Source organism: Stenella coeruleoalba (assembly GCF_951394435.1).
Source record: "Stenella coeruleoalba genome assembly, chromosome: 6".
NCBI lineage: Eukaryota > Metazoa > Chordata > Mammalia > Artiodactyla > Delphinidae > Stenella > Stenella coeruleoalba.
Genome location: NC_137151.1, coordinates 13,717,295 through 13,789,383, shown reverse-complemented (window position 1 = coordinate 13,789,383; position 72,089 = coordinate 13,717,295). Strand labels below are relative to the sequence as shown.

Here is a 72,089-nt window from a genome sequence, read left to right as displayed (position 1 = left end):
CATTTTCCTTTCCTTACCTACTTCTCATACACAGGTGTTCCCTTTCACCCTTATTACTTTTAAGTAGTTTTAATTACACATATTAATTAAAATTCTTAACCTTAGAATCCTTAATTCCTAGTGAAAGCTAAGATGTAAGCAATTGTGGACTGTTACACTAGCATTCTGTGAATTGGCAAATTTATTAAGACATTTCATAACTTCTAGAAACATGCTTCCTCATAGCACAATTTTTCAATGGGACACAAAACATGTATACCAATAGAAACAGATATTATTTTCTTGGTAATAAGGAGTCAAAAGTAGATGAACTTATGTTCAGTGATTAATGTGTTTCAATATTTTATTTTATTTGGAAATGATCTAGACATTTAATGACTATCCATAATTTAATTTAACTTAGTAAAACTCTAAGGTTTCAAGTTACCAAAAAGATTTGGGGAAACTAACTAGACATACCATAAAAAACAATTATTGCTGCAAAGTTCACCTAAAGATTCTTATCCCACTCACACCTATTTAATTTACTTACTCCCAACAATTACATTTAGACTACCCACAAAAACTTCATGAGACATTAGGCAAAGTCAGCCATCACCTCAAGCTGTTTTTCTTGCTGAAAAATTTTGTAACAGAGATAACATGAAATTATTTGATTAATAAACCCTGGTAAAGTAAGAGTTGCATGTCTGCATTGTTTTCAATAATATCAATGTTGATAACTCTAAAGACATGTCTATTTTAATTAAACCAACAAACTTAAAGTAGCTTTTCTTTACTGAAGATTATCCTAGATCACATGAACTTGAAAAATATCTGGGAGAGTTTTTATGGTTCTGAGACTATACTTAATTTATACAGTGCTTGTTTGTTTTTAAGTCAGTTAAATAGAACTTTCTACAAATTAAGTTTTGCAACACACATCTTTAACATACATTTATAGACATACATAAACATAAAGACATAAACAGAGATCTTATAATTTTTGTCTTAAAATTGTAGCCATGAGATGAGTACGATAATACTAAACTCAACTAATTTATAAAAGAAGTAGGATTCAAATTGTGTTTTTGGCAAATGGAATAAGTTAAGGTTATCTGCTCAGATGGTAAATCTTTTTACTAATAGTTATGAAGAAGACACTTAAGATTTGTCATTTACCTAAATTCCAGATAACTTTTTCCCCTTTCCTTCTGATAAAAATTATTTTCCTGAAGTGTGTATTCCAAAGAGATGGCCTAGATAAGAGTTCCTGAAGAAAACCAGGTAGAACATTTACATCTCAAAGACACAGGGAAAGTATGCAAGTTTCTCCAAGAGGGACTTTTGTTTTCTAAGACCAGAATTTTTACAATACTTACAAGCCTTTTGAGATAAATTAGGGGAGGTTTGGGGCTTGGTTAAAAGGATAGGTGAATTTTTAATTCTTTCTGGAGCCACATTTCTGGTCTTGCACAGATTTGTAAGATAAGGACAGTTGCTTTTAATACCTCAAAGAATTGGTTTACAGCCTAAATGATATCAAAGGGCTGATCCTTCCATCCAACCATATTATCTTTAATTTGCTTTTTTATATCAGGGAGAAGATTTCCAACTAAGATGGAAATCAAAAGATTTTTATGTTCTGAATTTAGAGCTGTCTGTCTTTGGAATGTTTTAGTGAATTCTTTCACAAAGGCTTCAGAAGTTTTCTCTATCCCTCTGGGTACATAATTTTGGTTTAGTTTAACGGAAGAGGCCAAAAATATTTCTGGCAGTATTGAACAACGCTGTCAACTGAAAAGAAATGCACAACCTAAAAGTTGAGAATTATATTTTATTCAGTGGACATTCTGAGGACTTCAAGCCTGGGAGGTAGCCTCTCAGATAGCTCTGAAAGACTGCTCTGAGCAGGTAAGGGAGTAGCCAGGATATTTAGGAGTTTTGCAACAAAAATCAGGTAGTTGGAACATCAAAAGATTACTCTTAATTAAAGAAAACCAGACATCTCAGGTTAATGAATTTAGCACTTTTCTACGTATGGGAAGACACAAGATTCTGGGCTCATCAAAATCATTCCTTTGAGAAGCACCTTAGCTATCTAGGGCCAGTGTCCTGTTCTTTCCCATCTTGAGTTCCCTCAGGGTGCACCGTTGGGGGAGGCTCTAGTGGTTTGATGGCTGCACATCCTTCGTTTACTAATATGGCAGGCAACATTTTTCATTTACAACCCCATGGGCCCAAGATGTGTTTCCAAAGAGAGTGCAAAAATATTACCCTCCTAAGATCCAGAGCCATTCCCAAAGATAGCCAAATAGAAAATTCCTCTGAATGCTGGCAATAGACTCTAGCTGCAAATGGAGTTCAACCCACATTTCTGATGGTTACCAAGCTGAGTTCTCAGGACACAAAACAAGACAAACAAGAAGGTAATAGCTGTCTCTGGGAGAGAAAGGATCAATAATCAATGGGTCTGATTTTGGAAATAAAAGGACAACATGAAATTTTATTTTTCTCTTTCAACAGTGTACTACAGAGATTCAGGAATGCTGAAACTGGTAAGAATTCTCTCTTCTCTGGTTTTTACCAGTTTTCCCAAGATCCCGTCTTCAAGCCGTGGCATCTCCCAGAATTTGGTAAGGTTTTCCATTAATTTTAATTTTAGTTTCCCCTTCACTGCTTAAGGGAAAAATGTAGCAGTTTACCACAAATTCTCTCAGAGTTCTGTTAACCTGGAAAGAGTCAATATGGGTGATCTTGGGTAGCCTTGGCTTGCAGAAGCTTGAAGCAGGATCTCAGTTCCCTGACGAGAGATTGAAGCCAGACCGTGGCAGTGAGAGCACCAAATCCTAACCACTAGGTCGTGAGGGCCAGTGGCTAGTGACAAGGTCCTGGATCGTCTGCTTAGGAGAAGGGAATTTCAACAAAGAGATGGAATGTAGTGAAATAAGTAAAGTGTTTATTAGGAGGAAAAAAGCATGTATGGATAGACACACACGGGAGGGCTCAGAGAAAGAGTTGCATCCGTAAGGTAGTTCAAATCACTTATATGGGGCAGTTCTTCTAGGTTTCCTCTGGCCAGTCATCTTGCTTTGCCTGGCTCTGAGTCCGTATTTGGTTTAACTCAGGGCCCTCCCCTGTGTGTGCGTGCATCTTTTAGCCAAGGTGGATTCCAGTGCAAGGGTTTCTGGGAAGAAGAACACATTGTGGTCTGGCACCTCCTTCCTTCTGTGACCTCTGAGGAACCTTTCTGTGCATGTGTAGTTTGGGAGGTCTCCTTGACCTCAAGAATGAAAAATATGTGGTCTCTTTATCTTCTACTCAAGCAGGACTCAACTCCTCCTTGCTCCTGCCATTATCTTTATCTTGGAGTATCTGTCCACAAGTCCAGCTGCCCAGCCTGGGGCCCATCTGTCTCCTGCCTCATGGGGACCTTTCTTTGAGGGTAGTTATGGGAGTATCTGTAAGGCCACTAATTTGGCCGACTCTTGTTTATAGTCATGTAATAGTCTGCAGGGTGGAAAGACAATTCAGAAAAAGGAGTAGTAGAATGAGTACTCAAGTAAAGAAAGATAGAGGAGAGTAGTAGGAATTGTGTCAGTCCCATAGTCCTTTGATGTAGGTACCTATTGTGTCTTCAATTTTTCACTAGCAGTTTGTAATGAATCCTTCAATAAAGCTGTTTTGGAATTTTGAAGCCTTTTATAGGCCTTGGCATGTCAATTAAAATAGGTGTCCCATTCTGTTTGTTTGATTTGGTAGTCTTTGCTTTCAAGTGAACTTCTTAAATAATCTTTTCTAATTGGAACACTCCTCTTAATGGCCATTGTAATTCTAGATGGTATTCATAATATTTTGACATTCTTGTAGATATCTACGGCTTCTGGGACCATAGTTCTTAGATATAGAAAAGCAGGTGTGCTGGAGGTAGCATGCTCAACTCTTTGGAACTTAAGGATCCCATTTCTTTAGCTAAGTCTTGGGTCTCTCAGAGTCAAACTAATACCTAAGAGGGATGTTGCGCTGGGTTGGGGTTGTGTTTTCAGTGTACCTTATTGCATGGAAACTTTCTTGAGGTTGCAGGTGACCTAGTGTCAATCTAATCCTTTCTGTGACCAATTTATCCTAACACAGGAGTCTTAGAGTTAGGTGGCATGTGCTCTAACAGCTTTTAAGTGCTTGGAACCCACCAAATTTTCAGGTTTTAGCTTTCAAGATTCCCACTAGCAATAGCTTTACCTTAACACACCAGCAGTAGTCAAAGAGATATTACTGTGAACTGGTCAGTAGAAGCCCTTGTGTGGTCCTCCAGCAGTTCCCAATGTGGCAATGGGGAAAGGACTGAACCAACAGACCCCAACTAAAAGGGACTGCAGACTGGGATTCCAATCAAACGTGTAACTACAGACTGAACCACCAGCAGTTCCCAATGTGGAATCTGGAGACTGATCCATGGGCTGGGATTCTAATCAAATGGGGAATTGCAGACTGAAGCAAGGACTAGGGGCTTGGGCTCTGGGTAGAACTGTGCTAGTTTAAGCTAAGCTGCCCTGGACTGGCAAGCCAATTAGATCAGAAGCTTAATGCAAAGACAGTGGAGCTCAAAACTGAGTGGAACTTACCCACAGCTCTTGGAGATGGTAAGGAAGGCAGAGAACCCAAAGTGTTCATTGGTACCAGGACCTGTGTTTCTCATCATCACTAAAGCCATCAGAAGTTTCCTTTGGATCCCACTGCTGCCACCAATACTGTTAAAACAAAATTCAACTGAGTGAATTTTAAAGATCTTGTTGGCTTTAGTCAATGATTTATGAATCAGGCAGCATCCCTTCTAGCAGATAGAAAGGAGCTCCAAGGAACTGTAGAAAATTAAAGATTTTTATAGGCAGAAAGGAGCAGGACAAGAAAGTTATATTAGCAAAAAATGGATTGGTTGTGGCAAGGTCACCTTCCTCTAGGGGACAGCAGGGTCTACTAGATGGATTACCTCACTAGTGCTGCCTAGGTAATTCCTGATTGACTGATTTAAGATTCCATTCCTGGGAGAAGCTGAAACTGTAATTAAGTTAGGTATTAGTCTTGGTTTAATGATGTGGGGCATAGCAAAAGTGACTCCATTTTAGGCCTTCTGTCTCTTTTTTAACAGTATTGATCAACTTCTGCCAATCCAAATTCTGTCTGCTAGTACTTATAGTGTGTCTGTGTGTGTGTGCGTGTGTGTCTGTGTGTTTTGCAGCTGTTTTGGAGTTGTTGGAATCAGTATATAGTAGATGGGGAAAGTATTACAGTTATGTAATTGTGTATAGAAAGGATGATATTTTCCGGACTACTAGGAAGAAATACCTAGCTATCCCTTTGAGTTTTACTTTACTTTCAGAGAAAATCTGAAGCTAACCAATGTGAGTAGGCTGTGCCCACTTCACATCACAAACAACTAGACTGAAATGGTGTGAAAGTAACAAGATATCATTTTCTCTTTCCTTTTTGGTAACAGAAACATCTTACAGAGAATTTGGGTAAATTGTGCTCTTTCAAAGAAAATCAAGAAGAAATTGATTGATTAGTTAATGTTCATTAATAACTTATTCTGAGCTAAGTATTACAAAGTGTTCAAAACATATACAAATCATAGACCCTGTCCTCAGGGGACATCAAACTCATTGAGAAGACATACAGAAACATCAAAGTGTGATCCTTACATGAAGCTTCTGATAAGTACTAAAGAAATGGTATATACCAGAATTTGGCAAATTTTTCTATAAAGAACAGATAGTAATTATATTAGGCTTGCATTTTATATGGTCTCTGGGTCAACTACTCAAGTCTGCCCTTTTAGAGAAAAAGCCACTATAGACAATCATAAATGAATGGGCGTGGCTGTTTTCCAATAAAATTGTATCTACAAAAATAGATGGCAGGCTGAATTTGGAAGGAGGGCCATGCTTTGTTGACCTCTGGTATAGTCATTAAGTGGTGTGGGTATTCAGAGAACTGAGAGAGTTTAACAGTCTTCATGCAGTAGCAGGAGATTGAAGACTAAGTAGGAATTCTTAGTGGGAACACAGTGTAAAGAAAAGCTGTGTATAATAAAAAGACTTTGTGTTGTGGTGGGTGGGAGTAAATAGAAAAAATGGGCTTCTCTGTGAAAGCACCCCAAGAGGCAAGGGCATTTCCACTTCTGGCAAGCAACTGCTGAGAGAATAAATGCACAATATAGGTCCTGAGATGCATATTCCTAAAGCCATGGCGCCTGTTCAGGTCCTTTTGCTCTTCCACCAGGCTATATTTCTAGCCTATCTCTTTCTGCAGAATTGGCATTTCAGACTCCAGGGTACAGGGATGTCAGCCTACAGGAAGAATGAAATTTGTTGTATGAGTGTTTAGGAGAGTTCCTTGGTGAGGTTTTCTCTATGTGGTCAAGAGTTGCACACCAATCTAAGTGACTAAGGTAGTTCTGAATGCCTATGTCTCTGATGACAAGAGCTCCCAGTTTAAGACAAACTCTTATGTCAAAGGGTGGCATTTCTTCCATTGTATTAATCAGAACACTAGTCAGGCTCAATGATTCCAGAAAATTAGCGTTCTGTGGTACAAACTATGCTTCCTTTTGGAGATTGACCAGGTCCACTGGTAAATTAAAGGGCAAGAGAAGACCTGTTGCAGAGAAATCTGTTTAACTTGTAATAACCATAAATTTCCCAAACATCTGACCACAGCGCCTTTTTCCATGGAGCATCTATGAACATCTCATGGAATCCATTTTGGAAAACAATGCTTTAGGGAAACAAGTGTGGAAATAAATATTGCTAACAGTCACTAGTTGTGGCTTCAAGTTAACATGAAAGACAGGGTGGGGGATGAGAAAGAGAGAGTTTTAAAAGCTCAGATGACTCTTGAGGGATGTAAGTATAGGGTGGAACTGAGCCTTCTTATTTAGTGTAGCCATTTGAATTCTTGTCCCAACCTACCCACAACCTTCTAATTTCAGATGAAGAGGAGTACTAAAATGCCGTGATAAGATAACAAAAAAAAAAAGGAGCAGAATATTTAAATATCGTTTCTTCTTTTCTTGTCGTTATTGATGTTAAACTTCTAGCTTTGTTCTCTTCTTCGTGGTCCTTCTGGAGCCTTTGTTTGAAAGCATGAAAATGATTGTCATCTGGAACGATTCATGGCAGGCAGAGCTGAGCTTAGAGGGAAAACAAACGTATGATTAGCAAGTACATAAACATCCCTAACCAGACCTAACTCCCCTCCTCTGTAGAGCAGAGGAGGGGCTGTGCAGAGGAGTGAGGCAACCAAGAATTTTGTTGAAGTATCTGGAGGATTCGCTGGGAAATTCTGTCCAATTTGCTGCAAACAAGTCAGACATTACAATCTAATTAAATTTAACCCTATGTTGAAGAAGCTGTAGTTGGCATTTCATTTCAAAGCATTTTCTTTTTTTTTTCTTCTATGTGCTTACAAAACGGCTTAATTTTAGGCACTGTATTGCAATCTAGTTTTGTCAGCTCATTCACTCAGTATGTATTTATTTAGGATCTACTATACAACAAGTACTAGGAAATCAATGAAGAATTTGGCATGATCCCACTACTGAGGGGCTGATAATCAATATGGGGAGAGACACACAGAAGCTAATAAATACAGTCAAGTGTTTAGATGCATATGCTCGATATCTGTATAGGCAGAGGGGAATTCAAGTGAAGCAGTTGTCAGTTCTACCTGGAAATCCCAGAAGTTTCATGCAAAGGGTGGTCTTAGAACCAAATCTTGAAAAATAAGCAAGTAGGGTGTTAGTCAGGCAGACAGGTATTCACATCCTCCAGATATCTGTTGCTGGTTAGTTCCATGTGCAGTTAGATGATCAGCAAATGCTTAAGCCCATCCCATCCTCATACTACCTTATAATTGAGAATATTGTACCATCAGTGATCTTCAAAGTGAAGCATGTGAACCCAGGGTGAGGGACATTGCAGATGATCCACTAAAGTGTGGAAAAGAAATGCCACAACTTTAAAATTTTTATCTCATCCCTTTGAAACTTGTATTTTTGAGTTTTATGAAGTGCATATGAATGTCATTATATATGTTTATAATTTATAAATAAATATACATATATTGGAGGTGCATGGTGCAAATTTTTTACTGATGGAGTGCAGGATCCAGAAGCTCGCAGACCACCTGTATTTGTTATTCATCTATGAAGTGGTTGAAAATATCTTAGGTTTTGTCTTTTTTGTTCAATAGACTATTCCTCATTGTCTAGACATTAATTTTTTTTTTTTAGTAATAGTAACACACTATTTTATGCCTCTGCCAAGTTCCAGGTTCTGAATTAGGCACTTTGCAAAAAGTACCTCGGTTAACTTCTAGAATTATCCTAGTAAGACTGGGAAAACTGTCCCAGTTTGTGATTGAAAAAGTGAGGAACATAGAAGTTTAGTAATTTTCCTCCATATTGAAAGTGGCAGACCCATGGTTGAAATTACATGTAGTCTGACTTAAATGCCAACATGCTGAACAATTAACAATTGCCTTTTCAGGGTCAATAAAAAGAAATTACTAACGTGCTTTCTTTGTTTTGTTGGAGATGATAGAAATTAAGTATTTATAGCCTTTTACACTTATAATTTTACTATGAAAATGTGTACTCCTGTGAGTAAAAGAGAAATCTGATGCTTATTATTCAGATTTTTATACTTGCATTTGAGTTTTGAAAATGTATCTCTTCTTTGACCTGGAAAGAATTATCCATCTCTAGTCATTTATCATAAATAGAAAATATTTATTTAGTACTTACTATATGTCAGACACTGTAAAAACATATTTTCCCCACAACAGCAAGCCTCCAGTTAAGTAACTAATTAGAGTAATAGCTAGTGGGTGATAAAGCCAAAATTCTAACCGAAGCAGTACCTTTGACTTTGGAACCCATGCTGTTACCCATTAGGCTGTGTTCCCTCCCCATAAAAAGGCATAAAGTTGCCTCAACAAGAATATTCATTGCAATATTGTTTGCAATAGTGAAACACTGAAAGCAACCTTAACAGTCATCAACAACGTCCATCACTGTTTTCCATTCCTGTGGTAATCCATGAGGAATGGAATACAGTAAATACTATGCAGCCAATAAAAATGCTAACTGTACAGTACTGGTTTCTTGGAGCCACCATAACAAATTACCACTTACTTGGTGACTTAAACAATAAGATTTTATTGTCTCACTGTTCTGGAGGTCAGAAGTCCAAAATCAAGGTATCGTCAGGGTCAGACTCCCTCTGAAGGCTCTAGGAGAGAATCCTTCTTTGCCTCTTCCAGCTTCTGGTGACCCCAGGTGTTGCTTGGCTGGTAGCTGCATCCATCCAATCTTTATCTCATCTTCATATGGCCCTCTCCCTCTGTCTCTCTGTGTCCAAATCTCCCTTTCCTTTTACTTAGAAAGATGCCAGTCATTGGATTTAGGGCTCATCCTAAATCCAGGATGATTTCATCTCTAGACCCTTAACTAATTAAATTTGCAAAGACACCACTTCCCAATAAGGTCACTTTCTGAGGTTCTGGGTGGACGTTAATCTGGGGGGGACACTACTCAACTCAATATAATAATTTAAACCTATATTTATTGAAATATAAAATGATATATTATTAAGTAAAAAACCCCATTAGATTGCAGCATGCCTAATATGATTTCATTATTATAAAAAGTATATGTTAACATGTGTGTATACATATGTAGAAACATGTGTAGAAGAGTATCCCCCAAAATGTTAATATTGATGATCTCTGTGTAGTAGGATTATGGATGACTTTTGCTTTTCTCTCTACCTTTTTCTATACAGTCTGAATGCTTTGCTGTGAAGAAAAAATAATCAGAAAAACAATTTCTAATTTTTTAGGACATGTCTATATTTGACTCAAAAATTCCCAAACCCTTTAATGACAGACTGTGAAACCCTATTGGTCTAATACTTTTGATGCTTACAGAAAATCACTTGGGGGAAAATCATTAGAAAGGATTCTGCTTTTTGTTTGCACAGAAAAACACTTTATCAGCTCTTCCCATGTTCCTAACCTCAAGTCCTTTGTCATCTCCAAGCCCACCCCATCGTATTGACTACAAAAAGCCTCTAAACCCAATTTTTTACCTCTTGGTTATAGTCACACAACTGTTTTTTTGTCCATAGAATTTTCAGATATTAGGCAAAGGGTTTTAAAAATCTTTTACAATGTGAAACAATATCCCTTTAATTTTTCAATGTGCAAAACCTCATCTTCCCACCAATATTGTGACTCAAAGAAAAGATTCACACTTCTTTGTCTTCTCATATTGTGGTTGCCTATCTCTGATGCATAGAAGTCAGCTAAGAAGATATGTGGTTATCTGAAAGACTAATGTCTCTATATAAAGGTACCTTTTTAAAATAAATATTCCCATAATTGCCTAATGTTTTATGAGAAATTGAAATGCTTTTCCCAGTATACCTATTTTGTTTTGCAGCAAATCTGCTGCTTCTCTCAACATACTAGCTGCTGATTCATTACCGTCAGCTATTTGGATGGGATGGTTTCTCTACTTGTTATCTCTGCAGTCAGAGTTCCAATCCCTTGGGATGTTCAGACTATTTTTGTCATTACCTTTGCAATTTAGTTTCATGTTTTGCAACATGAAAAATACTTTGGGGGCTTCCCTGCTGGCGCAGTGGTTGAGAGTCCGTCTGCCAATGCAGGGGACGCGGGTTCATGCCCTGGTCCGGGAAGATCCCACATGCCGTGGAGCGGCTGGGCCCGTGAGCCATGGCCGCTGAGCCTGCGTGTCCGGAGCCTGTGCTCTGCAACGGGAGAGGCCACAGCAGTGAGAGGCCCGCACACCGCAAAAAAAAAAAAAAAAAATTTTGGGAGGCTCTTAAAATTTAGAACAATGTTGAGAATATCAACAGATCTATATAGTCAAACTTACTATGAGATCCTTACCAGGCTGAGAACTCTCTGCGGACACAAACTGGGTTTTCTTCATTCTTATACCCTCATGTTTGTAGCCTGTCTGGCCCATAGCACTCACTAAATGAGCTTGCTTATGTGGCTTCCAAGATGCTAGACTTCCCATCAGCCTCATTAAGCTGAAACTCAGAATATTCTTTTTCCATCAGGGATGGGCAGTGACAGTGCATGGCAGAGCCCGAGGAGAAAAAAGGCCAGCACATCCTCCTTGCCCTGCTTCTGAGTATGCAAATTTGTCCCTGGGATATAGGCCATGTCTTGACCCTCAGCTCTGGGCACACTTACTTTTAGGCTATGATTTAGAGATGCAAGAAGATGAGCAATGGGAGAAAGAGTTTCTTCAGTGAATATGAAAAGGATTAAAGATAAAAGGTATAGCACCACCCCAGATAAAGGTATCTATCCCACCCCAGTCATCAGTTAGGCAAAGCATGTGGAACAACCTCTCTGCCTCCATGCCCCACCCCTGCACATGCTTGAGAAGGACACTCTGTGTGGCCCCTGGGACCAGCAAACCCACCACAGACACACCCAGACCACGTCCATGAATCCTGCCAACATCTGGGACCCATGTTGTGATCGACTGTATTTAACTGTTATTTGGTGACTGTGTTTTGAGTGGGGAGGCTGAGGCTAGCTAGGGCTAAATGGACTCAGATTTTCTGGAAATCAGGCACAAACACTGCATCCGATTCTTCCTGCAGAGAGTGTGAGAAGCCCAGCGGAACTTTGGTTTACAGAATGGGGGCAGCTTCTGCCTCAATGCAAGAGGTAATTTCTTCAGCAGACACAGTAAGGCAGAGTCTTACGTGTGGAGGAAATGTTCTATCCCTTTCCCTGACCATATAAAAGACTGAGTGCTGAAGCTGGTTGAATGTTCATTTTGTGATTACTGGCATGAGTGAGCTTGGTATTGTTTTAGCAATTGTCTCTCAGTTGAGTCAGTTGGGATGCTGAATTACTGAACAACATTCTGCATAATTATTGGAGCAGGAAAGAAACGCCTGTGTTGTTTGCGTCGTTTCTTGCTTCAAAAGAAAAGCTCAAGTTCAAATGCTGAATTACTGAACAACATTCTGCATAATTATTGGAGCATGAAAGAAACGCCTGTGTTGTTTGTGTCGTTTCTTGCTTCAAAAGAAAAGTTAAAAAAAAAACCCCGATAAAGTCAGATGTAAAATTTCTCTTGCAAGACTCCCAGGTGACACTGATAGATTCCTGTTAAACAAAAAAGATGTTTTCTGAAAAATAAAATAAAATCTTATTGTAAAAATAGCAAAATTGCAAAGGAGGGAAGAAAAGTAACCTCAGATTTGTGAGAAATATCAATCTTCAAAGTCCATTATCCAAAGACATTGTACATCAATACTTGATTTGAATAATGGAGAGGGGCTGTACTTTCATTTACATGGTATTTCCCCAAGTAGCCAGATAATATCAATACCTTGCATTTATACGACGATCATCTTCCCAGATGGCTTCATTAAATTGTATGTTTTATGAGACCCACTTTCTGAAATGTGGCCATCTCTGAATGAGAATGATGCTCCCGGGTAACTTGGGGCAAGGGAAAAATCGTGTTTTGCATTTATGTGTCTATCAGTGCTCATAAAAATCTTTAGTTAGCAATCATTTCCTGAGCATCTGTGTGGGCAGAGCCTGAGACAAAGCTCTGTATGGTAACATATGGAAGATTAAAAGGTGTGGTCCCAGCCCTCCAATACCTCAGTCTCTATTAAAGGCAATTTTTCCATTTCACAAATGTGAAAACTTGAGGCCAGAGAAGTTTAGAGAATTGGCAGAGATCATATGGTATAATTTTCCAGAAGTGGTAATCCTTATTTCCAGGTTTGGATGTGAGTAGTTTTGATAATCACATCCAAAAATGTTTAAAATATCTCAAAGATGTATTTAAGTGGAAAGGTTAAGGCTTGGATTTTACTTAAGGAAGAAAAGACCAGCACCAAAAAAAAAGAAAATGAAGAAGGGTCTCTTATGTCATCGACATAGATTATAAATATTATTAATATCTAGGACTGTGATAATTGCCTTGAGGGGACAAAAGAAAGGCAGAATTCCAACTGTAAAGAGTTTGGCTGACTTTGGAAGTAGACTATCACCTATACATGGTGGTTTCAAGGAAACAGGGAACCTGACTTAATTTGTTGTCTTAGTTCATTACCTTGTAAAATTGCAAGTTCCCCCAGGAGAAGTAACACATGAAGCCATGCCCAGCACAATGTTTGGCACATGACAGTCACTTCATAAAGATTATTAGGAATTTACCTTGTGCGGATACATTTATCATAACCTTTCTTGAGAACTTAGGTTTTAATGAGTTTGAAGGGTGGGTAGGGTGGTGAATGCAGAGGGTAGGAGTAATGGGTACCAAAGAAGGGAAGAAGAAATAGTCAAGAGTGAAAAGAAAGCAGGAAAGAGAGCCTATGGGACTGGGAAAACCTTGTCTTCCTTTTATAATCTCTTAGGGACTTCACTGATTTATAGTGTACTGCATATCTGGAGATATGGGGATATAAGATTATTTTATATAAAATACCTACAAGACCATACAACACAGTAGAAATTCTAACTCTAATACTGATCTCCTCGGGATTTGGGGCAAGTTGTTTCACTTAGCTGGGTCTTAGACATCCCATCAGTTAAACAAGGGTATAGATTAAATGACCTCTAAGATAATGTTCTGTGTATAGAATTCTGTTTTTCTACGTAAATGAGAATATGGGACCATTTAGAACAAGAAGTAGTGGAGCGATTGTCCTGACGCTTACTGAGCTTGAAGAAAGAAGGGATAATGTTAAAATCAAAGGTCTAGTGACCTTTTCTTTTTTTTTTTTTTTTTTTTTTTCGGTACTCGGGCCTCTCACTTTTGTGGCCTCTCCCGTTGCGGAGCACTGGCTCCAGACGCACAGGCTCAGCGGCCATGGCTCACGGGCCCAGCCTCTCCGCGGCATGTGGGATCTTCCCGGACCGGGGCACGAACCCGTGTCCCCTGCATCGGCAGGCGGACTCTCAACCACTGCGCCACCAGGGAAGCCCACCTTTTCTTAATGTACTACTATAGTCTGTTCAACACCTCAGTCTCCTGATCCAAATATATTGGATTCTATTCTGTCAACCTTAAAAGACCGTATCCAACTTCAGATGCATTTAGAATAATGGATGATTTATCTTTGTTCTAGATTTCTGTATTTTTTTTTCTTTCCTGAGCTGAGATCTTCTTCAACGATGTCTAACTTGTGGTTCTCTCAGTAATAAAAATTAAAAATTTTTTAGTTAAAAATAAAACTACAAATGCTAACTAAAAAATGTTAGCTATGCAACATTCTAAATTTCCAAAACTTTTCCCACAAAGTAAAGTTGCTAAATTATATATTAAAATTATAAGTGCTAAAAGAATTCAGAGAGTAGAAAGATCATAATTGTTATAGGTAATCAGGAGAAGCTTCAAAGTGGAAATAGGGCTGCAAGTTTGGACTTGACATTTAAGCCTGGAATTGTTGGAGAAAGAGGCTTTCTAGTTCTAAGAGTATCTTACAAAGAGCAGGACTTCTAAATGCAGGTCTAAGGATCATTCTGGTCCAAGAAGTTTTCACTGATCATGACTACTAAAAAAAGTCAAGGGCAATGCAGTGAGTATGTCTGAAAACTAAATGTAAGCAATTTAGAGGACTCTTATTTTGAGACAGTGTCCTTCCTTCATTTTAGTGTTAACGTACCCTTTTGTAAAATGATAGTGATTGTAGATGTTTTTATTTTGTGAAATAATGGCGTCAAATTTGGCCTCCATGTGATGGTCTCTCTCTTTCCCTTTGAAATTTTACTGACCCGTGAAATCCAAAGATCTGGGCACCACCAGTTAGGTGAGCATTTCCTGACATGTGGCCTTTCCTGTAGCCCTCCCCCATGTAAGCCAAGAGGTTGAGGACAGCTTTCCAGCAGGGGTAAGGACCATTGTGTCTTAGGATTTTATTTCCCTGTTCCTGGGATGTTGTCATGGCAGTAAATGCCGTGCAGCCTTAGCCGTGATGCTGATAGAGTTAAGCTTGTTATGCTGGACCTAGGACGTGTCCCAGGCCTTTCAATGACATAGCAACCTAGAAAACACCAGCTGCTTTGTTGACTTTTACTTTATTTTAGAGCTCCATGCCACATTGGCAGCAGAAGCGCTGCCAGCCTGTTTACCAAAGTCCCTGCTTCGTACTGATTAAATAAAAGCACTATTTCACAACTCTTCCTCATTCCGTTGATGGAGAATGCCTGATCCTTGGATTTCTACTTTAGTACAGGCATGCAGAATTCCTTCCTCAGAAGCCACTCTTGGGTATTTAAAATGCCCCTTGACTCCAACATACAGGGGTGGGACCACCCCTCTAAGCCACCGCATAAACACTCATTCGCCTCTGGAGGAAACACACGTGGGGACACAGTGTTTTAGTACAAAGTTTGGTGGTTTTCCATTTCCACAGCTGTCCCTGTGTCTCCTGACCCCTTGCTAAGGAGGACATATAAGGAAATTTTTAATGGTGATCCTAGGGCTGGAGCTATAAAAAAAAAAGCTAATGAACTTTCTATATTCTAATAGATGTTTTGCTATATATTTTAATATTTATATTTTATTATATGTTTAATAGGTAGCAAATTTTATACATGTTTTTATCAGCTCACTGTGATCTTTGAGCATTTATGGGGGAAAAAGACCTTAGAAACACAAACTCTGAGTTCATGTTTCTCAATTCAAAGAAGAAGGAAAACTAAGGCCCAGATGAGGTAGTGACTAGCTCAAGGTCACCCAGCTATTTAGCTGAAGTGCAAGGACTTGAAGTTGATCTAGTGCTCTGTCTTCTACCTTCCTCCAATACCCCGCTGGAACTGAAATCATTGCAATAGCCACTGCCAAGTACTTAACAATGGATATTTGATGGTGGTCCTTTAAGTCTGTACCAGGGTGGTTTTCAGCTTTTCCCTTCATCAGCACAGGAAGGCAAGGACATCGCACAGACTCTAATATTTCATGCTAGCTCTGGATTCCCTTGGTTTTATATTTCTGACTCTTCCCTCAGTTTCTTGTAGGGCTTTATGATTTAATTTAATTTCAGCTTATGGCTAGCTTTGGTACCCAGAAGAGTGGTAATTTGTCCTTTAAATTATTCACCCAGGGGAGTCAGTGTTCTTAGAAAGTGACAGCGGGGAGAACCCAGAAGCTTTGTCCCCTCAGAGGGATACACAACACACACTGATACCTCACTCACTTGTTCTCCCACCACAGTACCTTATCTCCTGTGTCCAGCCCTGGTTCCTATAATACTTTGTATTTCTGCAGAGCTTTTCACATTCACAAATAAAGCAATTTAGACAATATTTACACACTGACTAGTGACTAATTATACACCTACAAGCACTGCAATCATTCTGGACAAGCAGCATTCCTCTACATTAGGTTCCCTGTAGGAACGTGTCTGAGAGTTATTTGTGGAGAGAAATTTGGGGCAACAGTCTTGGCTCCTACATTCAATTGTTCAACATAGCGGAGTTTACATAATCTAAGATGCACCTCTGGACTGTGCAGCTCAGAGCTGAACCAGGGGCTAGAAGGTTTACAAAAGAAGAGAAAAAAATGGGTGACTGTGACCGTAGTAGAGGATCTTATGAAAATTGCTGACGAAACCAGGAAAACAACTCACAGAGAACACATGGTGTTATAAAGTCACCTGCCAGGGTGTTTGGTACAGATACACAGGTGCTGTTTTATGCAGAACTGGAGTACAGGATGGAGGTAATTATTGCAGTTTTCAGTTAAAAGGATAAGAGCTGAATAATATTAAGAGCTACCATTTAATGAGTGCCTAACCTGTACTAAATTCTTCCCACATATTCTTTCATCTAATCCCACTGTCATCCCCATGTATCACATAAAATTTACTAAATTTTACCAAGAAGTAAAATCGCATTCTTCAGATTACCTGGAGAGCTAGTAAGGGAGAGCGAGAATTTAAGCCGCGTCTGTCTGACCATGCCGTTATACCTTCTGCACCCTAAGAGGGATGACAAGAGGCAAATACCTAGTGTGTATGTGTGTATGTGGAAGTGGATTACACACAGAAGAAGGAAAGGATTGGTAGCATTCCATTTATAGGGACGCTAAGAAAAGAAATTAAACATTTTCAAAGTTTAAGTTTGGGCAATAGAGTGGGGTAGGAGCAACGGAAGTGCTCCTAATAAACTGATTTGGGTTCAGAGGGTCTCCTCTGATGAATCCAAACAGAAAATAGACAAGCAGTCATGTTCAAAGGCTAAACAGCCATGTAAGTCTGTAAGAAAGTTACATGTTAATGTCCAGAATGAAGGGAGCCATGTAAAACATATGAAGTCATCAAAAAGGACTTGTCCACTTACGTGGAGGACGAAAAGCAAGTGACAGATGCCTTTGCGGCAATGATGCTTGGTCTCTGTTCGCTGGGCTCTGCTAATCTGGTATGATGTTTTAAAATCTTGTCTGCAAATCTTCTGACACTGTCCTCATTGAGAGGTGGAATCTATGTCTCCTCGCTCTGAGTCTGGGCCAACCCTAGTGAGCAGTTGACCAACTGAGTATGGCAGAAGTGATACCCTGTGACTTAAAGGTGATGCAGCTGCTACCTGGTTGGATACACAGCAGTGAATAGCCGGAATACCTGGTGAGGATGTCAGACCCAAGCGTATCACCCTAAGGAAAGAACCCATTGGCTGAAGAGAAGCATTTCCCCTTGGGAGACCAAAGGGTTAGGAGCAAAGAGAAAAGTCAAAGTATGAGAACTATCAGGTCTCAGAAGGCAAGTAGAAGTGAAAAGTACAAATAAGTCACAGAGTCAGGCTGAAAACAGGTCAGACTGTCGAGTGCAAGCGCTCAGGGTGAAGTTATGAACAATACAAATGTATGTGGTTCAGGACTGAGATGGTGAGTCACAGATGGCCCAGAAAGGTGCCCATGACTTAAGGAGTCTGGTAGACCCAGACATTTACAGTGTTAAAAGAGAAAAGGAAGAAAGCAGAACTGCCTATCTGCTTTAATTCCTACGTTTTCTCCAGCTGAAAAACTGTCAGATACGGAAGGAATGTGTAAGAACCTGTAGGTGCTGGCTGTTCAAAATGCATAGACATTTCATGACATTCATGATGAGGTGCATTTCTTAGACACTGAAAGAACTTTGGGATAAAACAGAGGAATTCCTGTCAATAAGTTTTGAAGAATCCTGAGAATTAGGGAAGACTGAAAATGCACAATGTCTTCTTCTCAAAACAGAGGTGAATCCTGTGAACTCCGGAGATGGGCTTGACATCTGAGACCAATTATTAAGGAGATGATGTGTAAGCCTTTGGCAAAGAAAACAGCATAAATTAGTGAGGACGAAGTGCTTAGCTTGAATTTCTACATGAACTTACCAACCTCTAACGATAGCACTCTGAATGTGAGTTGGGTGTACAGTAGGCAGAGTTCTTTCTGATGAATGGATTTATGTCAACTAAAAGGCAGGGCTCTCTCTAGAGCCCACCACAGGCCTCTGGCCTTGGCGCTGTACTACACAAATTGTTTACTAAGGACTTGGAATAAGATTACGATAGCATGATGGCATGCAGATACAGGCTGTAGGTACCACAAAGCTGAAAGGCATTATGTTAAATGGTGGAATTTGTACCCCAGAGATCTTTATAGGTAGTAACTATGAACATGGTTTAAGAAGAAGAAATTCAACCCTTTTGAATTATAAACCCTTTTGTTTAGGCATCCACCCCTCACCTTCAATGGACAAGGTGGAAACATCCAAAACAGCCCCAATTCTACTCACAACTATAAAAGAAAAAGATAAAGAAAATGTGGTTTGTGCACACGGAAAGGATTTAAGAGTTGCTTAAATTTAACAACTCCATACAACTTAATAGTGGGATGTAGCTGCCAAAAAATGCTACTGTGATAGCACATTGTGTTAAAAGAAGCATCCAAAACAAGGCATGTGAGGATGCAACTCTGGTGTTTGTTCTGGAAGTAGCCCTATGGCAGGTAACTTGACAGACTGAAGTATGTCCAGAAGAAAGCAACAGTTATAGAAGGGGGCAGAGAAACTGTGCTATGGAAAATGAGTAAAGAAACAGTATATTTAGCCAGGACGAGAATCTGTGGGGAGCGTGGAATGGGAGGAGAATTGAACAATTTAAAAGCTGTCGCGTGGAATGGAATCAAGAGGTGGGAGCCATAAAGAAGCCGAGTCCGGTTGTACCCCAGGAGGAATTCTCTCAGACCTGGAGCTGTGCGTGCAAAGATGAAGAGGAGAGAAAGTCCCAGTCCTGGAGCCATTCAATAGAAATAAGGCCATTTGTCAAGAGGTATATCAATGTCATTAATTATAATACCCACAAAACTAGGATCTTTTATGACTTTATCAGATATATTCCTGACAACAGGAAGTATTGCGTTGGCCAAAAAGTTTGTTCGGGTTTTCCGTACCGTCTTATGGAAAAATCCAAACGAACTTTTGGGCCAAGCCAGTGCTTTAATGTTGAGGAAATGGAGGCTCAGAGAAGTCAAGCAACTGGCCAAAGAATACCCAGCTGGTGATAGAGAGCAGAGATCAGAATGTAGATATGCCTCCTTCTAAAGAGTGCTCATGCTTTTCCACTAGTGCAGGCTTCCTCAAAGAAAACTGAGCTCTAGCAGAGGACCAATCTTTAAAATCACAGAGGAGCTATGAGATCTACTGGAGCTAAGGTGTCCAATAAACCCTCTGAGAATATTAAGCATCACCAGGACTCTCCAGGCCATCACTGAGCAACATATACTATTTCTCAGTTTGGAATGTCTTTTCTAGTGATGGTTCTGTCATACTAAAATTAATTTTATGAATCTAAGCTCTGTTTCTGAAAAGTCTTAAGTTCTTTTAATTTTCTGTCATCATTATTAAAGCATTAATTCCTAGCCTTAAGAAAAAAGCAGTGCTTCTCAAATTCCAAAGGAACTAAATTTAATTTTATTTTTAATTTTATTTATTTTTTATTTTTTTGCGGTACGCGGGCCTCTCACTGTTGTGCCCTCTCCCATTGCGGAGCACAGGCTCCAGACACGCAGGCTCAGCAGCCATGGCTCACGGGCCCAGCCGCTCCGCGGCATGTGGGATCGTCCCGGACCGGGGCACGAACCCGTGTCCCCTGCATCGGCAGGTGGACCCTCAACCACTGCGCCACCAGGGAAGCCCTAATTTTTAAAATTAAAACAATTTATCAAAGTATAGTTGATTTATCACATTGTGTTAGTTTCAGGTGTACAGAAAGTGATTCAGTTATATATATATATTTTTTTCAGATTATTTTCAATTATAGGTTATTACAAGATGGTAAATATAGTTCCCTGTGCTATACAGTAAATCCTTGTTGCTTATCTATTTTATGTATAGTACTTTGTATCTGTTAATCCCATACTCCTAATTTATCCCTCTCCTCCCTTTCCCCTTTGAATTGAAAATCGTTTCAAATAATTTTTTTCTATGGAAAATTATTTTGATAGTTCCTGTTTTGGGGAAATCTAAATCCCAAAAGAAATCTAAATTCAAGCCCTTGAATTTCTATAGGTGTGTTTTATGTCTATTACATCACCTACCTTATACATATATCTTTTGGGAAATTTTCAACTATTTAATCATTTGTGTCCTCCATCTGTTATCAGTGAAAATCCTCTGCTTTTATATATATATATATAACTGGCAAGTCAGAGGAAATTCTCTGCTACATTTTTCAGCCCCTTATAAAAGCAATATACACTTTTAGACAACTGTGAGCCTAGCTTAAGTTCAATAAGAGCTTAGAATACACATATTGCCTTCGGAAGAGTGAAAGCTGTATAAGTCCCTCATGTGTGATTCAGTTTGAATGAAGGAGTGTTGCAGAGCTGAAACGACAGTGTGGTGAATTAGCAGGAGAGAAATCCCTTAGAAAGCACCTTGTTATGTTTTTTGACCTCAAATTGTATGGGCCCTTGTAATAATTAATAGCTAGTGTCGCCTCTTTTTTCTTGGTCTCTATCATTGCCTCTCTGACCAATAGTTTATAGTCTATAATCTTTCCAGTTGTCTTCTCACCCTGATGTTTTATACCTCAGTGACTTTGTCTCAGAGATGTATTTTGCATTTGCTTGCTCATCCATGGTGACCTTGTTTGGGCTTTGTTTAGTTTATTTGTTGCCTGATGATACATACCAAGCCTTACAGGGACCATTTGACTTTATATACATTGACTAAAGTCAATTTATTGACTTTAGTCATCACTGCTTCCTAGCAGACCCAAAAAACGCCCTGAAAGGGTTACACCAAGGCCAGTACTAAATGGTGAATACCCTTCTCATTGCCCTCTTCTTTCAGAATATTGGAGGTTCAACCTGTACTGTTCCCCATCCTGCCCCCCTCTTTGACCACATTTTTTTTTTTTCTGTAGCCAGCATTGATCATCACATCACTAATCATCACGGATTGAAGCAGTGCAAGCATGAGAATTCAGGTTAGTTTGCCGGCTTGTGACTAGATTGATTTATAAGCACCTCTGTCATTCCTCTTTTCTTCCAGTTTGTTTGAATGTGGTATAGAGCTAGCCACCAATTTAAAAAAAAATTACAGTTAAGCTAAGGTCAGTAATTGCAGTAGACATTTAATGAGTTTACATGCAAGAAGATAAGCATCCCTATTATGATATCACCTCACATTTGTAACTATTATCGAATAGTGGGTGATCTCAGTGTACAGAGTTATGAAATGATAAATAACTTATATTGAGTATTCTGGGCATATTATTAAGCAAATGTATAAAAGCTTTACCTACAAATACACCAAGAATTATCTATTACTGTCTCAGAGTCTGTTAAGCTAATAGAGTAGAAAAAATGTCTTTTACATGATCTAAAAGATGTAAAGCATGGTCCTGAGATCAAGATGAATTCTATTTAAAAATAAAAAAAAGAGCACAGGATTAGGAATCAAAGATCTGATTGCTCTTCTGACCCAACTAATAATAAACCCTGGGCAAGTCCTTTCCCTCTGTGAGCCTCCCGGTCTCCTCCCAGCGCTGACAAAGGATGTAAGAAGATCCTGAAACAGTCTCACAAAGAGAACAGACTTTTGGCTGGGGTGTGGGGAGGAGGGGAGGGGAGGGAAGGAGTGGGAGTGTGGGATGAGCAGGTGCACACTAGTATATAGAGGATGGATACACAACAAGGTCCTCCAGTAGAGCACAGGGAACTCTATGCAATATCCTGGGATAAAACATAATGGAAAAGAATATGAAAAAGAATAGATATACGTATGTAACTGAGTCACTTTGCTGTCCAGAAGAAACTAACACAGTACTGTCAATCAACTGTACTTCAATAAAATAAAAAAAAAAGAAGAGCCTGCACTCAGAGTAGAGGAAAAGCCCGCTTTCCCTGGCAGAGCCTCCTGCATTCCTGCGGCCGGCTGCCGCTGCCGCAAGCTCTTGTGGCCCCAGCAATTAGGCTGTGTGTCCACCAAGAGTTCATTGTGATTGTTATCAGTTGTGTTGTTGAAATTACATAAAGTAATACAAAATTTGTAATATGATGAAATGAAAATATGAAAAGGGTGGTTTTTGTTTCCTATGACAAATAAGTTGAAAGCTCTGGATACTTGGTTGAGTGTTACTAAAGAAACTTCTAGATGTATTAGATGTGGGCTTGGTATTTGGAAAAGACTGGAAGAACATTTAGAAGGGTTCAGTTCACAGGCATTTTGGACCCTATCGTTCTAAGACCACTTTAAACAAAACTAAAGACAGGAAGTTTTTGTATTCACTGGGGTGGAGTGAATTTGGAATGCAAATTTGCCTGAACGCCAGCTTCTGGCTACATTTCCACAGGTACTTATTTCGTACCTTTGAATTTCCCACTGCTCATTTCCGCCTGTGGGTGGGGTGTGGGATTACTTCACATGGTCCAAGGTGCTGTTCTTTGGGGTCCTGCCTTTTCAATTTGAGGTCTCTGACGCCAAAAGTTCGCAGCCAAGATGTCACATTGTCTCTTGTCTGAAAAGTCTGACAAAACAGAATTTCAGTTTTTCCCAATCAGCAAGTAATTTCAGGGCAAGAGTGGCTTCCTTGCTCTGCTTACTTTCCTGGGGTCCCATTTCCCCTTAGATTTTAGCCTGTTAATCCCTCTTTGTCTTTTCGGATGTTTGACGCTTTCAAGGTCCTACTTAAAATACATTCCAACAAACACTGTTTCCAGCGGGAGGCTTTTTCTTTATAACCTGGCCCACGTTAATGTGCTATATAGACTTTCTACAGGTCACCTACTCATGATTCTTGCTGAGAAACCAAACTGCCTTCTGAAATTGGCACGTCCCTCTGGAAGAGGCTGGTGCCAAGTCTGAAAGCTTAGAATGACATAACTCAAACTTTTTCCTAAAGTAAAACTAAAACCACTGGGCTCCTCTGCATTACATAATTCTGTCTCCAACATGCTAAAAGAACCGATAAATCTTAGATGGACAAATTGGTGGATAATGATTTTGCCTCTATTTCTTGATTTTTTTTCTTACCTTGTCAGTATTTTGAGGCACTTAAATTTACATAAATCATCTAATCAGTGCTTCCCAGTAAAACTTCATGTGATGATAGAAGTGTCCTATAATCCGCTCTGTCCATCACGTGGGTTATTGCACTCTTGAGATGTGGCTAGTGTAACTGAGGACCTGAATTTTTATTTTATTTTGATTAATTTAAATAGATGCATGTGTCTAGTGCCTGCTGTATTAGACAGTACAGATTATAAGACAAATTTCTTTCTGCTCCTTCAGGATAAACACTTGTTATATAATATAAAAATAGTTTTCTGATCACAGTCTTCTCTCCAGATGCTACGTAGTGCATGAAACCAAAATAGTAGCAACCACTATTGACATAAAACAAATAACACACACACAACAAACTTTTAATTAACCCAACAAATATTTATTGAACTCGTATTACAATACAAACGAGGCACCACCCTAGGCACTGACAAGTGTGCCATATGCCCTAAGAGCCTGCTTTCTACGTAGATGATTATGGATTGATTGATGACAGAGGATTTTATAAACAGCTTTCACTGTAAAATGCAACTTCATTACTTCAACTTCCCCTAAACATATTAGAGGGGGATGTTTGACAGGATGTAAACATAGCCAACCACTAGCTCTGTGAGATGCTCCAAAGGGGGGAAAAAACAAATGTTTCATGGAACAAATTGTGTCCTGGAATATTACAGGGTCTCAAAATTCCCATATTGACAATATCTGTCTAATTTTTTCTAATCCAATGCTTACTAAATATGAGCACAGAATCCTATTTTTCTCCACAAATTCCTGTTAATATTAATTCTAAGGAATACATTTTGGGAATTGGAGAGTTATGCTAAGGAATTTTACAAGGCATAAATAAGCAAAAACTCTGGATAACCTATGATAGCTTTTTTCAAAGTAGCATTTGCAGATCTTTAGAGGACATGAGTACATTCTCAGTGGTCCATAAATTTACTGGAGAATTTTTAAATGATGTGATTTTAATTACATGATATCCTTCAAATATTAATACAAGCATGTTGTGAATCATGTTGATAAACACGTTCTAGCAGAGCATTGCTACATGATTTCTCTTAAGATTGGATTCTAATTGTCTTACATTGATTAAAAAACAACAGAGATGGATTTAAATGATCATTTGCTCTAAATGAAGGCCAAATAATGGTAGGGTAGACTGTACAAATAAAGGTTGAATAAAGAGAAGTAGTGAAAGAATTGGGCCATCACGTGATAAACAGTAATAAGAGCACGTTTTATCTCAAAATAATTCATTCTGTAGCAACTACTTCAGTCTTCATTGAAATGCTTCAGTTTCAAAAAACACCTTTCACATTACTGTAATTTGAAGCTTACTTAGTTTATGCTTTTGTTCATATTTATTTTGCAAATGTTTTGGTTTATAGAAGTAGGAGTTAAGCCTAAGGATCTTCTACCTAGTTTTATGTTTAGAACATTATAATTTTTGTAGGTTTGAGTAATATCATCAAAATGATTGAAGTCAAAACTAGGGTTACATACAAATTATTTATGTGTGAAAACACTGTTGTAGGATATTTCTGTTACAGTTCCGAATGCATCATATAGCATTCTTAAATATTTAGCCAATATTTAAATTGGTTTGCATTCCATGGTTATGCATCATCTGTTAAATTTGCTGTGTGCCCAGGGAAGGTCTGGAAAGTATTAAAATCTCATCATAGATAATCATGAGTTGACTGGGTTTAATATCACTGCAGATAAAAATAGCTTTATTGAACTATTCAAATACAGCAAGGTCAGGTTTTGTGGATTTTTTTCCTCTTGATCTCTATTGTCTTTTTAAAAAACTTCCATACACAGCATACACACTATGCAAGGCATGCCTTCAACTACCACCTGGAGGTCAAGGATTCCAGATCTCTATTTCTATCCGTTTGCTCACTTGAATTCCAGATGCACATTTCCAGCACTCTATTCGACATTTTTACCTAAATGCTCAACAAGTATTTCAAACTCGTTCAACCCCAGATTCAATTCCTGTGTTCTTGTTCTAGATCAGTGGTGTTCACTTCCACTCTGTCCATCAAACTCAAAACTCTGAAGTCATCTTCCACTTCTTTCTTTTCCTCACCCTCATGTCAGTGGTCGGCAAGTCCTGCCAATTCTCTTTGAACCTCACCATTGCCTTAGTTCAGGCTTGTACCATCTCTCAGATGATGATTGCAATAGCTGCCTACGTAGATCCCCTGATGCACCAGTTACCTTCAGTGCCAATCTAGCTTAAAATAGGAAGAACATATCTGATCTCAATGACAGTCCTCAGTTGACTTGCTTCTGCCTACATGAGCTGGCCTAGCTTCATTTACTGAGACTTCTGCCTTAAAAGGCTGTGAATTCAATGAAGGCAAGGGCTCTGCCTTGTTCATTTTTATTTCTCAGTGTTTTACAAAGTTTTTAGCATGCAACTGGTGCTACATGTCGTTGAATGTTGACAGGGCACTAGTGAGTAGCTAAAAGCACAGGTTGTAGAATCAGACAGATCTAGGTTTAATTTCTCTCCTCTGCCACTTAGTTGCCAAGTGACCCTGGGCAAATTAACTCTAAGACAGTGATTCTCAACTCTGGCTTCATATTAGGATTACACAAGGGATTTATTAAAAGGGCCCAGGCCCCCTCTTCAGTCCAATCAAATCAGAATATATGGAGGGTGATGCTCAGGCACTAGAAATTGTAATAGATCCACAGGTGATCTTAAAATGCAGCCAGGGTGAGAATCGCTGCTCTTACCCTTAATTTCTCATCTACTATATAGTAACTGTTTTGAAGGGGTTTTGAGCATGTGAAATGAAATGGAATTTAGCATAGTGCCTGGCACATAGTAAGTCATGAAATTAACACACAACCTCGATATGTAACCTCCTTCTCAATGGCTACCCACCAGCTGCTTTGCCTTCCTTTCAGTTTCTGGAATGTACCAAGATTTTGCAGCTTTAGTGCCTTCACACTTGCTCTTCACCCTGCTCTTAGAAGATCTCTATCTTCAAGTCACACCTGAAGTCATACCCAGTCCCCTTTCACAGAATGGAGATGTTCATCATCTTTGTAGCACTTGTCTCCATTTGAAATTATACACTAATTTAACGATTTACTGTGTGTTTCCCCAACTGTACTGCAAACTTCACAAGGCAGAAAAGGTTTTTTCTTCCTGAGGTCCAGTGCCAAGTGCCTGGGATGTGCATGACGTTCAGGTGATAGTTGTTGAGGGATGAATGGATTAACAAATGATCCATCCTGTAATCTCAAAAAGGCAAAAATCCTTGACTTTTTGTGTCCCACAACTGTATGTATTCCTACATCAAAACACCACCAAAACTAGTACTAGAGTCTCTAGTGTTTTGGGTTCTAGGTACTGACTAGGAAAACTCCAGATGCTTTTAATTCGGGAAAGGCTTCCAAGTTCAAGGTTCTTAGAGGCTTAGTCATCAACCCTTGGACAATCATTAATGTTAGTCTAAAAATATCTCACTTCAACAAGGCAAATAAACTTTTGTGGGTGTTTGTGTTAGCTAAGTAAAAAGGTTTTTGTTTTCTAGTTTACCTTTTTTCCCACTCAGTTGGGAAACCAAACAACATGTAAGGTTAATGGAAAAAACTTTTCTGAAGTCACAGAATTAGCAAATCATTGATACTTTAGCCTATGAAGAGAACCTTAGAAATAATCTAGACCAATCCTTCATTTTACAAATGGGAACAAAAAAGCCTAGAGAAATCAATTTATTGGACATGATTATGCACTTGCTGTCACAGCGCCAGGTTTCAATCCTTCACCAGTGTTCTCTCAGCCATATTACACCAGCTTCAAAGTAACCCAAAGTTATTCCGATTTCTCAGCGTTCTTCATCAATTTATACTCTGGCATCAAGTAATTTGTGATTTTCATGTTTCCATGATAATAACAAATATCTAGTCCAAATTCATGAGTGTGACATTCAGATCTCATGTCTCAATACATCTGTCTACGCTCCAGGCTCCACCATCTATTTCATGTTTTTCCATCTCTGAGCTCCCAGAGAATGCACAGCTTCATCATATCTGCCTCGTTATCATGCATAAAAACTGTTCCCAAACTTAATCAGAAGACAGTGGCTCTCTGTATTTCTCCTGAGGACTTTGTATTCTGCCTCATACTGAAGTAGGAATGACTGCGTTGGATGGAAGAACCTTAGCAACTGGGGGCCACACAGTTCTTGCTTTTTAGGTCTTATCCCTTCTTGCAATCAGTAAATACTTAAACTAAAACAAAGGTCTCTCCAGGCTAAAATCTTCCATAAGGATTTCATTGAAGGCAATTTTGAAATGTTTGAAAAAGCTGGCTTAGAGGAGGCAAGACCTGGATGAACAGGACTCATGTTGCTTTAAAGAGAACAATGATGTCAGGACATTTTGAAGTTATTGTCTCTTTTCTGGGTTCTTTTCTGGGTGCTCTTCTCCTTTCTTTTTAAAATTCCTCCTCCATTCAGTATAATCCACCCACATCCCTTTTTTTACTGGTACTGTGAAAATCTACACGAGACAAATTTAAAACCTTTAGGAAACATTAGAGAAAACAAGAAAGCCATACAAATACTTGCTTTGATGCATTTTGTTGCAAATTTAATTTCTCCTTCAATTTTCATTAATAAATGTACCAGTAAAAACGACGACTGCCCGGTCAGCAAACAACAGCGGATCTACCAGCCTTTCACCACTCGACAGTCCACGCCTACAGCCGGCCGCTACCCTCGCGGAGACCGGAAGTTCTTTTGCCCCGGCTCGCGGGCCCACTACCTGGCGCCGGTGGGAACCGGAAGTTGTTCTGCCCCGATCGTCCGAGCGTAACCGCGTCGGCCGCACAGGCGCAGTGGAGCTCGGGAGGAGTTGTGGGAGGGGAGGAGGAAGCGGCGGAGGGGCGTGGGGGCCGGTCCCAGAAGATGGCGGAGGCGGGGGTGAGTTGGGATTCCCCGGGGAAGCGCGGTGGACTTGGTGCTGAGGGAAGGGGCCTGAGGAAGGTGGTGGCCCTCGGGAAGAGGAACCGCTTGCGTTTTTGCAGCCTGGGAACCCTGCTGGCAAGTACGAGGAGCCAGGACCACAGATGGGGCCTGAAGGGCGAGGGGCTCTGCTTAACCTGGAGAAGGGTCGGCGAGATCCGGAAGGGGACACCTGGGTCGGGGAGAGGGTCTAGGAGAGGCCGAGGCTCCCCGGTCAGTGGAAGAGTGTCCGAGCGGAAAGAAGGCTGGAGGACGGCGGGAAGGGCGACCCCGGAGATCTGCTGGGGTGGAGGTCGGCGGGCTGTCAAGCATAGAGCTGTCAGGACTCGGCAGGCTCGTAGCCAGGGAGACCAGACTCAGGCTTGGGAGGGGGAAGGATCCGAAAAGGTAGGTATTGTAGAATGCTTAGAATCCGCCAAAAGGTATGTTGATATTGGGTTGAGGAGTGGGACTTAGGCATTTTGGATTGGAATTGGAAACCTCTGGAGTAGGTGTATGGTAAAGACAAAGATTACTCTTTTCAGGACCTAGAAGTCGGTTGGTGATAGTTTCTTGGATTTTAGGGTTGGTCAGTGGGGATTGGCAATCTGGTAGAGGAAAGCAGTGTGGATAAAACTTAAGTGATAGTGACCCATGTCCAGTTAGCATTGGCAGAAAGTTAGTGAAGTATGGCGTTAGCTAGATAGTCTAGGGAAATATGACTAGGAAGAGCTGACTGTTTTGTAGGGTTATTGAGAAAATGCTTCAAGAAGGAATGAGTAGTCTTGACAGCTGGGGCACCGAGACTGGCCGGGATCACTATTGCAATGGAGCTGAGGATTGTGGGGGGGGGGAGACAAGCTCCTGTCTTGGGTCCAGGAGGAATGAAGGCAGTCTGGCAGAGGCTAGGTTGTATCTTCCAACTTTGGGGTTTGGCCCTGATAGGGAACCATTGAGTGAAAAATGAATGAAGGGATGCCCCCACTAATAAGGGCTCCCCAGAGAATAGCCCCGTACTCTTCCTGTTTCCTCCTTTTATTCTTTCTCTGGACATTAGGTTGAGTAGTGTGTTTTGTTATAGTTCTCAGTACATACCTGATATAAAGTGACGAAGCTGTGAATCATGTACATTTATTTGGTAAAGAGGTTGATTCTTTTTAAACTGACAACTGTTGCTTTTACGTGTGGTGGACTGAAAAGGAAAGGATAAAATGCAATTTAGAAATTTAATGACAGAGCTTGTTTTCATTGTTATCAGAAAATTATTCTCAAACGATGGAGTAACCTTTTTAGGGACTGAGATTTGTCATTTAAAAGCAACAATGGGATGCAAATGTTGCTTGCTTAATGGTTTCTGTGTTTGGGTTTTATTGTTGACAGGAAAGATGAGTTGCAGGGTCTTCAAGGCAAACATGTTTTTCTTCCTAAAAGTTTTTAGCGTCCATAGCCTATGATTCACATTTGTGTGCTTTTATTTAAGGAGAGTTTCATTGACTTAAGTGTGTTTTTCCTAACTGTAATGCTTATTCTATTTTGAGAATGCCATTCTAATTACAAGAGCATAGGATAAAAAAGATGTGAGGTAGTAATTTAATTTTATTATTTAGTAGCCTTTCTGATCTAAGCACCTGAAGAGACAGGTAATCTGAGGGAGTAAACATACTTCTGTGACTGCTCTTCCTTTAAAGAGAAGTGATCTTGTATGGTTTTGGGGGTGTTGCAATTGTTAAAATACAATTGGTACTTAATCAGTTCTTAGGGAGATTTTGTTTGTATGCTTGTTTTCAAATGCCTGTTGCCTGGAAGTTGTTTCAGTGGCAAATGTAAACTTTGATTTTCATCCGCAAAGCTGAGAATCACTTATTTTATTTACCTGAAGGTAATAATAATCCATTGACAGGAAGCCATAGACTGGGAATAACGTTTTTCCAGTTTTGATGATTTGTTATTATCTATCCAAACTATTTGAACTATTTTTCTTTTTGTTCAGTAACGTACTTTATAGAAATTGTAGGTCAGGGCTCAAGGTAGAATTTTTCATGTTCTGTGGAAGTTTCTTCTTTGTCAGTTTTTGGAAAAAAAAAAGTGTTATTTTGGTATTAACAGTAGTTTATCAACATGGCTTTAAAAACTGTTTCTTTTGTGGCATTTAAATTGTTTCTGTATGGTGTTTGTAGAAAAGGCAGTTGTGAAATGGGAAACACTCTGGACATGGAGTCAGAGTGCTTGGAACTAGTCCTGGTACTACCCGGCAACAGTTTTATAATCTCAGAAAGTTATTTTTGTAAAATAAAAAGATTAAGGATTAAAAACACCTGCTTACTTACTAGGATTATTGTTGAGGATCTATTGAGATATTGTCTTTTAAATAGTATCTTTATACCAGAGACTTCTTCCCTGATCAGAAAATTATTTCTTGGGTAATCTAAATTTTTCAAATATAGGTTTTTAAAAAAATTTTGAGAATCGAATTTATTGCTGTTGTAACAGTAATATTTAAAGGTATAGATACGCTCTAGGAAGATATTATCAATACATAATCAGAAAACCAAACTTGAAAACAAACAAATTAGGGATACTTATTCCAAGAGCTTTCACTTTAAAATAACCTACTCCCCTAATGTGTGACTATTATAAACAACATGCTTTATTTAGGAACTTAGTTGTTGCATAGTAGGCGGTGAATGGTCTTGTGGAATTTTTTACCCCTTTGATGAGTCTGGCCATTTCTAGGAGTTCACTTTACATGTTTGTCGTAGCAAGACCCAGTAGTACACATTCTTGATCTTGTCACTTCACTTAATCACTTTGGGTCTCATTTGCTTTGCCAGGAAACAGATCACTGGTTCTTAACTTCTTTTGGATCATGAACTTTTTGAGTACTTGATATAAAAATGTCCAACTCCCTAACCGGAAAAATGCACATATCCACAACTTTTTTGGTTTTGTTTTACATCAGACTCACATAGCCCCTGGAAGAGATGAACTCCCATTCCCTTCCATTTCTTACATTTTAGGATACTGTGATTCTAAAGCATTTTAACTTTTATTTTTGTCTCCAGTAATTATATAGTATTGTATTATTATGTAGTCACAAAATTAGCTTTTTGGACTTAAAAAATAGCTTAAAAAATCTTATTCAGGTAAACATGAAACAATTGTTGTGTTATTTTTAAAGACAACTTTTGGGGTGAAGAAACTATAAACAAGCACTTTCAGAAAGGTTGAGTAAACAGCTGTGGCAGAATTACATAAATAAACATTGTAGAAAGTTTCTAGCAGCCTGGAAATAGAATGCGGAAAGAGTCTAGCAATCAGTGTCTCTCAGTGGGAGAACATTGCCTCTCTGTGGGAATTTGGAAACATGTAAGGCCATGTTTGGTTATCTCAGAGTGGGGAGGGGGCGTGTACTGGCATTTAGTGGGCACGGGCCAGGGCTGCTAAATGTTTTTCAATGCTTAGGGCAGTTCCAAACAACAAGAAATTGCCCTGCCCAAAATGCCAGTGCTCTTTGACAAACACTGGTGAGTGATGTGAGATGGGACCTACCACACCAGAATAGCTTTTTAAAACTGAAGCTGTTTTGTTCTTTTAAAAATATTATTCAACATAAAATTCCCTTTTGGAAAAATTCACAGACAGAAACAATTTACTAGATATACTAGAGCAATTTGGGTTACTTAAAATGTGTATTTACTCTTTGTCCTCTAGTAGCTGTTTTAGTAGCAGAAAGCGGGAGGTATTGTTGTGTCTGCTGAAGTTTGGGAAATGAGGAGTCAACTCTTGGTCTAATACTGTATGTAAGTTGGCCATATGATTTTTTTCTTTAATACATATTTTTACTCCTGGATCTAGTACTTTTAAAGAAAATTTATTTGTTTGTACATTTATTCTTATGGTCTTTCTGGTTGGACATTAATTTACATTAGTACCTTGAGAATATTTACAGTTAAGATTGTTTTCCAGTGTCTGTCCATCTTTTCAGTAACCAAATCCCCTTCTATAGGGGATGCCAAAAAAGAAGTCTAAGGAGTTGGGCTGGAATGGGACTCAAGTTTTAGAGGAAAGAGGATGGGTTTTGGCATCAGTCAGATGTAAGGTACAATTCCAGTTCTAATACTGCATGTCATGTGACCATAGGCAAGTTGTTAAGTCTCTTTGACTTTATATCTTCATTTGTAAAATGTGGATGATAATACCTACCTTTAGCATTATTTTGAAGATTAGAGTTACTATATGCCTGGCATGGAGTAGGCCCTCCATAAATGGGTGCTGTATCGTGATGATAATGATGATGATGAATTCTGTAGATACTGAACACTGTAGAACACATGACATGCTGACATGCTGGATACCACAGCAAGGAATAGTCTGCAAGACCAGGTCAAGGGGAGATGTTTTCTATGTTTTCTAGGATTTTCAGTAGGTGTTTAGAATATATTTTCCTATGAATCAGCTATAATATGTACTGTTTTCTCAAGGCTGCTAAGCTGTAGAGCTCAGTGATGTTGTACAGTAAGTAGGTTTGTGAGCTTGAGGATAAAACTCCCCCCTTGGGTGTTGGGCACAGAGCTTTGAGTGTGGTAGAGGCACAGTAAAAAAAAGTCTATTGTTTCTGTTTATAACGTGGAACTGATAGGCTGTGAAAGTTACTAGTGCTTACAGATGTTCTCATTTTCATACTGATTATTTCTAAACTCAACACCCCCACCCCTCCCTCCAGTTTACACATGGGTTTTGTTCCCAAAATTCATTTATAAGGTAGTTTGAAACTTGGAAGCTTACAGGACATATATTTTAAAGATGATTAACTGCTAGGTTAGGTTCACCTTCCAAAAGGCCTGCTTAGGAGAGACCTTCAAGATGGTGGAGGAGTAAGACGTGGAGATCACCTTCCTCCCCACAGATACATCAGAAATACATCTACATGTGGAACAACTCCTACAGAACACCTACTGAACGCTGGCAGAAGACCTCAGACTTCCCAAAAGGCAAGAAACTCCCCATGGACCTGGGTAGGGCAAAAGAAAAAAGAAAATATAGAGACAAAAGAATAGGGACAGGACCTGCACCTCTGGGAGGGAGCTGTGAAGGAGGAAATGTTTCCACACACTAGGAAGCCCCTTCACTGGCGGAGATGGGCGGTGGGTGAGGGGGGAGAGCTTTGGAGCCACCGAGGAGAGCGCAGCAACAGGGGTGTGGAGGGCAAAGTGGAGAGATTCCCGCACAGAGGATCGATGCCGACCAGCACTCACCAGCCCGAGAGGCTTGTCTGCTCAACCACCGGGGCGGGCGGGGGCTGGGAGCTGAGGCTCTGGTTTCGGGTTTCGGAGGTCAGATCCCAGGGAGAGGACTGGGGTTGGCAGCGTGAACACAGTCTGAAGGGGGCTAGTGTGCACAGCTAGCCAGGAGGGAGTCTGGGAAAAGGTCTGGACCTGCCTAAGAGGCAAGAGACCGTTGTTTCAGGGTGCGCGAGGAGAGGGGATTCAGAGCACTGCCTAAATGAGCTACAGAGATGAGCGCGAGCCGTGGCTGTCAGCACGGACCCCAGAGACGGGCATGAAACGCTAAGGCTGCTGCTGCCGCCACCAAGAAGACTGTGTGCAAGCACAGGTCACTATCCACACCTCCCCTCCTGGGAGCCTGTGCAGCCCGCCACTGCCAGGGTCCCATGATCCAGGGACAGCTTCCCTGGGAGAACACACAGCACAGGTCAGGCTGTTGCAATGTGATGCTGGCCTCTGCCGCCGCAGGCTTGGCCCACATTCCATATGCCTCTCTGCCCCACCGGCCTGAGTGAGCCAGAGCCCCCTAATCAGCTGTTATTTTAACCCCGTCCTTTCTGAGCAAAGAACAGACGCCCTCAGGAGACCTACATGCAGAGGAGGGGCCAAATCCAAAGCTGAACCCCAGGAGCTGTGCGAACAAAGAAGAGAAAGGGAAATTTCTCTGTGCAACCTCAGGAGCAGTGGATTTAATCTCCACAATCAACTTGATGTACCCTGCATCTGTGGAGTACCTGAATAGACAACGAATCATCCCAAAATTGAGGTGGTGGATTTTGGGATCAGCTGTAGGCTTGGGGGTTTGTTTTCTGCATCTAATTTGTTTCTGGTTTTATGTTTATCTTGCTTAGTATTTAGAGTTTATGGTTATTGGTAGATTTGTTTATTGATTTGGTTGCTCTGTTCCATTTTTTTTTTTTACATAGAGATATACGTATATTTTTTTCCTGTTTCTCTTTTTTGTGAGTGTGTATGTGTATGCTTCTTTGTGTGATTTTGTCTGTATAGCTTTGCTTTTACCATTTGTCCTAGGGTTCTGTCTGTCTGCTTTTTTTTTTGGATAGTTTTGAGCGCTTGTTATCATTGGTGGATCTTTTTGGTTTGGTTGCTCTCTTCTTCCTTTCTTTTTTTTTTCTTACTTTTAAATTTTTTTTATTTTTAATAATTTAAAAAATAGTTTTATTTTTATAACTTTATTTTATTTTATTTTAGTATTATTTTTTCTTTCTTTTTATTTTTCTCCCTTTTCTTCTGAGCCATGTGGCTGACAGGGTCTTGGTGCTCCGGCCAGGTGTCAGGCCTGTGCCTCTGAGGTGGGAGAGCTGAGTTCAGGACATTGGTCTATCAGAGACCTCGTGGCTCTACGTAATATCAAACAGAGAAAGCTCTCCCAGAGATCTCCATCTCAATCCTAAGACCCAGCTCCACTCAACGACTAACAAGCTATAGTGCTGGACACCCTATGCCAAGCAACTAGCAAGACAGGAACACAACCCCACCCATTAGCAGAGAGGCTGCCTAAAATCATTGTAAGGTCACAGACACCCCAAAACACACTACTGGATGCGGTCCTGCCCACCAGAAAGACAAGATCCAGATCGCCTCATCCACCAGGGCACAGATACCAATCCCCTCCACCTGGAAGCCTACACAACCCACTGAACTAACCTTACCCACTGCAGGCAGACACCAAAAACAACAGGAACTATGAATCTGCAGCCTATGAAAAGGAGACCCAAAACACACTAAGTTAAGCAAAATGAGAATACAGAGGAATACGCAGCAGATGAAGGAGCAAGGTAAAAACCCACCAGACCAAACAAATGAAGAGGAAATAGGAAGTCTAACTGAAAAGGAATTCATAGTAATGATAGTAGAGATGATCCAAAATCTTGGAAATAGAATGGAGAAGATACAAGAAACATTTAACAAGGACCTAGAAGAACTAAAGAACAAACAATGATGAACAACACAATAAATGAAATTAAATATTCTCTAGAAGGAAACAATAGCAGAATAACTGAGGTAGAAGAACAGAGAAGTGACCTGGAAGATAAAATAGTGCAAATAACTACTGCAGAGCAGAATAAAGAAAAAAGAATGAAAAGAATTGAAGACAGTCTCAGAGACCTCTGGGACACTAAACGCACCAACATTTGAATTATAGGGGTCCCTCGCGGTTCTGCCCACCAGAAAGACAAGATCCAACCTTATCCACCAGAATACAGGCACCAGTCCCCTCCACCAGGAAGCCTACACAACCCACTGAACCAACCTTAGCCACTGGGGGCAGACGTCAAAACAACAGGAACTACGAATCTGCAGCCTATGAAAAGGAGACCCCAAACACAGTAAGTTAAGCAAAATGAGAAGACAGAGAAACACGCAGCAGATGAAGGAGCAAGGTAAAAACCCACCAGACCAAAAAAATGAAGAGGAAATAGGCAGTCTACCAGAAAAAGAATTCAGAGTAATGATAGTAAAGATGATCCAAAATCTTGGAAATAGAATGGAGAAAATACAGGAAACTTTTAACAAGGACCTAGAAGAACTAAAGAGCAAACAAACACTGATGAGCAACACAATAAAATGAAATTTAAAATTTTCTAGAAGGAATCAGTAGCAGAATAACTGAGGCTGAAGAATGGATAAGTGACCTGGAAGATAAAGTAGTGGAAATAACTACCACAGAGCAGAATAAAGAAAAAAGAATGAAAAGAATGGAGGACAGTCTCAGAGACCTCTGGGACAACATTAAATGCACCAACATTCGAATTATAGGGGTCCCAGAAGAAGAAGAGAAAAAGAAAGGGACTGAGAAAATATTTGAAGAGATTATAGTTGAAAACTTCCCTAATATGGGAAAGAAATAGTCAAGTCCAGGAAGCTCAGAGAGTCCCATACAGGATAAATCCAAGGGGAAACACACCAAGACACATATTAATCAAGCTATCAACAATTAAATACAAAGAAAAAATATTAAAAGCAGCAAGGGAAAAGCAACAAGTAACATACAAGGGAATCCCCATAAGGTTAACAACTGATCTTTCAGCAGAAACTCTGCAAGCCACAAGGGAGTGGCAGCACATATTTAAAGTGATGAAAGGGAAAACCCTACAACCAAGATTAGTCTACCCAGAGAGATCTCATTCAGATTCGACAGAGAAATTAAAATCTTTACAGGCAAGCAAAAGCTAAGAAAATTCAGCACCACCAAACCAGCTTTACGACAGATGCTAAAGGAACTTCTCTAGGCAGGAAACACAAGGGAAGGAAAAGACCTACAATAACAAACTCAAACAATTAAGAATATGGTAAAGGAAAATACATATTGATAACCACCTTAAATATAAATGGATTAAATGCTCCAACCAAAAGACATAGACTAACTGAATGGATCCAAAAAACAAGACCTGTATATATGTTGTCTACAAGAGACCCACTTCAGACCTAGGGACACATACAGACTGAAAGTGAAGGGATGGAAAAAGATATTCCATGCAAATGGAAATCAAAAGAAAGCTGCATTAGCAATTCTCATATGAGACAAAATAGACTTTAAAACAAAGACTATTACAAGAGACACAGAAGGACAGTACATAATGATCAAGGCATCAATACAAGAAGAAGATATAACAATTGTAAATATTTATGCATCCAACATAGGAGCACCTCAATACACAAGGCAAATGCTAACAGACATAAAAAGGGGAAATTGACAGTAACACAATTATAGTAGGGGACTTTAACACCCCAATTTCACCAGTGGACAGATCACCCAAAATGAAAATCAATAAGAAAACACAAGCTTTAAATGATATATTAAACAAGATGGACTTAATTGATATTTATAAGACATTCCATCCGAAAACAACAGAATACACTTTCTTCTCAAGTGCTCATGGAACATTCTCCAGGATAGATCATATCTTGGGTCACAAATCAAGCCTTGGTGAATTTAAGAAAATTGAAATCACATCAAGTATCTTTTCCGACCACAATGCTATGAGACTAGGTATCAACTGCAGGAAAAATTCTGTAAAAAATACCAACACATGGAGGCTAAACAATACACTACTAAATAATCAAGACATCACTGAAGAAATCAAAAAGGAAATTAAAAAATACCTAGAAACAAATGACAATGAAAACACGATGAGCTAAAACCTATGGGAAGCAGCAAAAGCAGTTCTAAGAGGGAAATTTATAGCAATACAATCCTACCTCTAGAAACAAGAAACATCTCAAATAAACAACCTAACCTTACACCTAAAGCAATTAGAGAAAGAAGAACAAAAAAACCCAAAAGTTAGCAGAAGGAAAGAAATCATAAAGACCAGATCAGAAATAAGTGAAAAAGAAATGAAGGAAACAATAGCAAAGATCAGTAAAACTAAAAACTGGTTCTTTGAGAAGATAAACAAAATTGACAGACCATTAGCCAGACTCATCAAGAAAAAAAGGGAGAAGACTCGAATAGAATTAGAAATGAAAAAGGAGAGGTAACAGCTGACACTGCAGAAATACAAAGGATCATGAGAGATTACTACAAGCAACTGTATGCTAATAAAATGACAGCCTGGAAGAAATGGACAAATTCTAAGAAAAGCACAACCTTCCCAGACTGAACCAGGAAGAAATAGGAAATATACACAGATCAATCACAAGCACTGAAATTAAGACTGTGATTAAAAATCTCCCAACAAACAAAAGCCCAGGACCAGATGGCTTCACAGGTGAATTCTATCAAACATTTAGAGAAGAGCTAACACCTGTTCTCAAACTCTTCCAAAATATAGCAGAGGGAGGAACACTCTCAAGCTCATTCTATGAGGCCATCATCACCCTGATACCAAAATCAAAGATGTCACAAGAAAGAAAACTACAGGCCAATGTCACTGATGAACATAGATCCAAAAATTCTCAACAAGATGCTAGCAAACAGAATCCAGTAGCACATGAAAAGGATCATACAGCATGATCAAGTGGGGTTTACCCCAGGAATGCAAGGGTTCTTCAATATATGCAAACTATCAATGTGATAAACCATATTAACAAATTGAAGGAGAAAAACCATACGATCCTCTCAATAGAGGCAGAAAAACCTTTGGACAAAATTCAACACCCATTTATGATAAAACCCTCCAGAAAGTAGGCATAGAGGGAACTTACCTCAACATAATAAAGGTCATATATGACAAATCCACAGCCAACATCGTTCTCTATGGTGAAAAACTGAAACCATTTCCTCTAAGATCAGGAACAAGAGAAGGTTGTCCACTCTCACCACTCTTATTCAACATAGTTTTGGAAGTTTTAGCCACAGCAATCAGAGAAGAAAAAGAAGTAAAAGGAATCCAACTTGGAAAAGAAGAAGTAAAGCTGACACTGTTCACAGATAACATGATACTATACATAGAGAATCCTAAAGATGCTACCAGAAAACTAGTAGAACTAATCAATGAATTTGGTAGAGTAGCAGGCTACAAAATTAATGCACAGAAATCTCTTGCATTCCTATGCACTAATGATGAAAATCTGAAGAGAAATTAAGGAAACACTCCCATTTACCACTGCAACAAAAAGAATAGAATACATAGGAATACACCTACCTAAGGAGACAAAGACCTGCATGCAGAAAACTATAAGACACTGATGAAAGAAATTAAAGTTGATAGAAATAGATGGAGAGATACACCATATTCTTGGATTGGAAGAATCACACTGTGAAAATGACTATTCTACCCAACACAATCTACAGATTCAGTGCAATCCTTATCAAACTACCAATGGCATTTTTCACAGAACTGGAACGAATTTCACAATTTGTATGGAAACACAGAAGACCCCGAGTAGCCAAAGCAATCTTGAGAAAGAAAAACAGAGCTGGAAGAATCAAGCTCCTGGACTTCAGACTATAATACAAAGCTACAGTAATGAAGACAGTATGGTACTGGCACAAAAATAGAAATACAGATCAATGAAACAGTATAGGAAGCCCAGAGATAAACCCACACACATATGGTCACCTTATTTTTGATAAAGGAGGCAAGAATATACAATGGAGAAAAGACAGGCTCTTCAAGAAGTGGTGCTGGGAAAACCGGACAGGTACATGTAAAAGAATGAAATTAGAACACTCCCTAACACCATATACAAAAATAAACTCCAGATGGATTAAAGACCTACATGTAAGGCCAGCCACTATAATACTGTTACAGGAAAACATAGGCAGAACACTCTATGACATAAATCACAGCAAGATCTTTTTGATCCATGTCCTAGAGAAATGAAAATAAAAACAAAAATAAACAAATGGGACCTAATGAAACTTAAAAGCCTTTGCACAGCAAAGGAAAGCATAAACAAAACGAAAAGACCACCCTCAGAATGAGAGAAGGTATTTGCAAATGAAGCAACTGACAAAGGATTAATCTCCAAAATTTACAAGCAGCTCATGCAGCTCAATATCAAAAAAACAAACAACCCAATCCAAAAATGGGCAGAAGACCTAAATATACATTTCTCCCAAGAAGATATACAGATCGCCAACAAACACATGAAAGGATGCTCAGCGTCATTAATCATTAGAGAAATGCAAATCAAAACTAAAATGAGGTATCACCTCACACCAGTCAGAATGGCCATCATCAAAAAATCTACAAACAATAAATCCTGGAGAGGTTGTGGAGAAAAGGGAACCCTGTTGCACTGTTGGTGGGAATGTAAATTGATACAGCCACTATGAAGAACAGTATGGAGGTTCCTTAAAAAACTAAAAATAGATCTACCATACGACCCAGCAATCCCACTACTGGGCATATATCCTAAGAAAACCATAATTCAAAAAGAGTCATGTACCACAATGTTCATTGCAGTACTGTTTACAATAGCAGGACGTGGAAGCAACCTAAGTGTCCATCGACAGATGAATGGATAAAGAAGATGTGGCACATATATACAATGGAATATTACTCAGCCATAAAAAGAAACGAAATTGAATTATTTGTAGTGAGGTGGATGGACCTGGAGTCTGTCGTACAGAGTGAAGTAAGTCAGAACGAGAAAAATAAAATACCATACGCTAACCCATATATATGGAATCTAAAAAAATAAATAAATAAATGTTCTGAAGAACCTATGGGCAGGACAGGAATAAAGATGCAGATGTAGGGAATGGACTTGTGGACATGGGGAATGGGAAGGGTAAGCTGGGACGAAGTGAGAGAGTGGCATGGACATATGTACACTACCAAATGTAAAATAGGTAGTGGGAAGCAGCCGCATAGCACAGGGAGATCATCTCGGTGCTTTGTGACCACCTAGAGGGGTGGGCTAGGGAGGGTGGGAGGGAGGAGATATGGGGATATATGTATATGTATAGATGATTCACTTTGTTACAAAGCAGAAACTAACACAGCATCGTAAAGCAATTATACACCAATAAAGATGTTTAAAAAAAAAAAAGGCCTGCTTAACCCAATATACTTTGATTCAAAAGGGGTTAACCTAATTTAATGAAACAAATATGAATATGGAGAGCTCCTACTATGAGCTAGGCACGTACCTGTCTGGGTGCGTAGGCACAGCAAAGACTTGATAGTGAATAAGACCTACATAGAAAGTTTATAATCTGTAAAGCAACTATACGTATCATCATAAGGTACCTATAAGAAGTGCCATAGTAAAGGTTTAAATAAAATACTTAGAGATTCAAAGGAAATATCCCAAGATATACTGTTAGGTGGGATAATGGTAAGTTATGAAAATAGTCTGTATAATACTTTCCCACTTCAAAAAAAGTATTCGTAGAAAAAGAATTTAGGGCAACATGTAACAATTTGGGAGGCTGAACATAATGGTATGAATGAGGGCTTTGGAGCCAGACAGACTGCATGGATTTGAATCCCAGCTTGCCCTCTTACTAAGGCTGGAAACTTGGTTGAGTGACTTAACCTTTCTTTGCTTTTACACCTCACCTGTAAAATGGACGTAATTGCACTTACCTGTTAGGGTTATTGTGAGAGTTAAAAGGACAGCTCCTAGATAGCCTCAAATGTTACTTGTCTTAAACATATACAAAGGAAAGTTCACGTTGGTTTAGAGGGGTGAGTGAATACCTAGAGTGACTGTACTTGCAAAGTTCTAGGTTTTAGCCATGTGGATCAAACTTCTTAGCATCTAGCCAAGAGGTTATTCGTTATTTTCTTAGCTCGCTTTCTTCTGCTTCCTACTGCAGCTTTCTCACAATAGCTCCCATGATTGCAACAAGGGCAGACTGGGTCAAGGCAGGGGTGGGACACAACTCGGGCCCTGGTGACAGCGTGTCAGGTCTGGTTTCTGTGCTTGGTGTATGTGTGAGTGAGTGGGTGGTGGTCTGTTTTTTTGTAAGATACTTTTGTGCAGAAATTCACATATATCAGCATTAAACATCAAAAGAGGTCATTTTATTCCCCTATGGAGATGGTCCTCACGAGCAAGTCACATTCAGAGCAATGTAACATTTTCAGTCAGAATATGTTGATTTTCTGTAAAGTAGAAATTTATTTATTTTCTGTAAAGTGTAAAAATTTCTACCTGAATCTCCAAGCCCATCTGTTACTTGGGCTTGGAGATTTGGGTAGAAGAAACAGAAACCTAGATTTTGATCTTCCAGTTTCTAGTAGAAGTGTCTCAGATAACCCGTCCTGCTTTTTTCACTGATGTGGGGCTAGCTGTTTTTACTATTATTCTAACCTTTTAGTCTCTTAGCTCACTAATTCTGTCCTAGTAAATACAGATTTAGCACTTTATTTTTTATTACATCATTCATATAAAAATGCTTTTTAAATGTCTTCTTATTCAGTAAATAATTTAAATAAGTATATAAGCTTGTCAATTCATTATTTGGCCTTTAAAATGAATTAGTATTGAAATCAGGAAAATTGTATAGTCATTTATTAGACACATTGATTTCTTTTTTCTTATCTCTTGCAGGATTTCTGGTAGGTCCTATTTTAGGACGAGATGCAATATTGTTGAAACGCCAATCTGCTTTGGTTCAGGCAGTTGGCTTTTCAGCTGAGAAGCCATTTCTTCTTCCTCTTTTTAAAATTTTTTTGCTGACTTACTGAACTTATGAAACCATGGCGGAAGGAGAGACACAGTCACCTGGGCCCAAAAAGTGTGGTCCCTATATCTCATCTGTCACTAGCCGAACTGTGAACTTGATGATTCGAGGAGTAGTGCTGTTTTTTATTGGAGTATTTCTTGCATTAGTGTTAAATTTACTTCAGATTCAGAGAAATGTGACGCTCTTTCCACCTGATGTGATTGCAAGCATCTTTTCTTCAGCATGGTGGGTACCGCCATGCTGTGGCACAGCTTCAGGTACGTGAAGGCCATGTCTGTAACACTTAGAAAGGAATTAGGGTAAATGAGTATCAATATTGTCTGGGCAATACTTTAAAAAAATTAGCTTTATTGAGGTGTAATTTAAATAGAGTGCAATAGACCTGTTTTAAATGAACAGTTTGATGAGTTTAGACAAATACATAGAAGTCATGTAACTACCACCACAATCCAGGTATAGAACATTTCTATTACCCCCTAAATTCTCCTGTGCCCTTTTGCAGCCTACCCCCAGCCTCAGGCTGTCACTGGATTATTTTTGCCTGTTCTAGAATGTGATATAAATGGAATCATAGAGTTTGTACTCTTTTGTGTCTGATTTCTATCTGACTGACCCATATGACTTTTAAAAATTCAATCCTAAAAACAATCTTGATTCTCTTAGGGATGAGGCTTTTAACCTCTTAATTTTGTTCTTTCGTCAATCCATCTCATATAAACTTATTTTAAGTTATTTTGTTGATCATCATCACTGTTTGGTTTTAAGGTTTTGACATGTATGTTATCCTCTGGTTTTTGAAGTAGATAAAAACTTGAAAGATGGAGACAGTCGACCCTTGAACAACATAAGGTGGAATTTATGTGTGGATGTTTTTCAATAAATACGTACTACACAGTCCGAGGTTGGTTGAATCTGTGGATGCGGAACTGTGGATACAGAGGGCTGACTGTAAAGTTATATTCAGATATTTGATTGTATGGAGGGTTGGTGCCCCTAACCCTCATGTTGTTCAAAGGTTGACTATAGTTTTATTCAAGTTTAAAGCTTCATGTTGTTATTTTTTACATTTTTGCATATGCTTTTTTTCTTGGCATCTTGTTTTTAGATATACATTCAGAATAATAGATTCTTAAAGAGATCAGTAAGGTAGATTCTCTTTGCTTAAAATCATTATTATCCTATTTAGATCTTGTTTGTGGTGGACAGTGTGTATTGGATAAAGTGGAGCATTTCAGAATGCTGTATTGATGATGAGCTTCCATGATGGATAGCTCTTCAGCTTTTTCTAATGAGACCAATAGGTTGATACTATTTTATATAATAAAGTAATAGAAGGAAGCCATAATCATGTGGTAGAAGATAATTCTGATTGAGAGAGAAAAGCGCTTTTATGAATGTCCATTTGGTGTCTCACACCTAATCTACATAACTACCTTGCAATATAATGTAGATCCTCCTTGATTTCCGTCCTACAGCTAGAGGGCCAACAGTGAGGAGTTAGGTGTGAGACATTTTAAAATGACCTTGGGAAACTTATTGGACAATTACATAATCCCATTGTGTGGATTGAAGGGCATTTTCGTGGTAAGGTTTCAGCATGGTTTATATATTGATGTCTCACTATTACAATATTCCCATTAAAAGAGAACTTGTAAAGGTGATGATTCTTAGTTTCCCCAGAGCTGTTGTTATTCTCTGAGAGAACAGGCAACATAGTCCAAACAGACAAAGCATAAATTACATTTTATTATTCTCTGTTGTGTCTACCAGCCCTCATGTATTTTCCTTTCTTTCACTTAAGTTCAGAAGAAAAAAAGTTTTCCCAATGACTTTTTCTACTTCTTTGTTTATTTTCTCCTATGGTAGAGCTCCTGTCTCGCTACTAATAGAAGCTTTTCAGGACTTGGAAGAACATGTCTTTTCAGAATAGACAAAAGGAAGGTCAAGGGAGGGAAATGATTGCTTATTGAATGTCTACTGATGTTCTGGGCATATCCCTTAACCCCAGGGATCTGTAGGGCAACGTTGGGAGTGAGATGTTTGCATTGTGCCCATTTTGGGGGGTTGAGGAAACAGATAAGGAGAGGGTATCAATGAGTCCAGGGTTCCAGAGCCAAGGAATGGCATGGCTAGGTGAAACATCACATGCTGGGGAAGGGGGCAGAGGGAGCCACTCATCCTTCCCTCTATTGGGTATCTCTTTTGAACCTTGCAGACTAAGTGCAAGGCTTGGATGGAGTGCAGCGGCCTGTGCTACACATTCTGGGCTAGGGCAGGAGAACTTGGCTGACGTTTCATTCTACCTCTATTATGGAGAGGAACAGGGGTTACATCTCTGCCTGTGATATGGGCGCTTTTGCCACAAACTCACATTTAGGAAGGAAAACTTGTAATGTTAATGCTACATTTTAGTCACTTTGTCCCTACTTTCCTGCCTTCTCCCAGCCGCTAGGCTTGTCACACTTACAAACCTAACCTCATATCATTCCATGTGGAGGATTTGCATTTACGTTTCTTGCTTAAGTGTTTCTTCTGAAAGCAGTGCATTCTATGAGGTGCCCAGCAAATGAAGGGAGAGAGGCCTTGGGGAATTGAGATTCCAGTTAACGCTGCTGTTGATGTTGGGTAGGTCATGGTGTTTAGTAGGTGGGGGGTGAGGATACCAGGTTTGTGGAAGTTGCCAAAGATGGAAAATGGACTCTTGCATAATCGCTGCCCCCTCCAATTTTAGGGAAAATATTAAAGAAAAAAAGTAAATGCTGTAAGAAACAGTGTGTACAGTTTGCGTTGTGTATATGGTATGTATATGTTTTTGTGTATATGTGTTGTTGTGCATTTTCAAAGCTCTTATCATGTTAAATCAGAAAAACTGATAATTGTCCTTTGATTTTCCTATCCAATTAATATTCGTAGACTGAGCAGCTACCTTCGGGAGGGTCTCCAGAATCACCACTTTCTACATGTAGACCCAGTGCTGGAAAATTTGCTAGTGGTGCTTCTGGAGGGACAACTAGTAGAGAACTCTGATAAACTCCTTTTGATCCCATTTTCCTTTTCCTGGTTCTCTGTTTTTAGTTTAATAATGTTTGGTGTTTCAAGTTGGTTAACTTCTTTACGTGTGCAGTGCATTGGAATTGGAGTTAAGAACCTCTTGAATGTGATTGAGAGCTACAAAGGAATCTCTCTGAGGAATGAATAGGAGAAAAAAGATTGTGTGGATAAAATAACCGGAGAAGTTGACTAACAAATCACGAGTCAAGTTAATATCTAATTTAAAAATGAAAACAAACAGATCTTTTCTGTTGAGTCATGCAGTCAGTCACCCAATTCCTGGAGAGTCTTAGAAGGCTCCTCCCTTTGTCTCTCACTGCCCACATCTGGTTTCCAAGTTTTACATCTCTCCCTTGTCTCTTTCTTGGTCTAGGCCCTCAACCGCTCTGCTTGGAATTTTCAGTCTTTTCTTTTTCTGCCTCTGATTTTGTCCCCCCTGCACCCCAAGTCCCTTCTCTCCTGTCCTGTGTTGTACACTCACTGCTGGAAGAACGATTGGCCCTCTCTCTGGCACAAGTGTGATGGTGTTATTTTCCCAGTGACTGTGGGGCAAGTCTCTGTGATATGGCCCCCGCCAACTTGTATCCTTCTCAGACTCTTTCTGGACCCGAAACTCCCTTTCCGCCTAAAGTTTCCAGTTTCCAGATGATACCAGGTATTTTCTGTTGTCTGTGCTTTTCCTCAAATGCTTTCCTTTGATTAGAAAGCCCTTTCCAGACCACTCACCTGCTGAACACTCCTGCCTCAAGGGTCACCTCTTCTATGAAGCTTTCCTGACACGCTCGCACCCTGCTTCCCCTCGGCACACACCAGGAGAAGACTGGACCCCCGGGCCCTTCAGTGCTGCCCCTAACACGTTACTCTACTTAATTGTTTCTGTGGTCACTTTGGGACGGGGGTCATGTCTTACTCATTTTCCCTTTTTAAATCCCCAGTAAATACCAAGAACTCAACACATTATGGAGGTTTAAGTATTTGTTGGATGAACACATTGCTTATCCTGTCGTAGTTTTCCATGGAAGTATATCTCATTCAGTGGTTGTGCTTTTTCAGCCCCTTTTCCTTGAAAAATGTTTGATTTAACTGTTTCTCTTAGCGCAGCACTGCATTAAAAACATGACCATGAAAAATGATGACTTAATATTGACATTTTACAAACTTCTCTTGTTTTTGGTCTTGGTACCCTTCAACTAGTCACTGGGAAATAACTGAAATATATCACAAGAAATGTGGTTTTTGCATCAGAGAACCATCTGATTAAGCAGGAGTGTGTTTGCATATGATTTTACACAGGCGTGATTTTAACAGTCTCTGTTGTTAAAATAAGAAAGTGGAGGAAGAGGACAAGAAGGCCAGACACACTTCTACTGAGCTCTGAACAGTGCAGCCTCACTGTGCTGTAGATGTTGCTCTCAGACTCTGCCAGGCCTTTATTTAAAGGAAAGAAAGAAGACGTTTAATGCGAAGTGACAAGCTCCCTCGAATTCTCCCTCTCAGTGAGCGTCCAAGAACCATGCATACTCAATGGATTTGATTTTTATTGGCAAATCCCAAGGTTGGCAGCGTGGCAGTTTAAATTTCTTTTTGTGTTTTTGCTTTCTCTCCTCAGTTGTCTCTCATGTGTGAGTCTGACATCACATGCATAAAAATACAGTCAATTTTACTGATTTATATCTTTGCACACACGTCAGTACTCTCTGTGTGATAATTCTTTACCTATGGCATCAGCTGCTGAGGAAAATTGACTTGGAATATCTGATCTTAGTTGATTTCCTCAGCAACAGGCAAAGGGAAGAAAGAGAGAGAGAGAGAGAGAGAGAGAGAGAGAGAGAGAGAGAGAGTGAGGGATGACACATGAGCTGCCAGTTTCATGACCCCTTGAGAACAAAAAAGAGGTAATATTCATTTAGATATATTTCAACTGTTAGGCATGCTTGTTGCCACTTTAATTTTGTAGAAATTTGGAAATGCTGTCAGTTAATCTCACAGGATTTTAGAGCAGAACCTTTTAAATAGGAATATAATTTGAAACTTTTAAATTTACTGGTAGCTGTTGGAGCTCTGCGTTGCTGAAGTTTGTTGTTAATGTCTTGATGGTCTGTGAACCATCTATCCTCAGCAAAAGCCTAATCAGAAGAGCACTTTCAGTTTTGCGGGTTAGAAAATGTCTGCATCATTGCAACATCTCCACTCCAGATGAAAGGGTGACGGTGCAGCCTGGTTTTCATGCTGTTCCATTGGTCTGCTAGCCTCTGATGTTTGATATTAATTGATTTCTGTTTTTCCTTTAAGATTGAATGCATTGTTTGTGAGATAGAGCTAGCCAGTACCAGGCCAGGCAGGGGCTTCTAACCCCTTAGGCGTAGGTTTGGGTGCAATAATTTCATGATACATCATAGGTAATACTGGACATTTTAAACATACTTTTGAACTGATGTGACAGTTGTGTTTTTATTACCAAATGGCAGCATAAACATTCTGTTTTTAGGAAGATGAGCAAATTAAAGCTGCCCAGCTATTTCCTGTTAAATTTAATCTGTAGAAGTATATTTTCCTTAAAACTTGTTGAAGAATGTTTTGGTTCATGAAATACTCTTTTTTTAATGACTAACTTAGCATTTAAAATCTTCTCCCAGTGAATGAATAAAATGTTGAGGTTTGTCAAGTATTTAAGTTAAAAATTGAGTTATTCATACTAATTAATTGCACCATCAGTATTCAAAATGTTCTTTCCAAAATGCAGAAATATACCAAAAAGGTTTTTTCTGATCTTTTAACAGTGGATTTAAATTTTAACTGAAAACATATAATTCTGTAGACCATGTTTCCTCCATCTGTCCTCTGCAGAATGAGTCTTACAAGTAGATTTCTGTTGCAAGTTTCCCTGCTTTGACAGTCTGACCTAGAGTCTCATTAGAGGGCCAGGTTGGAAGGGAGTTGTCCGGACAAGGCACTAGACACAAGAGACTGAGTGAGACAAGAAGCTGGGGGGACAAGAATTGTATGTGTGGCAGGACAGCTATAGCCATCTAATACAACGTATATGATGAGCTTGTACGTGTTTACACTTCGAGATTCTCTTTAGATTTGTGACATTTCATAGCATGCTTCATGGTTATATAGCTTAGAGAGAACATTGCTTAACTGCCAACTGCTTTGATGCTTTCCAAGTCTCGGAGATATTAGTAGTAGAAAAGTAGCATGAATCATCTAGTCCAATCTGCTAAATTCTGAATCATACGCTGAAGTAGTGTTTTGCCTATTATAATTGAGAGTACTGTTGTACTCATTTACAATGCTGTCTTCGATGGTGTTATCCTCACTTTTTTTTTCTTTTGGAAGGTAAGTTTAAAATATCAACGATTAATGTTAAGTAAGTTGAAAAGCTTTTCTAGAGAATCTTTCAAATGCTTATGGTGGTTGTTGTGACTCTTAGCTTAAGTTTTGCCTGTATACCATTGGAGATGACTTAATTTTTTCCCTTTTTTTCCCCACAGCTGTGATTGGGTTATTATACCCCTGCATTGACAGGCATCTAGGAGAACCACATAAATTTAAAAGAGAGTGGTCCAGTGTAATGCGGTGTGTAGCCGTCTTTGTTGGTATAAATCATGCCAGCGCTGTATCCTTCCTGCTGTAATGAAATGCGTAATAACAAAGCAGCTTTTGACAAACCAAAGGTTAAACAGTCCCTCGCAACTCCACTGTTGTCAAATTGTGATATGCCCACTTAGTCATAAAAAGAATGCACGCCGCATTGTTGAAGCATCATGGGAGCACCTGGGCAATTACAGTGTGGGGTATAGCCTTTCATTTCAATCCCTATTTTTCGATATCACTCAGAACTTTGCACATTTAAAAAATTTACATGGTTTTCTTAAATTAGGTTACTTGATTACCTCCATCTAGTTTTGGTAACTAGCATTGAAACAGATACATTTTCAAAGGAATTTCTTTTCTCTCTTCATTTAAGATTTGTCAGTAAGGACATCTGGTGGCTTCAGGTGCTGGTTGGTTTTTTGTTCTGTTTTGTTTTTAATTTGAAGAATATATATATATATATGTATATATATATTTTAAAGACTGTTATTTATTGGTTTTAATCAACACCAACAAACCACATAAATGTTCTTAAAAGTGGCAGAGGCAGAAATAGCCAACTTAGACTGTGGCCCAAAAGAACTTTTTTTCCTAAGTTACATATTTTTAAAGTTTGATCATTTTGAGGATTTTGATATTTTAATTTAGTGATTAATTTTTCATAGTGTCCTGGCTAGAAGGATAAGGTAGCCTCTATGTCCCACCTCTCCTCTGCTTCTACCCCCCCAGAAAAAAATGTCCACCCCCAGAACAAAAGTTTTTGCCTTCATAAGGATTTTATCCTGTCATCCTCCCTACTTCCTCCCTGCCCCGCTGACCTCCCAACTTCCCTTTGTAGAAGAGGGTCTGGGAAATGCTAGTTCAGCCTTCCCTTTTCTGGAAGAGATGGCTTAGAGGATGGAGGTGGCAGGAGCCTTCTCTTTGGGGAAGAGAAGATGTGTGACTCAGGCTGACCAAGGTTTCCTCCTGTAACTCTGCGCTGGGCTCAGGGCTGGCAGTTAGCTGGAGAGAGTGTGGGTCACGGGGCAAGGAGATTCCAGCGTCTCTAACAGCATGTATTGAGGTGTTTTGGAGAAGCTGGAGAAGAGGAACCAAGGAAAGAAGCAGGGTCCTAGATTCTGAAAGCACGTCTACCTTTCTGTTCCCAGTCATGCTGGCTCTTGGAGATCTGTGAATTTGGAAGTCCCTCAGTGGCTCTTATTATTTTGTTTTTTACCCTTTTTTACCTTTTTTACCTTTTTTTTTTACCTTTTTTACCCTTTTTTACCCTTCCCAACATGTTTAGTTTGGTGAAATCTTTGAGAATTAGGATTTTATAACAAACAAATCTAGTGGTTAGGAGGACTTTAAAAAGGTAGACTCGTACAATATTATATCTAGAAGAAAACTTAGAAATCCCCTAGTTCCACACTTTCTTTACAAAGATAATAAGAGAAATGAAAGCTAGAGAGGTTTCGTACTTTGCTAAATCATACATACTGCAAGGCTGCTCCAGAGCTGAGGCCAGACCCTGGAGATCCTGACTCGAGTCTAGGAACATTCCTTCTCCTACCGAGGAGCCCCACAAGTGTGTAAATTCGTCTGTCTGGTGGATTAGACCTTTCTATCCTAGACAGTTCAGGTATTTTTAAGTTGAGTAATTTAGATAACCTTTTCTGGAATTAAAAAGACTTACATATCTAATTTAAATTCTTTACTTTGGTCATTCTTTTCTTCCTCTCAATGAAATCCTTAAATACAGTCATCTTAGCTATTCTGTTCATCCTTTAAGCAGAATCCAAAATGTTTACAAAATATATAACACAGACTTAACATTAGGTTACTTAGACTTTAGAAAATCACATTGTACTATTTTTAAGATTGATGTTTTACCTGTACCCTAGAAGCCTCCTTATTTTGCTTTGACTCTTAGCAAAGTTAATTTAGTCAGCAAAGATAGAACCCAGTTAATGTCAAATTCCAGTCTTTACAAGAATGTTTATTGCATAGAGAAATCAGAGTGCACAAGTGTTTCTTTGGAATTTGAGGTATAATACTCACTAAAGAATAAAAGCTTTTTCAGAAAGCATGCCATAGACTATAGGTCTCTTGATAAATCAAGCCTAAACAAGGACTGACCAAGAATGGCAGTCTGGGCGTTCAGGATACCCGCTGGTTGGGTAGGAGGGGGGAATGGTGGTAAACAGCAGGGTGTTAAAGGAAGTGGAAGATGGTTTTATATGTATTTTTGGAACTTCCCCTCTCTTCTCTGTAGTTGCAGCATGGCCAGTTTGGCAAGATATATAGTATCCTCTGGGGAGCTGGATATAGAGCCAAGATGTGGCCTTTGGGACATAGATAATGCTCTTTTAATGACACTTGAAATTAATTCCTTTAGTGTAATCCTCTAGCAAAGAAATGAGAAAATTGAATTTATAAAGCTTCGTTTTACCCAGAGATTTTGAAGTAGAAAAGGGCTGTACATTTGTGAATAGGTGCTTAAGTAGGTGATGGAAATAAAACATCATTTGAGCAAACTGTCCTATACCAGAAAGTCTCAGGCACCAAAATAGCTTGGCAGGTTGCAAGATAATGTTCACTTCAGGGCTTTATCCTCAACAAATTAAAACTAGAACAGTTGACATAATAGAAAGGGATAGTGTGTCCTTGGTACTCTTGTTTCTGGACTGCATTATTATAAAATGTGTCTGTCAGTAAATCACATAGAGAATGTGGTACCCTGTTAAATAGCTGTCAACTCTTCTATTTGCAAGTTCCTGTATGATTCTCAAGTAATTCTAAGCCTGTTTGAGAAGTAATATCGGTTTCCTTTTTGGCGAAAGTGTGTTCCTTTAGCAATACTTGTGTTTCGAGGCTTCTAGTTACATTTTTTTGCAAGGAAAGCATTTCTTAAATAATGGATCTGATCTGATAATCGGCAGTGTATATACTGTGCCATTTTTTTGGAGAGATTAACACGTCAGTGAGATCTATTAGTGAAGTATCATGCCCTCTGTGCGTCTTTAGTACATATCGGAGATAGTTTTAAGCCTCCCTAGTCTTGTACACTGTATTAAAAACCTGAATGCACTCTAGACTATGCAGTCTATTCCCTTCTCAACATTAACATCTTTTATTTTAGAAAAATGAACAGGTGATTTTATTTGGTTACAAATTTAAAGATGACTCTTTAACACTGATCTCAGAAAGTTGATTTTGATAACAACATACAGTTGTCTCTCACACTGGCTGCACTATCCATTGGACTGTGGTGGACTTTTGATAGATCTAGAAGTGGTTTTGGCCTTGGAATAGGAATTGCTTTCTTGGCAACTTTGGTCACTCAACTGCTAGTCTATAATGGTGTTTATCAGTAAGTATTCTTTTTGGTGCTTGTTTCCTAAAGTCTCAGAATTGAGATTTTAAAATTGCATTAGCCAGTTTAATCTACAGAGTAACTTATTTTGTAACTTATTTCCATTGTAATTATCTTAATAAGTGTCATTGTACTTCCTCTGTGAGTTGTTAAAAATCTTTCTATTATTCTAGATATACATCTCCAGATTTTCTCTATGTTCGCTCTTGGTTACCATGTATATTTTTTGCTGGAGGCATAACAATGGGAAACATTGGTCGACAACTGGCAATGGTAAGCTCATGCTCATTTACTTACCTTTCTGTTATTGAGATGTAAGACAGGTTTTCTCCATACAGCAATAGAATAAGTCATTTGGAAGAATTTAATCACAAGTGTATTAAAAATGGAAAGAACCACTGGATAGAAAAGCTAAAATGTGTTATGGATAGGGTGATACGATCTATCCTCCAATTTTTATTAATTAATTTATTTATTTTATTAATCTATATGTTTCTACTCCATGAAAAAGGGACAGTTTTAAAAGTGAGAAGAAGCGCTGCTTATAACTATGTTGCTACAATAAATATAAATTAGGACTATCTCCAGCAAATCAAGATGTTTGATCATTTTAGTTAAGAAGGAAAAGGACATTGTTGATAAGCCCAGTCAGAGAGGGCAAAGGTCAGGGACTGGCATTCAGATGCCACAGCGGTTTCATGAATAGGTGCTGTCACTTTTACCATTTTAGCCAGCTGAGAGAATTGAGTGGTTTACATTGCTGTCTTTTTGGTAGTCTAGCCACCCAGTTATCCTAAATCCATTGGTTTACTTCATTTTGAATTATGGGTAGACCTTTTAATAGCTGTCCTTTCAAAATATCGTTTTGACCAGAAGCTTTTGCTAATATAGTAGATTTTTTCCTTTCAATTTTAAAGTTATTTGAAAAAATATTATCTGAATGCACAATATTAGTCCTGTCCTTAAGTTCATGACCTTTCCTTTGCTAATATGCCTTAGTGAGCACACAAAGAAATTTATTTTGCTTCCTTTCATATTCTAGGATTGATCTAAATCATATACTGTTATCATTTGCTTGTAATGTAGAAATATCATTTTTTCCCTGCTTTTGGCTATGCCCCTTTCAGTTCTAGAATGCGAATTTCTTTTTTCCTTTCATAATTGTCATTTAATCCTAATAGTTGTATAACTCTCAGATTCTTTGAGGAATAAAGTGGGCATATGTTAATAAACTATTAAGTTTAGACCTTTTTAGTTTATATGGAAATTGCTATTCAAAGTAAACATTAATCTGTTAACCTTTTAACCTTTTAATTTTTACAGTATGAATGTAAAGTTATCGCAGAAAAATCTCATCAAGAATGAAGAAGGCAAAAACATATCTTTTGTACAGAAAAACAAGACGAAAAGGGCATGTAAATGATAGCTATACCAACAATACTTCGGACTATAAAATTGCCAGGATGCAGTTTTTCCCTTAATTGGTGTGTGTATACATATACACACATATACACACATACATATGTTACTGCAATCTGTGATTGCTTCATCTGTAAATCAAGTACAAACCTTTATGTATTTGACTTAAATAACTGTAAAATATATATGCACTACATTAAAAAACATGTTGATTAATAGATGAAATTTTTAATTTTTTAGACATACCATATATTGTATCACAATGTTGATGTGCCAAAATATTCAGTTATCGTCATGCAGAGTATAAGAATGCTTTGAACAATTTATAGACTTACTGAAATAAAATATGAGGAAAGCCAAAAAAAAAAAAAGCAAATGGAAAGTGGTATATTCTCTTTTGCTTACTGTTGTGCCTTTTTATTTTTCTAATATATAGCAGTACGAGTTATGGGTGCCCTAATGTGTGGTTAGTTTCTATTTTAATGTTGTCTCAGAGAGCTTTGGGTGTTTTAATATATGATGAAAAAGAACTTCCAGGGAACATTTTCATACCTGCATTACTGGAGAGAGTCCAAAGAGTAATTTTTGTTTCAACAGATTTTGCTGGAGGTGAAAGTGATCAGCAGGAGAGTTTATCAGCATCAAATTGTTTTGAGTCTAAATCTGGAAGAATACATATAATTAAAAGTAAGGACCATTGAAAAATTTAACTAGAGTAAATATGTTTTACAAATACAAAATGACCTTCTGGAGTGCCACAAAGTGTTAAGTGATATTAACTGTCATTTGCAGTACAGTATTACACTGCTTTTGCGCATGGAACACATAAGAATTCCTGAACAGGTCAAAATGACGTTTCTAGTTGTCTTGGGTTCTGTAATCTGTTGGGTTCTGTAAAGAGAACCCTTTGAGCTGGGCTGCTTCATATGATTGACTGTCAGTGGATTGCATCCGAGGAGTGGAGGGGCACATAATTTCTTATGTATCCATGCACCCATTAATGAACAGTTCAAGAATGTGTTGTTTTAGAATGTTTTGGGATGGCATATTGTGCATGGTAAGGATCCTGGTAACACTTTTGTGCATATTTTTCCAACAACTGGAGCCTTTTGAGTATGATTTAGACATAGTCTTAGTTAACCTTTTCCCCCAGTTTTTATTTTTGAAATTGATGGCAATTGTCTGATACACAAGGGTGAAATCTGCTTACTCTGGAGGGGTGTGTATGTGTGTGTGTGTAGGACTGAGTGAGGGAGAGAGAGAGAGTGTGTGTGTGTGTGTGTGTGTGTGTGTGTGTGTGTGTGTGTGCATGTGCTCATGCTCTCTTAATATGTCAACTAGATATTTTTCCAGTTTTGATTTTAAAACCATTTCTGTCAGACTGAGATCTTGTATGCCAAACTTTAATCTGCTCTTATGTTTTAAGGCTGAAAGTGTGAAAATCCTAAGAGGATTTCCTATTGAATATATGTACACAATCTTAACTATAGTGGTGGTAAGCATACTACTGTAATTTATTATTCTATCTTCCAGATAATGTTATTCATTTAGAACAAATAAGGTATATTTTTAGAATCAACTTTGTAAGCACTATAATTCTTTAATAAGTTATAAGGTCTATGATGTGTTTACTTTGAAATTTGCTGTTTAAAGCAAGATGTATTAAATATATAATTATCATCTTGGTTAAGAGTCTTTTTTCCATCCTTGTGGTTAATCTTAGAATTATATTACTGAGGATTAATTTACTAAACTTAACATGGGTGGTTGAATGAATTCAGAAATAATGAAGGAAACTAAGTTTAGTGTTACAGGAATTGAATGATTTTCACTTTGAGTTCTTAAATTATTTGTATATCACCTAGAAAACAAGAAAAGATATTTCTGACAAAAATAAAATTGCTTTGATATTTTGATAAGTGTATAAATATATTACATCTTTTTTTTTGCAGTGAAAGTGGTAAACATCTTTTAATACTGCTATATTGGCAGTGCTTCCTGGCTTTTATTATTTAAAGTTTTAAAAATTGAATAGTTGAAAACTGAAACTTAAATTCTATGAAAGCACAGGCAAATAATTAAAATTAGCTAGCAAGAACCCTGGTAATACTTTTGTTATAATCTTCATTTGTTTGCACTGAACTGTTTTACCTTCATTAAGGTCTTTGGAACCTCTCAGTGGTGCCTCTACTTCACACTCTGTTTTCTAGGTGGAATCCAGACTTGGTCAATATCATTAAATACTTCTCTAATCTTTCAGCTCACTTACCTGCATAATGACATATACTCTTTGTAAGGTAATTCTTCCAGTGATGGTCTGTGAATGGTAGAGTCTTCGCTTTGTGTGTCTGAAAAAGTCTGTTTCATTCTTGAAGAAAAATTTAGCAGACCATAGAATTCTAGGTTCACAGTTTCCCCCTAATCCCACCACTTTGAAGATTTTTTTATCTTGTTGTCTTCTGTCATCTAATGTTGCAGACAAGAAGTCTGCTATTAGTGGAATTTTCTTTCCTTTGTAGATAATCTGTTTTTTTCTCTCCAGGAGCTTTTTCATGATTTTCCCTTCATCTTCGAGGTTAGTTTCACTTTTACTTGTTTGGTTTTAAAATTTGTTTTTATTTTTCTTGCTTAGTATTCAGTATGCACTTTCAGTCTGTGGGCTCATGTCTGGAAAATTTTAAAATCTGGCTGCATATTGGAGTCCTGTGGAGTCTTGTAAAAATATGCTGTTGCCTAGATCCCACTCCCAGAGACTCTAATATAATTGACCTGAGGTGTGCTCTGAGCATTAGGAGTTTCGTAAGTTCCCCAGGTGATTCTAATGTGCAGCCCAGGTTGACTCTCACAGGTGTAGATACATGTAATATGAGGTGGAGGGTCCAGGTGAGAGAGATGTAATGACTTGGAAATGAAGAGTGAGGGACACACTGAGATACATTTTGGATTAAATCATCTGAACTTGGTGACTTGGGTGGGTATAAAGGTCGAGGAAGAGGAAATGTGAAAGGTGACTTAATTTTTCTCCCTTGGAAAACTAAGTGGATGGTATTTCTGTAAACCGCAAAAGGAATGCAGAGAAGTAGGTGAATGGAAGTTTGATTTGATATGTTGAGGCTGAGGGATGTAGGAGGCCTCTGGTAAAGATGAGTATAAGCAGTGGGATATTTGAGCCTGGGTTATTGGGTGTAATGAGGGAGTCATCAGCATATGACACTAATAAATACAGCTGTGGGAGTGGATGAGGTCACCTAGGGAGCATGGTATAGTGAAAAGGAAGAGATCTGAGGCACACTGGCCTGTTGGCAGAGAAGCTGGTGAAGGAGATAAAGGGGGTATAGTCAGAAGTAGGAGGAAAAACAAGAGAGTGATGTGGAAGCCAAAATAGGGGGTTTCAGGCAGAGGGTAACTGGTAGAATGAAGTACAGTTGGAGGGAATAATTGACTTTAGAAGTACAGGTGATGATATCTGATTGTTTTATGTTGAAACATTTTTTTCTCTAACCTATTTTATCTTAACATTTAAAGTATATCATTGCGTACAACATATATTTGAGAAAAGCCTGATCGTGTACTGTCATTTATTACTAGTAAGGGGAGTTGGGGACAGCTAGAGAACTTTGAAAGAATAGTGGAGATTGGGGCCGTATCTTTGAAGAATGGACCCAGGAACTGACTAGAGGTGAATAAAGAATCTTCAGAGAGTTTTGAGACCATCCAGGACCCAGGTGAGGCTGGAGACCAGATATTTGCAGTGGAGTCAGTTAACGTGGCGGTGCCATGTTTAAATGGGCTCCGTAGCCCAGGGCCTAGGCCGTTTGTGATGGAGCAGATTGAGTCTAGTGGGGAGTTCGCTGGTAGACATGGCACAAGCCTTTGTGGAAAATTAAAGGAGGCTCCTAGTGCAAGGCCAAGAGATTTATCGTGGGATCCAGGCAAATCGGGGAAGGAAGTTGAATCAGCAGTGCTAACCTGACTGCATGGGAGAACGGTGTGAGGTGAAAGGACAGCACTCTAAGGAGGCCAAAACCCTGTTTGATGGGAAGGGTGATCGGCTTGGGGTTTGTAGTCAGAGAGGGATTTAATGGCTCACTTCCAGGTCTCGAGGTCCAGGGTATGATCTGAACACCTGTGTTTCCATGGTTTACAGAAGTGGCTGGAGATCTGAGGCCTGGGTGACCAGCTGTTAGTACCAGTATGGACGGTACTAGAATGGTCGCAGAGGCTGGGTGGAAAGGAAGGTCTCCTCTGTGGGCTCATGACCATTAGAGTGAAACACTTATCCAGATGCCTTGATTGTATTGGAATTCTAATTAGAGTCCCTTCCCCCCTTTTATGTAATTATTTTGAGTTGTTTCATCATCCTAGGTGCTTTAAAAATTCACACGATGTTTAGGAGTGTGTCTTCTACTAGTCCTGTTCAATCAGACATCATCTCTTTAATCCTGGGCAATTTTTTTTTTCTGTGTTTGCTGTTATTATTCCTTTGTTCACCTTCTCTGTTCTTCTGAAATTCCTCTACTTGGGAGATCTTTGACCTTTTGTTCCTGTTTTCTATAGATCCCTTAGCTTTCCTCTGTTGTGCTACATTCTAGAAGAATTACTTAACTGGATCTTCCAGCTAAACGAGTTGCTCTTCAGCTGTACCCATTCAGCATTCATCCCATCCGTTGAACTTTTAATTTCAGTGATGACAATGACAATTGACAATTCAATTTCCAGGATCCCTCTTTTTGTGTGTGTGTATGTGTGGCAGTGTGTGGTCATTCTTGTATTTCCTGAGGATATTAATTAATCTTCTAAAGTTCTAAACTCTTCTAAAGATCCATGGCAGGGAAGGGCAGGATGAGCCTGCGCCAGCCTGTCTCTGGATGTGAGCACTCCTTGGTCTGCCTTGGGCACACTCCCAGGCCTCTCTGAACTTAGTGCTCACACCGCTTGCATCTGGGGGCAGATACCGTGCTGTCCGTCTCTGCCCGGTCCAAAGCAGCGAGTAGAAGTATGGAGGGGTTGGCTAGATGGCTGCTTCTGCAGGAGCCTGCTCTAACGCATGAGGTCTGTTGCCCTTGGTATTTCTGGCTCCAAGCATTAGCCACCTATGAGCTTTGAATGTCCCTAGTTTCATTTTTAGCAAATCCTTTCCTTGAGTGAACTGTGGTTTCTTTCCACCTATCTGCTCTCAATTGTTTTCTTGCTTTCAGGGCTTCCTTGTAGTGGTAAAGACATGGAGGAGACTTCTCCTTATCCGGCAGTATACTTGTAGATTCCTTTACCTTTTAAAAATCTTTTGTTGTTTCTATGGATGTGGGATAGGAGGGAAGAGCTACAGCTTGACTAGTCTGCCTCCCTGATTCAATCTTCCCCACAATTTTTTATACTGTAAAATCTCGCCATTTGCCTGATCATTTGTCTTCACATTTCAAAAATTCAATTTAGTTGGGAGCTGAGATAAATAGGTTAAGTCAGTGGTTTCCTGCTTGGTCTCAATAAAAATTGGGATATGGAGATTTTTTTTTTGCCTTCGAAATACATTTAGTTCATTGAGATCATTGTGCCAGGAAGTGTAAATATCCTTGTATCTGTTCCTTTATGCCTCCCTTCTTTTTATCACTGATGAAATCTGTGAAACCTGTCATCCTTCTCTGTGATTTACAAGACAGACTTTTCCAGGGTATGTCAACTGTTCTGAAGAAAATGTTGTTAAGGATCAGATTTGGCAGATCAGATAGATAATGATGTGCCTGTGAAAGACTGGGCTATTGATGAGCCTCGTGTCAACACTGATTGCCATATGTGGGCAATTTTTCCCTTGCACCGTTGCTCTGGCTGAGGTGTCTGTAAGGATTTTCATGAGCAAGGGACCGTTTTGATTCTAAATCAGAATTCTGTGCTGGCACAACTGTGTTATATTCTGCTTGGTCATGGCAGGATTTGTAACTGCTGATAGTTCTGTGGCTTCCCCAAAGGTGGGCTTTAAAAGTAATGAGCACTTAGGAAACGTATTTCCATTTAAAATAATCTTTTTTTTTATTACTGTTCTGAAACTAATAAATTCACTCAGTACTACTGTGTTTCCACGGGTTTGTTCAGTTCGTGAGATTTTGTCTCTCTTAGAAACATGTTTTGAGTAACTTGTACGGAATGTGATCGTGGACCAATTCACTGTGATGAGCAATTGAGTAGACGAAAGAAAGAACCCAACTGCTGAATCTGATTGTTTCAGAAGAAAAGTTTCTAAAATGCATTCCCTGGGAATTTCTGCCATTGAATGAAAGTCATTTCTATTTCCTTTATAGTCATCACATGGCACTCCTAGATCTTCTGGGAATGTCTGCTCAACCAAGTTATGACGGTGACAGTCTGTTTTGAAACAGTTCCTTCTGCCTTCACAAAAGCTTGAAATTTTGCAGCAGGACATTACAGGAGGACAGACTGCTGCCCCATCATCTTAGGATCAGCTGGAGGCAGGCTGCTGTGCTTGGTCTCCACACACTGGACTTGGGAAGCCTGAACACTGACAAACTGAAGATGAAGTTTAAAGATGTTTGTAAAGACAAATCTTTGCGGAATTTTCTATGCCTCAGACCTAGTGTGGGTTGATATCATGCCTGTCCAAGAGAGAAGGCGGGTCAGGATATGTTGAAGCAAGTCTTCTAGAATATATGTAAAATTCATAATAAAGTTGAGTCCGATTCAACTTTATTTTTTCCCCACAAAAAGTGAATTAGTGATTCTTAAATCTTTGTTAGGATTAGTTCTGGTCCTGTGACCCCAACTACCTGCAAGGGGGCTGGGATGTGCAATCCCTCCCCTGACAGGAGAACCAAATACAGGTGATCATTGGTAATGTCCACCTCAGTTGGTTTAAAGCATCTTGTAGCACTCTCTTCCCACTAGAGTATTTTTCTTCGCAAGTGATTCATAGTGAACAGAGTTATAAGGAAATGAAAATTCTTCTGGTGGTAAAATTATAGCCTTTAAAATACATAAAATACAAACTTTGTATCCAAGTCCTGGAAGAGTGGGGAAGAAGGAAGGAGTCCACTTTTGTCTTTTCCTATCATCTGAAAGGGAGGGGGTGAGGGGGAGGGAGTGAATCAAGTGTTTCCTTAGTGCTTCCTGCAAATGTCCCTACCGCACAGATAAGGATCGTTTTACAGCTGCCAACATCCACGTTTTTCTGAATGGCGGAGCAGCATTTCAAACTCCGGTCTAACTTTGCTCCAACAGTCAAGGATTCTCGCCACCACATGGTACTGTCCCTGAAAGTCCCTGCAAACTATTTTGCATGTACATTTCCAGCAGATTTCCAAGACCATCACTGAGTGACTTGGCACCGGGGCATCTCTGACACGAATGCGACCTTGACTTCATAGACGTGTGTTTCACGTGTTGCTTCACTCTGGGATCCGGCTTCTCTAGGAAATTAACATAAGCATACTTATGAATCTGACGACTTTAGCCCCCAGGAAATGCCTGGACTTGAACCTGAAGGCTCTCTTGATAGCAGACATCTTACCTCAGCCTCCACAGACAAGTCCCATGTGGAAATCTGACAGCATAGAAAGGAGATAAAATTTTTAACAGGTTTTGACTTCTGACCTATTAAAAAGTTAAGTCTGAGAGAAGTCTGTGTGAATTATTGTGCTGGCCGGTCTAACTTTTGATGTGCCCACAATACGTAAGTACTGGCCTGGTGGGATCCATGCACGCGCACTGTATAGACGGTAAGTTCCATTAGAGTCGGAAGAGGATGTTAACACGGTGGCCCGGGAGAGGCATCTGGAAGGCAGGGGCACAGGTACTGATGGGTCAGGCCAGCTCGAGGAGGGGAGGACAGTTCTCTTGGGCATAGGATGGACAGGAACACCACATGGACAGACAGGCGGATGTTCTCTGAAGACTCCAAAGTCCGGTCTGGAGGTGGTGAAGATTGCAGGTTGAGGAAGTGGTGGGAGGACAGACTTAAAACATGGCTTCACTTCACTCTGGGGGTTTAAGTGGTTCCGAAAGAGCCTACCAGCAGGACGTGCTCTGCTTAGACAGGGCCCCCAGCTGCCCGCGGGGTTACTTGTGGGAGCCCTGCGTGTTGAGGCTACCCCGTCTAGCACGGCCCAGAGCATTCCCATCGTCATCAGACTTTTACTGAAAAAGAACATCCTGTGGCTGATCAAGGCGCAATCCTGAGGTTGAGCGGAGTCAGGAAAGAGCCTTGGGAATTGAACAAACTCAGGCTTGATTTGTGTCACCCAAGGATGGGACCCTGGGCAAGTCCCCCAAGCTCTTGAAACTTCAGTTTTTCATCTACAAAATGGAGATACACTCCCACCTTTCTTGGAGGGCCATTACCATTAACTGCAGTAATATGTAAACAGGCATCCAGTGAAATATTAGTTTCTTTCCCTCCTGTCTATTCATTTCAAAGTATGGGTACTGTACTGTTCCAGCACGTTGGCATCCCCTCTGCATCAGGATAACTTCCCTAATTTTTTTTATCAAAATGGAAGGGAGCAGAATCTACTCTGCTGAAGACCACCGTCCACAGCTTTCCTCACCAGGTTAGTCAACAGCGAGCAGGTTCCTAAGGAAGCAGGACAGAACACTGGCTGGTCGTTGTTATACTGAGTAATTGTTCAGCTGGGGGTTTGGCCAGGTTAGGCTGGGATGTCATCCAGGGAGGGAAGCTCAGGTGAGATGCTGCAGGATGGCATGAGGACACCAGAGGGAAGGAAGGGTATGGGAAATAGGTTTTGTCAGCATCTTATTTTTACCTAGGGATGATGGCTCTGTCCTCATACTTTATAGTGTCACCACTGTGAGAGTGCACTTTCCCATAGAAGAGTTACATTTTAATTAGCCACACGGCACCTGATTTCTAACCTATCAGCCCTTTTCTCCAGGCTTCATCTCTTTGGGTTATTTTTGCCCATGTCCGCCACTTGCCTACGCCTTTCATGTGTATCAGAAAGGAACCACCAAGCACCCTGGAAATCCTATTACCAGACCTCAGGGTGTTAATTGTCACGTTCTCCCCCATGGTTACACACGTGCTGAAGAAGTGGTTCTCTTTCAAAAGTGTCTTGTCAAAACGCCAGGCACAGTTTGTTTTTGACATTTGCTGCTACCGTTAAATAATAGTCTTGCTTCTGTCATAGCTAATGTTGACTTGAAGGCATTTGGAGGGCATTTCTCAACTCCAGCCTTAACAGTGAGACCTGGGTCTTGACAGATATTTTTCTTGCTTGCCCAGGGCAACTGAATGTAAGGGGTTGCAACCTTTGCTTTTCTAAGCTCAAGAAAATTTCAGATGGGTACACACCACTTAAAACTTTAGAACTCATTGTGCACACGTGCGTGTACTCACAGCCATGAACACCTACACACATACAAGTTGGAGTTCCTGAAGTTTTGCCATCCTGGGAATGACATTTACATCAATTAAATAGGATCCCATTTTAAGACCCCTTAAATCCTGGCTGTGCTGCCTTGGTAGACCTTTATCTGTTCGAATGTCAAACTTAATTACAGATCTCTTTAAAATCAGTAAGCAGGTTTATTGTTTCTGTATTGGCAGTGGAGTAAGCCCCGAGCAGCAAGCACTGTGTGCCATCTGTCAAAGAGAATCTGGGCTCTTCATACACAGCACTTAACTTTCTTCTGTCCATTTGAAATTTAATTTACGGAACTTTTTCCCACTTTTGTGCAGCAGCATCTTTTGAATTTTTCCTCCAATGTCTTATAGAGCAATGTGTAGAGATCTCCTTCTAATGGGATCGTAATTTCTGAAATGTTCACCATTTATGAGGTAATAGAGAGGAGATTAAGAAAAAAAAATTGGGCAGAGCAAGTAAGAACTGTGCAAGAATTCTATGGAATTGTGTAGGAGTTGGCATCGCTTGTATGTGAAGGAACCAAGAAATGCACAGTTGGTTTCAAAATAAATACCAAAGGAATGGTTAATTAGACAAGTCTGTTTTGCAGTTTCAGAAAAAAAGAAGTACAGCAGTCATTAGGATTTCCAGTAACTAAGGCATCTTGGGTTTAGAGCTTTGCATGTGGAACAGTAGATTGTAAATCTAATGGATAAGCGTCCACCATGTCCTGCTACATGCTTTTCTTTCGCTACACCTGTGTCACAAAATTCATCTTCAAATTTTGAGAAATACTTTTAGAGATTTCCAAAATTACAAAATCTGAGCATATGAATTATTGTAACTGTCATCTCTCCCTCTGTCTCTTTCCTTTTATCCTGATATTTGTTTGGGAGACTAGTTTTAGATGGCAGCATTTTTTTTTTGAGAGGAATATGAATTCAGTTATAATCGAGATGTGATTGTCTCATGACGATTCATATATATCACACAGCAACTTAACTGAGTTATAAGATTCACAGAAAAGAATGGCAGAGCTGGAAGAGACTCTAAAAGTCATCTCAGGCAGTGCAATCTTGTCATTTTACAAACGCAAAGGCAAAACTCACATTGGTTAAGTTCTTGTCCCTGGTCACAGAGCCAATTAGTGGCAGAATGAGACATTTCAGTAGCTTTAACAGGGCATTAACATTTCAATTCATGAAAAATGTAGATTTAATTTTATAACTCTGCAAGATTTATGACAATGCTGACAACTGGTAGAAAAGGGACACTCATGAATTATGAATGTTTCTATTTGAAGGACAATTATTTGTTACCTTAAGTAAGAGCTGGTACATAATAATATTGAGGATCTATTATATGCTTTACATATACCACCTCATTTAATTACTCCATTAAAACTACGATGCAAATATTATTATCTATAATATAATATGAAGAAACAAAGGCTTACTTACAAAGATCACACATAACCTGCCAACATCACGCAAGTAGACGCTAAGCTGGGGGAGATCCCAAGCCCTCCTTCTTCCCAGGCTGAAAGATGCAGATCTTTATTGCCTGTGATGTCAGCACAGGAATATGTGGAACCTGATTTATTTCTATGAAATATTAGATGTAGAACTAAAATGTATATGGGAAAGTCATGCCCTTACCCTTCCTAAACAACTTTAAATTTCAGTCGGAGCAATGAACAATTTCAGTGACACCATTCTTGGCTAAGAAATGGGTTCTGAGCCTGAGATTTATTATTTTGTGATGAAATAAATTGGATATCTTGAAAGAAGAGGTATGGGGAAAGATTATTTGCATCATGACTTATTAGAGGTATTTTTAAATCAAAGAATTGGGTTAAAATAGTCTCATAATGAAGAAATAGGATATAAAGCATGTCTTACCAGATACATTTTCATCTATGGCTTAAATTGGAACTTCTAAGTCACTCCAGTGTCTTTGATTTTAATTAAAGTTGGAATACTGAAAAAATTTAAAATGTTGTTGGCATGTCCATAGGAGAATAACAAGGAAACGGACATTTTAAAAATTTCCATTAGACTTGCATATGAAAAAAAAAATACAAGCATCATTTAAGAAGTTGGAAGTGATTTCTGTAGATTATCCCATATATATTTTTTTAAAAAAGGAATGCTGAATTTTATTTTATTCTATTTTTTAAAACATCTTTATTGGAGAATAATTGCTTTACATTTGTGTTAGTTTCTGCTTTATAACAAAGTGAATCAGCTATACATATACATATATCCCCATATCTCCTCCCTCTTGTGTCTCCCTCCCTCCCTCCCTATCCCACCCCTCTAGGTGGTCACAAAGCACAGAGCTGACCTCCCTGTGCTATGCAGCTGCTTCCCACTACCTATCTATTTTACATTTGGTAGTATTTATAAGTCCATGCCACTCTCTCACGTCATCTCAGCTTACCCTTCCCATTCCCCATGTCCTCATGTCCATTCTCTACATCTGTGTCTTTATTTCTGTCCCACCCCTAGGTTCTTCAGAACCTTTTTTTTTTTAGATTCCATGTATATGTGTTAGCATACGGTATTTGTCTTTCTCTTTCTGACTTACTTCACTCTGTATGACAGACTCTACGTCCATCCACCTCACTACAAATAACTCAATTTCGTTTCTTTTTATGGGTGAATAGTATTCCATTGTATATATGTGGCACATCTTCTTTATCCATTCTTCTGTCGATGGACACTTAGGTTGCTTCCATGTCCTGGCTATTGTAAATAGAACTGCAATGAACATTGTGGTACATGACTCTTTTTGAATTATGGTTCTCTCAGAGTATATGCCCAGTAGTGGGATTGCTGGGTTGTATGGTAGTTCTATTTTTAGTTTTTAAGGAAACTCCATACTGTTCTCCATAGTGACTATGTCAATTTACATTTCCACCAGCAGTGCAAGAGGGTTCCCTTTTCTCCACACCCTCTCCAGTATGTATTGTTTGTAGATTTTTTGATGATGGCCATTCTGGCTGGTCTGAGGTGATACCTCATTTTAGTTTTGATTTTCATTTTTCTAATGCTTAGTGATGTTGAGGGTTCTTTCAAGTGTTTGTTGGCAATCTGTATATCTTCTTTGGAGAAATGTCTATTTAGGTCTTCTGCCCATTTTTGGATCGGGTTGTTTGTTTTTTCGATATGGAGCTGCATGAGCTGCTTGTACATTTTAGAGATTAATCCTTTGTCAGTTGCTTCATTTGCAAATATTTTGTCCCATTCTGAGGGTTGTCTTTTCATCATATTTATGTTTTACTTTGCTGTGAAAGAGCTTTCAAGTTTCATTAGATCCCATTTGTTTACTTTTGTTTTTATTTCCATTTCTCTAGGAGGTGGGTCAAAAAGGATCTTGCTGCGATTTATGTCATTGAGTGTTCTGCCTATGTTTTCCTCTAAGAGTTTGATAGTTTCTGGCCTTACATTTAGGTATTTGATGCATTTGAAGTTTATTTTTGTGTATGGTGTTAGGGAGTGTTCTAATTTCATTCCTTTACATGTAGCTGTCCAGTTTTCCCAGCAACACTTCTTGAAGAGGCTGTCTCTTCTCCATTGTTTATTCTTGCCTCCTTTATCAAAAAATAAGGTGACCATATGTGTGTCGGTTTATCCCTGGGCTTTCTATCCTGTTCCATCGATCTATATTTCTGTTTTTGTGACAGTACCATACTGTCTTGTTTACTGTAGCTTTATATTATAGTCTGAAGTCTGGGAGCCTGATGATACCTCCAGCTCCGTTTTTCTTTCTCAAGTTTGCTTTGGCTATTTGGGGTCTTTTGTGTTCCATACAAATAGTGAAATATTTTGTTCTAGTTCTGTGAAAAATGCCATTGGTAGTTTGATAGGGATTGCACAGAACCTGTAGATTGATTTGGGTAGTAGAGTCATTTTCACAATGTTAATTCTTCCAATCCAAGAACATGGTATATCTCTCCATCTGTTTGTATCATCTTTAATTTCTTTCATCACTGTCATATAGTTTTCTGCATATAAGTCTTTTGTCTCCTTAGGTACATTTATTCCTAGGTACTTTATTCTTTTTGTTGCAATGTTAAATTGGGAGTGTTTCCTTAATTTCTGTTTCAGATTTTTCATCATTAGTGTATACGAATGCAAAAGATTTCTGTGCATTAATTTTTTATCCTGCTACTTTACTAAATTTTTTGATTAGCTCTAGTAGTTTTCTGGTAGCACCTTTAAGATTCTCTATGTATAGTATCATGTCACCTGCAAACAGTGGCAGCTTTACTTCTTCTTTTCTGATTTGGATTCCTATTATTTCTTTTTCTTCTCTGATTGCTGTGGCTAAAACTTTCAAAACTATATTGAATAATAGTGGTTAGAGTGGACAACCTTGTCTTGTTCCTGATCTTAGAGAAAATGGTTTCAGCTTTTCACCATTGGAAACAATGTTCACTGTATGTTTGTCAAATATGGCCTTTACTCTGTTAAGTTTCCTTTATGCCTACTTTCTGGAGGATTTTTTGTCATAAATGGGTGTTGAATTTTGTCACAAGCTTTTTCTGCATCTATTGAGAGGATCATATGTTTTTTTCTCCTGCAATTTGTAAATATGGTTTATCACATTGGCTGATTTGTGTATATTGAAGACTCCTTGCATTCCTGGGATAAACTCCACTTGATCATGGTGTATGATCCTTTAAATGTGCTGTTGGATTCTGTTGCTAGTATTTTGTTGAGAATTTTTGCATCTATGTTCATCAGTGTTATTGGCCTGTAGTTTTCTTTCTTTGTGACATCTTTGTCTGGTTTTGGTATCAGGGTGATTGTGGCCTCATAGAATGAGTTTGGGAGTGTTCCTCCCTCTGCTTTACTTTGGAAGAGTTTGAGAAGGACAGGTGTTAGCTCTTCTCTAAATGTTTGATAGAATCCGCCTGTGAAGCCATCTGTCCTGAGCTTTTGTTTGTTGGAAGGTTTTTAATCACAGTCTCAATTTCAGTGCTTGTGATTGGTCTGTTTATATTTTCTATTTCTTCCTGGTTCAGTCTCAGAAGGTTGTGCTTTTCTAAGAATTTGTCCGCTTCTTCCAGTTTGTCCATTTTATTGGCATATAGTTGCTTGTAGTAATCTCTCATGCTCCTTTGTATTTCTGCAGTGTGAATTGTTACTTCTCCTTTTTCATTTCTAATTCTATTGATTTGAGTCTTCTCCCTTTTTTTCTTGATGAGTCTGGCTAATGGTTTATTAATCTTGTTTACCTTCTCAAAGAACCAGCTTTTAGTTTTATTGATCTTTGCCATTGTTTCCTTCATTTCTTTTTCATTTATTTCTTATCTGATCTTTATGATTTCTTTCCTTCTGCTAACTTTGGGGGTGTTTTTGTTCTTCTTTCTCTAATCGCTTTAAGTGTAAGGTTAGGTTGTTTATTTGAGGTGTTTCTTGTTTCTTGAGTTAGGATTGTATTGCTATAAACTTCCCTCTTATGCTGTTTCCCATAGGTTTTGGGTCGTCATGTTTTCATTGTCATTTGTTTCTAGGTATTTTTTAATTTCCTCTTTGATTTCTTCAGTGATCTCCTGGTTATTAAATAGTGTATTGTTTAGCCTCTATGTGTTTTATTTTTTACAGATTTCTTCCTGTAATTGATATCTAGTCTCATAGTGTTGTGGTCAGAAAAGGTATTTGATATGATTTCAATATTCTTAAATTTACCAAGGTTTGATTTGTGACCCAAGATAGAACTATCCTGGAGAATGTTCCATGAGCACTTGAGAAGAAAGTGTATTCTGTTGTTTTGGGATGGAATGTCCTATAAATATCAACTAAGTCCATCTTGTTTAATGTGTAATTTGAAGCTTGTGTTTCCTTATTTATTTTCATTTTGGATGATCTGTCCCTTGGTGAAAGTGGGCTGTTAAAGTCCCCTACTATGATTTTGTTACTGTCAATTTCCCCTTTTTTATTATTATTATTTTTTTTACATCTTTATTGGAGTATAATTGCTTTACAATGGTGTGTTAGTTTCTGCTTTATAACAAAGTGAATCAGTTATACATATACATATGTTCCCATATCTCTTCCCTCTTGCATCTCCCTCCCTCCCACCCTCCCTATCCCACCTCTCCAGGCGGTCACAAAGCACTGAGCAGATCTCCCTGTGCTATGAGGCTGCTTCCCACTAGCTATCTACCTTACGTTTGGTAGTGTATATATGTCCATGCCTCTCTCTCACTTTGTCACAGCTACCCTTCCCCCTCCCCATATCCTCAAGTCCATTCTCTAGTAGGTCTGTGTCTTTATTCCTGTCTTACCCCTAGGTTCTTCATGACATTTTTTTTCCTTAAATTCCATATATATGTGTTAGCACATTTTATGGCTGTTGGCATTTGCCTTATGTATTGGGGTGCTCCTATATTGGGTGCATAAATAATTACCAGTGTTATATCATCTTCTTGGATCAATCCCTTGATCATTATGTAGTGTCCTTCTTTGTCTCTTGTAATACTCTTTATTGTAAAACATATTTTGTCTGATATGAGAATTGCTACTGCAGCTTTCTTCTGATTTCCATTTGCAATGAATATCCTTTTCCATCTGCTGACTTTCAGTCTGTATGTGTCCCTAGGTCTGAAGTGGGTCTCTTGTAGACAGCATATGTATGGGTCTTGTTTTTGTATCCATTCAGCCAGTCTATGTCTTTTGGTTGGAGCATTTAATCCATTTACATTTAAGGTAATTATCGATATGTATGCTCCTATTACCATTTTCTTAATTGTTTTGGGTTTGTTATTGTAGGTCTTTTCCTTCTCTTGTGTTTCCTGCCTAGAGAAGTTCCTTTAGCATTTGTTGTAAAGCTGGTTTGGTGTTGCTGAATTCTCTTAGCTTTTGCTTGTCTGTAAAAGTTTTAATTTCTCTGTCAAATCTGAATGAGATCCTTGCTGGGTAGAGCAATCTTGGTTGTAGATTTTTTCCTTTGATCACTTTAAATATGTCCTGCCACTCCCTTCTGGGTTGCAGAGTTTCTGCTGAAAGATCAGCTGTTAACTTTATGGGGATTCCCTTGTATGTTATTTGTTGTTTTTCCCTTGCTGCTTTCAATATTTTTTCTTTGCATTTAATTTTTGATAGTTTGATTAATATGTGTCTTGGTGTGTTTCCCCTTGGATTTATCCTGTATGGGACTCTGTGCTTCCTGGACTTGATTGACTATTTCCTTTCGCATATTAGGGAAGTTTTCTACTATAATCTCTTCAAATATTTTCTCAGTCCCTTTATTTTTCTCTTCTTCTTCTGGGTCCCTTATAATTTGAATGTTGTTGCATTTAATGTTGTCCCACTGGTCTCTAACACTGTCCTCAATTCTTTTCATTCTTTTTTCTTTATTCTCCTCTGCAGTAGTTATTTCCACTTCTTTATTTTCCAGGTCACTTATCCGTTCTTCAACCTCAGTTATTCTGCTATTGATTCCCTCTAGAGAATTTTTAATTTCATTTATTGTGTTGTTCAACATTGTTTATTTAGTTGCTCTTTAGTTCTTCAGGGCCTTGTTAAACGTTTCTCGTATTCTATTTCCAAGATTTTGGATCATCTTTACTATCATTATTCTGTATTCTTTTTCAGGTAGACTGCCTATTTCCTTTTCATTTGTTTGGTCTGGTGGGTTTTTACCTTGCTCCTTCATCTGCTGTGTGTTTCTCTGTCTTCTCATTTTGATTAACCTACTGTGTTTGGGGATTCCTTTTTGCAGGATGCAGGTTCATAGTTCCCATTGTTTTTGGTGACAGCCCCCAGTGGCTAAGGTTTGTTCAGTGGGTTGTGTAAGCTTCCTGATGGAGGGGACTGGTTCCTGTGTTCTGGTGGATGAGGCTGGATCTTGTCTTTCTTGTGGGCAGGACTGCATCCAGTGGTGTGTTTTGGGGTGTCTGTGGACTTATGATTTTAGGCTGCCTCTCTGCTAATGGGTGGTGTTTTGTTCCTGTCTTGCTAGTTGCTTGGCATAGGGTGTCCAGCACTATAGCTTGTTAGTCGTTGAGTGGATCTGGGTTTTAGCATTGAGATGGAGATCTCTGGGAGAGCTTTTGCCATTTGATATTACATGGAGTCGGGAGGTCTCTCGTGGACCACTGTCCTGAAGTTGGCTCTCCCACCTCAGAGGTACAGGCCTGACACCCGGCTGGAGCACCAGACCCTGTCAGCCACACAGCTCAGAAGATAAGGGGAAAAAAAAGAAAGAAAGAAAGAAAAGAAAATAAACAAGTTATTAAAATAAGAAATAGAAAATAATGATTACAAATAAAAAAATTTAAAAAGTAATAAAAAAAGAAAGAAAGGAGAAACCA

The 72,089-nt window shown here is 39.0% G+C and overlaps 1 protein-coding gene across 4 annotated transcripts; it reads left to right on the top strand.

Annotated features, from left to right (window-relative positions):
* Positions 1–28,458: 28,458 nt before the first annotated feature.
* INSIG2 (insulin induced gene 2) lies at positions 28,459–56,205 on the top strand (the record flags this gene model as incomplete). Of its 4 annotated transcripts, XM_079923983.1 has the most annotated exons (6): positions 28,459–28,676; positions 42,835–43,227; positions 49,519–49,643; positions 52,807–52,973; positions 53,150–53,249; positions 54,300–56,205. In XM_079923983.1, the coding sequence occupies exons 2-6, from the start codon at positions 42,984–42,986 to the stop codon at positions 54,339–54,341; spliced, it is 678 nt and encodes a 225-aa protein (XP_079780109.1). In that variant the 5' UTR covers positions 28,459–28,676; positions 42,835–42,983. The 4 variants fall into 4 exon arrangements, with proteins under 4 accessions (XP_079780109.1, XP_079780106.1, XP_079780108.1 ...); XM_079923980.1 differs by lacking the exon at positions 54,300–56,205 and having other exon boundaries at positions 53,150–53,294; XM_079923982.1 differs by lacking the exon at positions 54,300–56,205 and having other exon boundaries at positions 28,524–28,552; positions 53,150–53,294.
* Between the last annotated feature and the right edge of the window lie 15,884 nt (positions 56,206–72,089).